General features: G+C 46.6%; 3 protein-coding genes across 3 annotated transcripts; all 3 read left to right on the top strand.

Annotated features, from left to right (window-relative positions):
- Positions 1 to 7,902: 7,902 nt before the first annotated feature.
- On the top strand, positions 7,903 to 9,144 carry HOXD4 (homeobox D4; the record flags this gene model as incomplete). Its single annotated transcript, XM_080689126.1, has 2 exons — positions 7,903 to 8,329; positions 8,810 to 9,144. The coding sequence occupies 2 exons, from the start codon at positions 7,903 to 7,905 to the stop codon at positions 9,142 to 9,144; spliced, it is 762 nt and encodes a 253-aa protein (XP_080545252.1).
- A 15,279-nt stretch (positions 9,145 to 24,423) lies between these two features.
- On the top strand, positions 24,424 to 28,420 carry HOXD3 (homeobox D3; the record flags this gene model as incomplete). Its single annotated transcript, XM_080689127.1, has 2 exons — positions 24,424 to 24,961; positions 27,663 to 28,420. 2 exons carry the CDS (start codon positions 24,424 to 24,426, stop codon positions 28,418 to 28,420), a joined length of 1,296 nt encoding a protein of 431 aa, XP_080545253.1.
- Positions 28,421 to 45,006: 16,586 nt separating this feature from the next.
- On the top strand, positions 45,007 to 46,244 carry HOXD1 (homeobox D1; the record flags this gene model as incomplete). Its single annotated transcript, XM_080689254.1, has 2 exons — positions 45,007 to 45,613; positions 45,910 to 46,244. The coding sequence occupies 2 exons, from the start codon at positions 45,007 to 45,009 to the stop codon at positions 46,242 to 46,244; spliced, it is 942 nt and encodes a 313-aa protein (XP_080545380.1).
- Between the last annotated feature and the right edge of the window lie 25,100 nt (positions 46,245 to 71,344).

The following is a 71,344-nucleotide window of genomic DNA, read 5'->3' as shown; positions in this document are numbered from 1 at the left end:
GTCTCCCTAGGTTGCTGAGAGTCTCATTACATTCCTGAGGCTGTTCTCGATCCAATGATCCTCCTATCTCAGCCTCCCAAAGTACTGGGATAAGAGGCATGCCTAGGTTCACAGGTTTTTTTGTTTGTTTGATTTCTGGATGAATTGGGATTAAGGATGGTGATTGAGACTTGCAACAGCTACAGTGAAGACTGTGCCTTACACAAGAAGGTAGCATTATATAGCTTTACTCTGTACATTGATTTTGTTTTGGTATTGGTGATTAAATCTAGGGGCATTCTACCTCCAAGCTATACCCCCAGCCCTATTTTTTATTTCGAAACAGGGTCTCCCTAGGTTATAAGAGGCTTACTACTTGCTGAGGTTATCCTTGAACCTGTGATCCTCCTGTCTCAGCCTCCCAAGTACTGAGATTATAGGTCTGTGCCATCATGCCCAGCTAGCTTCACAGGTTTTTAAGAAAGCTCAGTGTCTCCTCTCTTTCTCCTCTTCCAATACCACCAGTATCTCCACTGAAACCTCTTAAGAACCCTAGTGCCCCGGCGCATGCTAGCCCTGCCCTCCCTTCATGCTCAGCTTTTCTCCTCTGCTTCTCTCCCTTTCCTCCAAGGGAGAAAAGGGACAATTATAGTAGGTGGATTCTTGTTCCTTAATCATTTTGCCTGGGTATCCTAAAATCAGAAAACAATTGAAAATGTCAGCTTCAATGTATTTGTTTCTCTCCTTTTCCTCACACATAGCTTCCTTTTTTGGTTTAAACATACAGAGTAAGTTATATAATGTTACCTTCTTTTGTAAGCTACAGTGAAGGTTGCAAGTCTCAGTCATCATCCTTAATCCCAGTTCATCCAGAAATATCTTGTGAGCCTTGATTTGGTGCAAGATGTTGTGCTAAGCACTATTCCTCCTCAGACTGCCTTCTCCTTACCTCGGCCCCATGGAATGTTCACCGCAATTGTGTAGAAAGTCATTTATCTTTTGGTCAATTTTTATTAGCTTAAGGAAAAAAATTTTTAACTCCTCAAACTTTAGCTTTTTAAAATAGGTGATTATTAAGGAGTAATTTCAAAGCTTCTCACCTAGTGCTAACAGAATCAGGAACAATTTTAAGGGTTATTTTACTCATTATTTTAATAACAGATACCACCTAGTATGAAAATCCTACATAGCTAATAAAAAAAAAAAGAAAAAGAGAAGATTAATAGATGTCCTACTGCCTGGGCTAACAGTCCCTGGTTTTCTAGCTAATCAAAATCAGATCAGGAAACAAGTTTGGAAATGTATGTAGAATGGGGTGGAAGTTAGGGTGCAAAGAGATCTTTGTACAAAGGGACCGATTGTATGGACTCATTGGGACTTTGAGATGGAATTATCATAACTAAGTTTGATTTAGAAATCATCTATATGTGTGTGTGCTCTACAAATTTACACAGAACACCCATAATTTCATCAGCATAGTCAAAATCACACGTTTCACACTGTTTGGAGGCAGCTCTGGTGGGACCTTTGGAGGTGCTGGGGCTCAACTCTCTCTTTTTGTGCCCCCTCAGAGGGAGCTGGGGACATCTTTCCCGCTGCCTCCCCTCTCCTGCTTCTCCCTCCTCCCTCCCCCAGACACCTTTCCCTATAGAGCACTTGGCCCTTTCCAGGCTTTTCAACAGGATCAAAACCCTCCCTCCTCCTCTCCTGGGCTGAGCCCATGGTGGGGAGCAGGGTCCAGAGCCCTTCTGAGGACCCCACTCAGATACAGGCAGTCTGGGACACGAAATTTCAAGCCCTACAGTTGGGGACACGGTGGGAGTGGGGACATCTGACTTCCTGGGCTCGGGTCCTTCCTTCGAGAGCCTCATTTGCTTCCTCACACCCTCTCCCCTTCACACCAGGGCCGTTTTATTGTTTTATAGCCTTCTTTAGAGCTTCAGTTGCCGAAGATTCTGATGGGGCTATTCTCCACTTTCTCACTTCACCAAACCCCAAGTCTTGCTGTTTTAAACAGTTTGGTCACTTGCAAAGGCTTCTCTTTCAGATCTAAGCAAATTATAGAAAGCCCTGGGCATGTGGCTATCTCCAACATTCGACAAGCCCATCCACAACAATACAGGGGAAGCCAAGTGTTAATTCCAACTGCCACCCCACCCCCAAGCCCACCCAGCTTCTTCCTAACCACTCTTTCTCTATTGAAACTTGAACAAACTCTAAAATAATTTCCAACTTCTGGTACAAAGCAAGTAAGAAGTGGCCTTTGACTTTCGTTTCTACCACATCTAAAGCTAGAAAAAATGATCAAATAAACGAGTTGATAGTACTCACAGCGAATGCAGCCAAAGAATCATAAGACATGCCCACCAACCAGCCTTTTCCAAATAGCACTACCTCCCAATTTAAACAGGCTTCTCTGAAAAGATGCTATTTGAAAAGCCTGGGGTATTGATATGAATATGACCTCCCTTGCATTCTGGATATTCGGAACTATTTAAATCTGAGGTAACAGTTGCAGTGAACCTTTATTTAGTGAATAAAAGTTTAAAGGCAAAGGTTATTTATGGTTCTGCAGAGATGGGACCTGAGTGGCTATTTACAAGCACGTGATTCCAATAAACTTTGTTTTATGGCTTGAGAGTTGACAAGCCAAAATATAATTCCCACCATAAATTAGGTTAAGAGCATACAAGTGCAGATGCTTGGTTCCTGGAGCAGCTATAGGAAAGTGAGAGGCTCCAGCCAGCGCCGGCTCTGAAGGAGACAGTCCCACTCCCAGCTCCCCTGCCCACCAGGAAAGAAAAACAGTAAGTCACTTATTACTTTTTCCGCGACCAACTCAAGGGGGTGGATTTCTCTGCCCTTTTTGCCTAGGGAAATCCCACTTAAGTTAATTCTAATTTTAGACTAAACAAACCCTAAATTAACATTTAGAATGGCAATACTGGCTTTCTTCCCCTCCTTTCTGAACACAGAAAGTTATGAAGCAGAAGCAGAAGGGACTTTGTGTCTCTCCTTCCCAAGACGCAGAATATAACCGGTAGTCTGGGTGGGGAGAGAGAGAAGACGAGTATGGAGATGGCTTTGCCCCTGAGATTTCACAGAGAAGATTGCTATCTTAGAATAAAATTGGAGAAGACTAAAAACTTAAAAGCTGGACACCAATCCCTGAGAGGACCACTGCTTTGTAAGATTGGTTTTTGGGGTCTCCCAAGGCAATTCTGAAACATTGATATCATACTCATAATCTAAATCTAAAGCATCACCATTTACCTTTAAACCCATTGATTTTCTTCCTCCTTGGTTACCCTATGGGTCCTCATTTCCCCTGGAAATTGCCCTTTGTTTTAAATTGGAGGAGTGGAGGGCAAGTCCCAGCCATGCCCGACCTTTCCTTGGGGAAGAGGAAGGTAGGTTTGAGGGGACACTAGTTGGGGCTGAGGAATTTGAAACCAATCCGAAACTAGAAAAGGAAGCTGAACCGCTCCCAGAGTGAGAGAGATGAGGAGTTGGGGTGGGGGGGCAGATGGACCAGCTACCCCTCCGGATGGACCCGCACCCACCCGGCCTATTGCGCAGAAGGAAACACACAAAGGCCCATTTTCTTCTCGCTTCCGGGTTCCACCCTGGGGAAACCCTGTTACAGGCAATTCAGAGTCCGGCCAAACAACCAGTAGGGTTTCACCCAGAGGCTCGTGGAGTGGAGAGGTGATGGAGACCGAACTCTTTCATAACCTGTGGGTCTGCCCTTGGGGACTTCGGTCCACAGAGAACTAAGTACGGTTCCCAGGGACCGGCACCCAAAGCGGGGTGGCCTGGGTACTGGTGGGGTGTTTGGGCCTCCTCATTTTTTCTGTGTCTTCTTTTTCTGCTTTATTATCCTGTGGAATTTAAGTGACTCCTCCTCTCCGTTTTCATTGCAACAGGTTCGGACCGTGAGAGAGCGCCGCGGTAAGTACCTTCCCGTTTCTTCCGAATCAGTGGCAGTACTAGTCCTGGAGGGTGGTGGGCGATGGGCCGTGTGGGGAAGGGCGGGTGGGAGAACAGCCCTGCCTCCCCAGGCCCCGCCGGGCTTTGAGAGGTGAAGGCTCTACACTGAGCTTCTGGGCAGTTTTTCTGGGGGCCTAGTTCACAGTCACCTGCCCAGGGGAACCCGCCCCGCGGGGTGTTGCCCTGTCTCCTCGGGCCTCCCCAGCCACCTTGGCTTTTCAGGCTTCGCTGACTGGTACAGGTGCAGCTCGGCTGAGCACTTCGTTAAGAGCTTGCAGCTAATTAGCAGCCCACCCTGTTAAGTTGCCGCAAGCATCTCCTCCTGCTGAACCAACCCAAGTGCACACCAAGGCAACACGATCCCCTAGGAAGCCAGCCCAACCTAATCCAGCCCAGTCTAGCCCAACCTTCTGGTTTTTTCTTTTTTAATATATTTATTAAAAGATAACCCCAAAACTTAATCCTTGATGACCTCCGGTTTGTTGAATAGGTGCTTTTCCAAGAAGGGCTTCGAATTCTGAGTTTTACACGGACACCCCACTCCCATCCCTCCTCTGGCCCCAACACCGGGCACTGAGCCCTGGGCTAGGGACACTGGCTGAGCCAGAAGGTTATGATCCTTCTTGTTCACCTTTGTTTCTCCATAACTGCAGTTTAAGAATTTCTTCTGCGAAGTCGCTGTGGCCAGCAGCCAGGAAACAGCAGGATCGGGTGGGGTGGGTGGGGCCAGGGGCTCTTGGGTCTCAGCTTGGAAGTTTGGATCTCTCTGAGTTGCCTGTGCTCTGGAAGACAAGTTTCTGGGGAGGCCTGTGAAGTGCTCAGGAAGATCATCTTTTGAAAATGGTGGTATTGGTGGGAAGAGTCAAGAGCCCCTCCCTCCTTACAAAACAGAGGTGATTTTATTTGAATGGGATTTGGGAGAGCTCCAGGAACCAGGCATCTCCCTCTCTAATGAGATACCCTGTTGCCCTAGTTGGAGAGGCTGTGCTGGGCTCAGGGCCAGGTTTCTTCACTCAGTTTTTGTCTGGGTAGCCTAAGCTGGGTAGCCTGGTGGACTCCCTGGGGGCTGTGTTCACCGGGAGAAGTTGAGATGAGAAGTTTCCCTCTATGAACCAGGCTGACTCAAGTGAAAAGGACTCAGGGCTCCAGGCTGAAAACTCTAGTGTTCGAAAGACACCCCCCCTCACCTTCTGCTGCCCTGGCTCCTGGGCTTATCTCCGTGGAGGCTGCTCAGTAGCAAACTCACATTTGGCGCCTTGTAGCTGAACACAACACAAAAAGCCCGAGAGATCAAAAGCATTAGAATGGGCAGTTGAGCGAGAGGTGAATATTTAACGCTTTTGTTCATCAATAACTCGTTGGCTTTGACCTGTCTGAACAAGTTGAGCAATAAGGTGAAATGCAGGTCACAGTGTCTAACAAATATGAAAATGTGTACGCTCTCGCCTGGGTCCCCACCCAGCCTAGCAGGCTCCCCCAATTTATCTGGATCAAGCCTAGGTAGGCCCAGTATCCCTAGAAAGGCAGGTAGGCAGAAACACTTAGCATTAGGAAAAACTGGGAATACTCTCCCAGAACAGATTCAGTAGCCTTAGAGCTCTTGTTAAAACTGGCACCAGGGAAACCCCTGCAAAAGAACTTAAGCGGTGGAAGGTGGAACCGAAGAGCCAGGAATGGGAGGGGGAGCGTGTGTGCAAGCACAAAGTGCAGTTGACGCGAGCAACTGATTTTTACCAGGGTTGATGGAGGAGTCTCCCTGCCCTGCCCCAGCAGACCCAGGCCAGAGGCTTAAAAATAATTTTTTAATTATAAGAGAAGGAGCAAAACAATACTTAAAAATTTGCACATCTTTGGCCTACTATCAGGCATCCAAAAGCCCCTCTCAAACCAGAGCATCCTTCTGTCCCTGAAATCTGTGTAGCCCCCGAGTGCATCTGGGTTCTTGATGCCATGGACAGCATAGAGGCGCTGGGGCGGGCAAAATTCGTGAACTTTTGTACTCTTGTGTGCTGCTGTCGGCAAAGCAAAAATAATGAAACTTTGTGATATGTTTGTAAATGATTTCAAATGACCCCTCGCCCTGCCCTTCACCATTAGTGCACTGGCCTCCGCACAGGCGGCAGGATGCCTAGGAGCAGCGCCTGCCTCGGGGTCTGCAGTAGCAGTGAGACCGAGAGGACCGGCACCGGCGAGGGCCCAGGAAGGTAAACGTGCGACTTCTGGGGAAACTAACTCAGCAGCCGGTGTGGCTTGGCCAGGCAGTGGAAGAGAGCAGGCAAAGGCTATTTCCCGCTTGCCTCTTTTTCCGTTACTGAGGGCATTTTACTCCTTTTTGGAAAATGCCACTTGATAAGGGGGGGAGGGAATTTGAATCCTAAGAGGGGGTAATAAAGCCACCATCTCTGGGATGGATTATTTTTTGTTCTTTTCTTTCTTTTCTAACAAGAATGTCCTGGTTGCTCAGATGCACGGTAACACTGGCCCTGGCAAAAGAATAAGAGAACTCGTTGCTGCAAATTGTCACCAGGCTGTCAGTCTACCTGAACTGTCCCCCAAAGCACGGGTGGCTGCGGTGGCTGGTAGCTGCATTGGGCTGGTGTTGGCTCTGAGGAAGAGGCCAGGGCTGGCAGCAATCTGAGCACCACTCTGGGTAGGAGAACCTGGATGTTGTAACGTTGTCTATATATACCCTGTAGAACCGAATTTGTGTGGTATCCACATAGTCACAGATTCGATTCTAGGGGAATATATGGTCGATGCAAAAACTTCATGTTTCTCCGGAATAGCCAGAGATAGAGGTGGAAGCTAGGGGCAGCCTAAGTGGGCCAGCCACCTCTTTCTGTTTTATTACCTTGGACTCCAGGAGGATCGACTGTGCCTGGGGACATCGGGCAGCCTTTTCCTCAAGAAGCTCCTCACCTTTAAGTAGAGGCTCCAGTGAGTGCTGCCGTGAAAAGAAACCCTAGTTGGTTGCATGGCTGCAGAGCTGGAGGGCTAGGTTTGGGGGTGCTGGGGGTGGAGTAAATGGGCAGCCAGCTCTAGCCCCAGCTCTACCCTCCTCCAGGCAGGGGCTTGAAGTGCAAAAGTGCCCAAATAAAGGCTCACTGGCTTTTAGGGCCCTTGTGTGGGGAAAAAGCTAGCTGGGAGGAAAGTCAGTAGACACCTCTGGGGTACATTTGGGTGAGGGGAGAATTCTGCACCACCTTCCCTGCTCAGCCCTCAGCTGCAAGAGCCTGGGCATCAAGGGCTTCCAGTCACATCAGCAAGACTGGGCTTTGGCTAGAAACACCCTGTCCTGAGCACTGGTAGAAAAGCATGGCAGTTACTCATTGCCTAACTTAATTCAGGCCCGCCAGATTCTGGTAACTTTTGGGTGACCCTGATGAAGACAAAGCCGGGAGTCGGTCTTTGTATGGCAGGGTCCAGGCTCCCGCGGGCTGGGCGGGCAAGCTGTCTGCCTGGGGCACTCTGCCCAGCTCAGAGGCCACCTGGCCCACCCACCCTTCCTTGTCCTGCACCCCAATAGAAGGATTCATTCTCTTTTGAACTGTGCCCACTTTGGGGGGAGGTCTGTTCTCAGGAAAAGGTGAATGAAGAAGAGGGCATGGGAGGTTAGCAAAGTCAGTGTCAGACAAAAGCTGAGATTACCTGCTGGAAATAGGGGCGCAGGGGGGATTGGAGCTACCTTAACATCTGGTAGGGGCCCTCAAATGTGCCACAGCAAGTCACTTGATTACACGTATGTTATTTAGTTAAATTTGTGAAAATTATGAGATGCTCACCAACCCGGTGATAAACTCGCTCCCTCCCCATTGGCTGGCCTGGTCACATGGCCGCCCAACTTTATTCAGTTGACAGCAAGTAGGAGGGCCCTATGGAAGAAGAAAAAAAGACAACACGAGAAAAATTAGTATTTTCCACCTTCTGAAATTAATGGCCATGAGTTCGTATATGGTGAACTCCAAGTATGTGGACCCCAAGTTTCCTCCATGCGAGGAGTATTTGCAGGGCGGCTACCTAGGCGAGCAGGGCGCCGACTACTACGGCGGCGGCGCTCAGGGCGCCGAGTTCCAGCCCCCGGGGCTCTACCCGCGGCCCGACTTCAGCGAGCAGCCCTTCGGAGGCGGCGGCCCGGGCCCGGGCTCAGCGCTGCCTGCACGGGGTCACGGACAGGAGCCCAGCGGCCCCGGCGGCCACTACGGCGCCGCGGGAGAGCCGTGCCCGGCGCCCCCGCCCGCGCCCCTGCCCGGCGCCCGGGCCTGCAGCCAGCCGGGCGGCCCCAAGCAGCCGCCCCCCGGGACGGCACTCAAACAGCCCGCCGTGGTCTACCCCTGGATGAAGAAGGTGCACGTGAATTCCGGTAAGGCGCGGCCCCCACCCCTCCAGCCCCAGGGCCTGGGCCCCTGGGAGGGGGGCAAGTGGGTGGGGGTGCTGCCATTACTCTCCCCATAAATTTTTATAGCCGGGGGAGCAGGCCGGGAGCATGTGGCTGGCTGCTTGGCTGTGGGCGCAAAGGGGGTGGGGATGGGGGTGGGGTGGGGGAGGACTCCATTTTTAGTGCTGGGGGGGACGCAATGGAAAAGGGCCTTTCCAAAATGCTGAGGGACTTCGGAGCTCTCGGCGGGCCTGGGAGAAGGGAGCACATTTGGGGACTTGGCGGCCAGCTGGGGAGCGGGTGGGGGTGAGGGTGTGCGCCTGGGAGAGGGCGGGCGGGCGGAGGCTGCGAGCTGGGGAGCGGGGAGGGCTGAGGCCTCGGCGCGCCAGGAAGTGAGCCGCGGAGGCCAGGGGCTAACGAGTGGCCTGGCGCTGACCTGGCTGCACTGTGTATTTTGTCTCGCAGTGAACCCCAACTACACGGGCGGGGAGCCCAAGCGGTCCCGGACGGCCTACACCCGGCAGCAAGTCCTAGAACTGGAAAAGGAATTTCATTTTAACAGGTATCTGACGCGGCGCCGTCGGATTGAAATCGCTCACACCCTGTGTCTCTCTGAGCGCCAGATCAAGATCTGGTTCCAGAACCGGAGGATGAAGTGGAAAAAAGACCACAAGCTGCCCAACACCAAAGGCAGGTCATCCTCATCTTCGTCTTCCTCCTCCTGCTCCTCCTCAGCCACCCCCGGCCAGCATTTGCAACCGATGGCCAAGGACCACCACACGGACCTGACGACCTTATAGAAGTGGGGACCCTGGGCCCATCCCTCCCTGCGCTCCAGGCTGAGCCGAAGCTGCGGGGTCAGGCTGGGCCTGCTGGCACCTCGCTGGGCTCTAAGGTACTGTGGGGTGGGCCTGGGATAGCAGGCCGCCCTCGGACTAGGTTAGCATCCGGCCGAGGGCACCCCCTCCCTTGAGTGAGGACGGGGGTGGGTGGGGTGGGCGGGATTCTCTTAAGTATATTATATGACAGGAGCTACTGAGAACATAAAACCTTGGCGAGTCATTAAACTCATGAAAATCTTTGCTGTTGGATTTTGAATTTGCAAATGAAGGTTGGATGCTTTATCCCAGTGTGAATTTGGACACCCTCCCCCACTCCACCCCTCCAGGGAGCTTTGTGGTTTAGTCATGTGGGGGAACTGAGGCTGAAGTTTGGCCACCCCTGTGCTTGATGCTTTCAGGAGGAGTAGGGTTTGGGAACTTTCTGGATTTTCTATATAATTTCCAGTGTGATAAAAAAATATTTTGCTCCCAGTGGCCACATGCCCAAAGATACAAGTCTAAGGAGATAGAAACGGGTTATTTTATGTTTAGATTATATTTGCCTAAATATTTATTTGCTGGGGAATAGGGTACAGAAATAATTGACACCTTCATACCAAAAAAATCTTAAGATGCTGAAGGGGACTGAGCTTTAGGGAACTGGATCAGATATGTGTGGGTTTGCTTCTCCCTGTGACCTGCATTTGGAATTCCACCACCTCCCCGCTCCCTGGAAATGGGTGTAGGGGACCCTTAACCCTTTTAGAGGAGAGTGAAGGATCCACCCAAAGTTGAATTCTTGAAAATGTATTTCCACATGTGCTTTTTTTCAACACTGTGCTTATAAGCAGTTCTGGGTGATTAAAGGAAAGGGTTTTTAAAAAAGAAACAAATGGTCCAACATTTTCCTTCTGGAGAAAGAAAACAAAACCTCTGTGCTCTGGGCCATCAGATAATGACTGAATTCTGTTCCAACTGGATGCCAAATGCCCTAAATTCCCACATAGCAGTATTTTATAGGAATTGGTGTATGGCCTATAGGCGGGAGGAGTTGTGCAGTAGAAAAAAGTGGGTAGGCGAGGAAGTCTTGTTTTTAAAAAGAAACTAATTGAACCTAGAAGTCCATATAAGTTGGTCTTGGGTTGTTTTCCTCTTGGAGTTTTGATTTTTAAAAAATCATGCCTAAGGAAGTTTTTTTCTCAACCCATTAATTAGAAGCAGAATTTACAAAAGATAAAAGTTTTCAGACCTTCTTCTTTGCCTTGAGAATAGTGCTTTAAACACAATCGCTCTCAAACAACAGGAGAAACATTCTCTAGTCGTTTTTTTTTTTAATGCCATCCCCAGGAAGAGTTCAAAGCTCATTTTTCTAAAACGTTGACCCTTAAGGATAAGGGGAAAGAGTCAAAGGTAATGACCAGAGTTCATATACTCAAATGAAACAAGTCCTGGAAAGTTTGAACCCCATAGCCTCTGGGTCCTAAAAAGTAAACCTCTGGTTGTATATACCAAAAAGTGACAAAAGTGGGGGAGGGAGTAGGGGCAAGCTTAACATTTAATTCTCAGATTTAGAACAAGATTATTTTCTCAGTGTTTCCGAATACTTCAGACAGTTCCAGTGGTAGCCTTTATAATACACTTAAGTGTGTGTATGTGTGGGGGAGGACTCTTCTCTGCAGGCGTGTTCTTTGGTGCTGTGTCTCCCGAGAGCTGAGGGCAGGTATTCACTGCAGTCCATTGGCTGAGATTCTCCACTAAAGTATCTTACAAGTCTTGGTCTTTTGTATTAGACCCTGGGGACAGCTCTTTGTTCCTCCTTGGGGTGAGCCTGGCTCTCAGACTTGCACATGGCAATACTTGAATATCTTCACGTCGGGATATTAAAGATGGATATTCCTGCATTATACGCATCATTGTTTCTATGACAAAAAGCACAGAGTTCATACATAGTCAAGATGTCTTTTTTCTGACGCCCTCACGTTGAGAAGCTGAAAAGGTATTTTACTGAAGTTCGGCTAAATTACAGAATCAGGTTCATCCAGAGGACAAATTTTCTATTCGATTAGCTGTATTTCAGCCGGGAGGACTGACCTCTAAACCCTTAACCTTTTGGACTCTAACTACCCTTCTCTTCTTTTTTCCCTCCTCCTAACATGGAGAGCAGTCTTTGGATATAGCATTTGAAAAGAGCCGCTATCCTTAGGCAAGTTGGAAAGTTGATAAGATTCTCTCCTAAAACCCAAATCTGGGCACAGATTGAACTTTCTCCTTGGGAGAGGGAAAAATATATGTGTGTGTGTGTGTGTGTGTGTGTGTGTGTATACATATACATACATATACATACATACATACATACATATATAACACATACTTTACAAGAACATCTAACTATATAGATATCATGGAGATTATTATATAAATTTTCCCTCTTCCAAGAAGTTCTGGTTACTCACCCAACTTCAGACCAGATGCCACACTACTTAATTGCTTTCACTGCAGCCCCAAAGGGCAGTCAAGAGATGTATTTTTATGAAGGAGACCCCAGCTCTTTCTCAAACATAGCCCCACTACTTTGGGAAGTAACTTAATTAGAGAAACATCGTCTTTGTTTATAAGTCTCAGCTTTCCTTCTCTGCTTTGAGGGATTGTCTTTTGAAATGGTAATGAAGCCTGGACGGCCCAGAGGGTGGCTCCCTACCCTGAAGTCCTACTCGAACCCCAGTGTCCATTTGGGCCCACAGGAGTGGGCCAGGAAAGGGGCAGGACCCTCCAACTACCTTGGGCAAGGAAGGAAATGAGTTTCCATCTGGGAACGTGCTCTGGAGAAAACTAGATGTTGAACGGCTCCAGCACCCATTTGCTGTTATTTATTTCCAGTTTGTTTCCCCAAATATGAGCCAGAAGTGTTTGCTTTGGTAGTGTTTTTAAGCCTGCACTGGGGTTGTGGCTGTGGGTGGAGGCTGTTTGCTGAGGGCACTGCTCCTCAGAATCCCATCTCACTTTGTCCAAATGCAGCCTTTTGTTGTGAGATGACATTGTCAGTCAGCCCCATGGAGTCTGTGCACACAAAATGCTTTTTTAATAGAATTGACCAATGTTTTGCTGCCACTGATTAAAGTATTATTTATACTAATTGTTGCCTGTAGTTTTGATGTAACTCATTGATCTATATTTGAAATAATAAAAGGTGTAGCAAAATCTCCCTTCTGTTTGGTGCCTCGACAGAAGCATTCTTTGTTAAGTCTTCTAAAAGCTAACATTCAATATAAACAATTTATCTTATTATTTTCTGCAATAAGTTGGTACCTATGGGATAAAGGTTAAAAGGTGCAAGGCTTAGTGATTTTATTATCCCTCCCCCCTTCTACACACACTCCCAGTTTGGCCACATTATTTTGTAGCATTTGGGAAGCCTGGGGTTGGATTGAGACTGCAGGGTGGTGGGCATTATTGGTTGAAAGGGAAAAAAAGAAGTATCAGCCTGTGCTAATAGGGGGCTCCACCTTGGCTTTCTGCTTGGCTAAGGCTAAACCAGACTCCTTCAGTCTAGAAGTCCTCTGAGCAAGTCTTTGTGATTTGTTGTAAGGGAAACCTCCCCACTCTCCAGATGCTGGGAGAACCCTTGCCGGGCAGAGGCTGGCTGGTGGCAGCTCTGACTTGACCCGGCCAGCCTCCAATCTCCCTTCTGTCTACTTTTCTGGCCGCCGGGCACCTGCCCCTCCTTGCTGATACCCCTCTGCCCTTCAGACAACAATAAACACTCCCCGCTATAAAAAGTACCGTGTACTATTTTTACCGAGAGGGCTTTTCCACATCTTGGCCTCAGACTTGAAAAGGGGGCCAAGACAGGAGTCCCAAAATAGATGGGGGTCTTGCTCAAGACAGGAAATGTGCATAATGTATAAAATCAGACATGTGTCCCTAATATATGGAAAGGCTTGCTCCAGACGCGTGGACATGTGTATTTATAAGTGCGTAGACAGAAGTTTAAATATTCAGGCACATTTTATGATTGTCCTCTGCCCGTCTCCTGGTTAATGGCTCCAACTGTGCCCACCAATACATCAATACGGTGGTGTATATTGAATCGCGGGCAGGGAGGAGGAGGCAAGTCCATGGCTGAGCCCGAGGCGGATAGTACAGTAAATCGGGACCCTCGGCCGACCGCACTTCCCGCCCGCCCGCCATGTTGGGGAGCCCTCCCTGCCCCCCGCGCCGGGCTGGGCGGCCGGGGCTCGCCGGCAGCCGGGGGAGGGCTTTTCATAACCCGGAGAAATTTCAAAGTGCGAGGAAGATGATAAGAATAGATTTCTACAAGTCCCGACCACGTGATTGGCGAAATAATTAATTCAGCACGTCCCTTAAGAAACAAGGAGTCGTCATTAATCTGCCGCGCAAAGGGCTCTCTCCGACTTGGAAAGTGCAGGGTTCCCAAGAATACCGCCCGCCAGGGGGGCCGCGGCGCCCGGCCCTCCACCCCGGCCCGCGCGCGGGAGCTTGGCCGGCAGGTAAATATTTTGGCGACTTTTATTTCATCAGATTTAAATCCTTAATGAACGTAGCTGTCAGGGCCGCTGACAAATAGTTCCCTTTGCTTCCTGATTTGGAACCGCGCGCCGGCGAGAACTTGTTAGTGGCTTGGATGGTGACCCTTGGTTCAGCAAAGCTTTGCGCTTATGAAAAATTACTGCGTGTGGCCGAGTGTGCCTGAGTGTGTGTAAGAGAGAGAGAGAGAGAGAGAGAGAGAGAGAGAGAGAGAGAGAGAGAGAGAGAGGAGAGGAGAGAAGAGAGAGAGATGGAGAGAGAATGGATGTGTGAGGGTATTCGAGGGCGAGGGGCGAGGGGTGAGGGGCGAGGGTGCGCGCAGTCCGCTCCAAGACAACAGGAGTTGTAAAAAACCAGCCCGGCCGGGGACACGCCTGGCGCACGCGGACCGAGGTTGCCCGGTCGCCTGTGTCTACCGGGAACAATGGTCGCTGTCATTGCATCTGCCGCCTATTCTTAAACCAGCGAGAAAAGGCCCGGGCCCTCTTTTCAAGCGAGGGTCGTAAATTTTTCTTTGCGTCATAATAGAGGGCTATAAAATCGAGTTGAAATTTTACCCCAGGCAGGTTTTAACCAACAGATAATGATTTCCGACTTGCTTCTCCCACTTTTCTTTCCCACCCAAGCCCTGCTGCTTCTCTCGCCTGAGCGAGGAGTTTTCCTGTCTTTTCCCCTTTCGTTTTTTTGTATTTTTAAATTTTTGAAGATCTAAAATAAAAGCAAAAGGAAGAAGTCCCTATCCCCCGAGTGGGAGAGCCCCGAGTGAGGGAAGCCTCCTCTGCTTGTTCCCATTTCAACTTCTTTTCATCAGCATTCTGAGAAGGTTGGGTGTCCTAAAAGCCACTGGGCTTTCCTCCCCATTCCACCTCCAGCTTGCCTGGGACCTAGGTTGGGGATAGCAGCCTCCTCCTCCAGCTCCAAGCTCTGACCCGGGTGTTGCAGAGAACAGCCTCTTTATTCGCCTCCTTCCCTCTTCTCTCTCCGGAGCAGCCTCTGTAGGCTTTGAGGATGATTTCAGGGATCTGGAGCTAGTTGTGCGTGGTGGTTGTTTGGGGATTGTGTGTGCGTTTTCATTTCTTTTTCGGTGTGTGTGTGTGTGTGTGTGTGTGTGTGTTTCCCCGTCAGGACAGAAACAAAGTTTCCTCCGTTATGAATTATACATTCAAACAATAACACATTAATTCAATTATTCAAAGATGACAAATGTTTATGTGCTTAGCAAGTGACTTCGGCACAGATTCCGGGTGCTTTCTCTGAGCCGCCTGCATTTTTCTCAATGAGAATGGTCTCCCCTCCCACCCCCACCCACTTCAACCCACCCAGACATCCCGTGGTAGGCCCAGAGAAGAACCCAGAAGAAGCTTCCCCAGCCCCACTGGCAGCCCGGCAGCCAACAGCCTCCCAAGGCCTGGGCTTGGCGGGCACCGGCCCGGGCTATTTTATCAGTGTGACAATTGCCCCGGTTAGTGTGATAAATCATCGTAAGTAATTCCTGAAAGGGTGTGAGGCTGTTGGGGGCCGGGCGAGGACTGTAAATCTTTCCGGTTTATTGCTCTATGAACATATGCTCCGATTGAAGAAGGCTTAGATCCTTTCCTGGAGACAAATTCCCGCAAAGCAGCCTCAGTCTTTGGCTGGGGATTAACACTTGCCTCGGGGAGCTGGCTTGGCCCCTGGCGGGAGGTTTGGGGGAGGGGTCCTCCGGGTGGGAGAAGAGTGAGGGTACCCACAGCCCAGCTGGGAAAGGCACCCCGAGGTGGCCTCTGCCTTGGCCAGGACAAGTGAACAAAAGGGGGGGCTCTCCCACAGGTCTGGGGGCTCAACCTGCGACCTTCCTCCGGACATCCTGGAGCCCCTGAAGCAGGGATTCAGAGGAGGATCGCACTTTCTTTCTCCCAGGTTTTGGGTATTTTGGCTAGTCTAAGACCTTGCAAGCAGGATCGGGCTGGTGCTCCGTGCCTGACGCCCGGGAGAAGCAGAGCTGGCAGTGGAAAGGAGTTTCCAGGGCCGGGTGGAAAGCCTCCCTTAGGGTAGGGATTCTGGGGTGCGGGCCTGGCTGGAGGAGGTCGGTGGGAGCTCCCTGCAAGCCAGAGATGGAGACCAGCTGCGGGCTCAAGTGTGCTTAACCCTGCTTCCTACATGCAGAATCGGTACTGTGAATCCCACCCAACCCCTTGGAGAGTGGTAGGATCCCATTTAATATTTCTAAAACAGGACTTTCCTTGTCCCCCAGGTAAGCCCGGCGGGGACTGATTCCACAGGGCCCCTGCCTTCCTGGAGGCGCCGCAAGAAGCGGGAAGTCTCGGCCTAGCTACCGCTTGGCCTGCGGGATCGGCTGGCCCTGTGCAGATCTGGAGACGCACTAGTCACGGCAGGCAGCCGCTCCAGACCTCGAAGGACTCGGGCGGGGTGCTCAGGGTGCAGAGAGAGTGGAGGTCGCTCAGGGTTCTGGCCAGCTGGTAGGCGACTTTTCTGGCCCAGAAGTGTCAGCCTCCCTGCTGAGTCCGCTGAACAAGCCAATACCCCGAGGAGTGGTGGCGGTGGAGGGTTCCTGGGGGGACCGGCAGGAGACGGGAGCCAGCGGTTCGGTTCCCGTTTTAAGGTGCTGTGCCACAAGTTTACTACCTCGCTGGGAGATGGAGGGAGCCGAGCGTCCGCCTCGGCGGTAAGGAGGACACCTGGGAGTCTCCGGTGCGTCCGGGAGCTAAAAGGAACCCTAGACTTAAGCTTGTTTCGCAGCCCTTTCCAGAGATGTCTTTAAGGGAGGCATCCTTGAAAATTTCCAACTCCCGAATCAGTCCGGCGGCTGGCCGGGCCGGGGTCACAGGTCGTGGCAGGGAGAGACTCTCAAGCCCCCACCGCACTGCATGCGGCCAGGATGTGGCTGGGTCCCAAGCTGCGGGAAGGGGGCTTGCCTTCCACCCCGCTCCTACCCGCCGCGCGGAAGGCGCCGGGTCCCACGCCTCCCGCGCCCCTCCTCCCAGCCCCCGGGCCTGGCGGCGCTCCGGGCTGGATGGCGTGAAAGTTTCAGCCTCAATCAGTACAAGCTTCCCTTGGGGTCACGTGAACAAATATGCTCACATTTGAAGGCAGCGTCTGTATTTCCCGACTATGAGGGGGTTTCCGGGGCGCTCTCCAAATCCAGAAAGGACCACGTTCCGAAAACAAAACAAACCCCGAGCTCTGGGGGGCCTCGGAGGGCTGGGCAGGAACCCAGGAGTGGGTGGGGGCGCATGTGGCCGCCGCTCGGGCCCGGATTGCGGACGGCGGGCGCGTGGACCGACCGGCGCTCCGCGCAGCGAAGCCAGCTCGGGCACTACGAACTCGTTCCTCCTGCGTTTATTGGTAGTTGAACCTCAGCCTGGTTCCGTTCTACCGGGAATTCCGTGTGCTTGGGTATATGGCCGCGTCTGCGAGCGCGCAGGACCAGGGTTGGGACAGTGTTGTCTGCAGACAAAAGGGGAAGGCCAGCTCTGCCCCCCACTGGCGCCCACTCTGAGGCCGAGGACACCAGCTTTATGACAAATTGGGATCCAGGTAAGCAATTGCATGACAAAATGGAAATCTTTGGGCGCGAGGCTGCTCGCTGCCCTGAGCAGGATACTGAATATGATTTATTTCGTGTAATCTGTGATCTTGATTATTGCCAATTGGTGAGGCAGCCTGTGCAGACCTAGATACACTTCTACATATACACCCAGGACGGTGATTAATCGTAACGAGGTGCGCTTTCTGGGGACGTCCCCCGCCTGCCCAAAGGTTAGGAGGACTCTACCTTGCCAGGCTTGGAGGGTGGCTGGAGTACTGGGGGAGGGTGCAATTTGAGGAGGTGGTCCGGTGAGGGGGTTGAGGGCTGGAGTTAGTATTTTGAAGGTAAACATGCAGTTATGAGAATGGGCTGAAAATGAATAAAAAGAAACTTTTTTTTTTTACACTGTCATTGCCAAAGTAAGATGGAGCGTCATATTAATTCTGTGTCTGGGGCTGCCGGGCTGGGTGCAGGCGGGTTGATTTATATGTATTTAAAATAAACTCAGTGGCCAGCCAGCTCCCTGCATTGTTCTGGGAGCCAGCTCCGCACACTCAGTCTTTACCTCATGCTGCTGGCTGACTATTTTTGTCTTGGGAGTAAAATGCTGTTGAGCTTCTCCTCCCAAACTCAAAAGAACCCCCAAACTACCCTGAAGAGTTTGGGAGGCTTCTCTACACTCCCCGCACCACACATGGGTCTCGAGGGCAGTAGTGGCAGAGGAAAGGTTTGTTTCTGGGTCCTTAGTCTCCAAAGAGCCTGAATGGAAGCTAAATCATACATTGGTTCCTGAATCTCACCCATCCTTTTGTTTACTTGCTCCTGTGGCTCCTGGCTGGGACAGGAGAGGACAACCCGCCCCGTCCTTCCCTGCCAAGGCCAGAGAGGGTGGTTCCAAGCTCCTGGGAATACCACTGGGCCAGATGGGGCTGGACCTCCAAGGGAAAGGGACCCTACAGCAAGGGGCACTCCCTAAGCCTAGGAGGGGACAGGCCCCGGTGGGACAAGGACTGGTTTGCAGCGTCCTGGCCATCAAAGGAGACCGGTAAAGTTGTTTCGTCAATTGCCTGCGCTTGGCTCCATCAGATCTTAAAGTCAGTGAACATTTTTCTTCGTTCACTGCTTTGGAGCTGCGCGCCTGCCAGCTTAGTCAGCTGAATCCAATTACTGTGAGCAGCATTTCATTTGGCCCCATGGAGTACTCACTTATAACTTCCCCGAAAATTTCAATAATCCCCACCAGGGCTCCATGCTGGCCCTGTCCTAAAGAGTTTCTCGGGGTGCTACTGGGGGGTAAGGTGGGGTGGAGCCCTGGGCTGCTTGGAACCAGCCCTTCGTTGACAGCTTGAATACAGGGCTCCCTCCAATTCCCCAGGTTTCTGGCTGTGAAGAGAATATCATAGCTGGTGGCCCAGAGCCAGCCTGGTTAAGCCCTCAATTTGGAGCACACAAGAGGCCAAAGTTGGACCAGTGCTGGGTTATGGGTAGACCTGGGAAGGAGTAGAGAAGAAGGTGCTGGGGGATTTTTCAGTGGCCCAACTTTGACCAACCTGGGTCCTCTTTCCTTTCCCCTTTCCAAGTCTCCTGCACCCAGAGGTCTGAACTCACCGTGCATCCCGCATCCCGAATCGCCCAAGCCAAACTTACCCCAGTTTGTGCAGCAGCTAGAAAACAAAATCTAGCTAGAGATGTGTGTGTGTGTGTGGGGGGGAGGATAATGGCCCTAGGTGGAACTCCCAACTTAGCTCTTCTTTCTTCTGAGGGGATGCTCCTACTTCTAAAGAACCCCTTTTCAAAAATAAATAAATAAATAAAAAATAATCAAGCTGCGAGAGTTGACGTCCACCCACGTGAATGTATTATATAAAGCGGCTTCGCGACCGCGGGCTTTTGAGAGCCCTGGTACTTTGTGCCTTCCCCGAGGTGCCCTTAGGGTCGGGCTCAGCCGAGCAGGCTGGAGGGTGGTGGTGGGGGTCGAGTGGCGTGTCCCGGTGGGTCCTGAGTTGTCTGGGAAGCTGATACCAGGGCGCGAAGTTAGGAGCCCTACCGGGCTGGGATCTCTCCGAGGTGCTTCCGTTGGGTGTTCATTAAGGGGTGAGTTATTGCGGTGTGAGCCAAAGGTCACTTCAAAGGCTTATGGCTGCGTGCTCTGGTCTTTAGAAGTGCCTGGAACGCTTTGTGTGGGGCTTTCCCGGGTGCAGTTTAGTGTTTGCAAACTACTGAGTCGACAAATTACACAAGGCAGATGCAAGTGGGAGACTGTGTCTCTCTCCTTTCACCTGATGGGGCCAGCACCCGTGGAGCAGTGGCCGTGGTGGGCGGCTTGGTCTGTGTTTGTGGGTGGAGGTGGAAAGGTGGTTTGTTTCCTTGGCGGTTTGTAGCCTTAATCTCGACACATGAGTGGGTCACTCAGACCAAGAGTCTGCCGAGCATTTCCTGGAATGAAGTCGGGAAACCATTTGAGATAAAAATCAAATGTACAAACCAGAAAATAGCAGTAGTTCCCACTTCACTGGGGCTCTGTAGGCCCCCCCAAACTGATATGCCCCAGGCACATCTACATACCCACCTTTCTTTCCTGCTGCCCTAAACTGTAGCCTCCCTCCCACCTCCATACTCTTCTGCTCCTAAGCGGCTGGGCTTGGCCTCTAGGTTTATGAGCAGGGTCTGTTAGAGCTTAGTGGGTGCAGGATGTAAGTAGACCACTTTTCCCAGGAACCCCGGATCCACTTGGTTTGACCCCTGGCCAAGAGGGTCTGGCGCTTTCCTCAGGCCCAAGGAGTCAGTCTCCCATCCAGCCAAGGATTTTGGTGTTTAAGGCCTCGAGCTCCCAGGAGCCGACTGAGTCTTGTTTTTGCTGGGGAGAAGGCATCTGGAACAGCTGCGGGCACCACATACAATGGTCTCATTGATTATGACAATCTTAAAGGGGGTAAAGCCTCTCGATGTGTGTTTGTAAGAAAGAACCGGCTGCTATTGAGTTTTCCATTTTGTTTCAGATCCTCCTCCATAGAATATCAAAAGAAACCGAAGAGCCTACAAAAAGATTTAGAGACAAATTCAAGAAAACACACACACACACACAATTGTGGTGAGTGGGTTGATGTTTAAAAATAATTTCCACTACACTTTCATTTTTCCTGCAACTCAAGGTAACCATCTCAGGATTCATACATCAAGACCTAAAACAAAGGGTAGCTTTGAAGTAGATCGCCCGGTGTGAACTGCCGCCTGTTACATGATAACCGATCATCGGCCTTCAAATTTATGGTGCTTTAATGGGGTGAACCCGGTGCCTTAAATGTGGGGCGTATTACAGCATTGAGTTATCCCAGCTAAATAAGAGCGGTTTAGAATGTGCATTTCAGAGTGCAGAAGAGGCTTAGGCTGAGAGATAGGAAAAACTTGGGCAAAACATAAAAAATAAACCCACCTCTGAGAGAACCTGAAAAGGAGTGGTTTTAAAAACCTGAAGTAGCAAAGCCATCAAGGGAGAGGAGAATCCTTACTCGGTTCCAGGATATTTAACAGGGATGCCGGGCTGCCAGAAAGAGATCCTAGGCTTCTGAGGCCCTGGTTTTGTCAAAGCTGAAAAAGGCCCTCAGGAGGACTGGACTCTTAGAGAATTTTGAGAAACCGATTCAACCAGTATTCCATCGCCTCCCCCTTCTCTTTCAGCTTGCGCCATGATTTACTGAGATTGTAGCACTAGACGCAGCCCGGCGACTGTCGTCCCTCCCTTCCCAGTACTCTCCCTCCCGGCCACCTCCAGCCACAGAGATCTGCGCGGGCCTCTGCTCGTCCTCTGCGTCCTCCGGGCCTCCGGGTGTCCGAGGCCATGGCCGCAGCAGGTCTCTGGTCCTCCGCGAGGCTGCGTGCGTCCGGTCTCGCCTCTGGCCGCGGAGCAGAGCTGCTGGCCCGGCTGGCGCTGGCTACTTTATATAATCCCGCTGCTCGCAGGATGCGCGAGTGGGAAAAGTGCGGAGTAGGGAATTCTTTTGCCGCGCTGCCTCCTACGCGGAGCCCGCTTTCCACTTCTGAAAAGTGTCGGGCCTTGGGAAGTGTTTTTCTTTTCATTCCTTACTGAAGCGTCTACTGCTGCCGTGGTCGCAGTCATAAATTTTGTTACAAACCACAATGACAGGTGCATTGATATGCACCGTGAGAGCTCCAGCTGCTTAATAACCCCATCCACTGGCCGCTGTGAGCGCCTTTTATTTATTCGGTATCATATTAGGTATTGATCCTGGGCAGAATTAAGTGCAGTGAGCAAGTATCAGGGCTCGGCTGCTTCCCAGGAGCAGCAGGCGCGGAATGCTAGCTCGGCCAAGGAGCCTGCCGTGGTAGCTCCGAGGATGCCATTCTTCTGGCTGGACACTGTGTGGCCCTGAGTCCCAGGTCAGGCCTGCGGTTAGGTCTCCGAACTGAGTTGGGCAACTTCCAGGGACTTGGAGAAAGTACTAACCAAACCCATTTGGCTATCCTTACCCAAAAGGAGCAGGGGTCTGGGGTGGCTGCACAGACCCACTCTGGGGTGAGGAGGGAAGACAGAGAAAGGGCAGCTGAGGACTTGGAAAAAAATGCCATGTCCCTGGGGGGGCAAGTCTTTACCCCAAGGCATTTGGGTCTTGGGGCCCAAATGAGCAAAGGTACCAAAGGGTGAGAAAAGAAAGCCTTAAAACAAGGGGTGGGGGTAGTGATGGAAAAGATGAGCCACTGAACAGTTGACCATTGTCCAAGTGATTTATGACCTGTTCCTGCTTTTTAGGTTCAAGCAGAGTTCACAAGGAGTAGCGATTTCTGGAAAGAAATAAGACTTTTTATCAGTTTTGTAACAATAATTTCAGGATTTGCTTTAGGAGAGGGGACTTATTTGAGGCTCTGTGTTTTGGAGGATCTGCAAAGCTTTTTCCAGGGAGGACAGCATAGCTTGTGCCCTTGCTTGTGGGGAAATGGACATTAAGGTAGTGAATCATCTTTAAAGGGGCCTGGAAATTCCTGAAGACAATGTAAACAGTCAGAAGAACAGACTCTGGTTACTCAGGAAACTACCCAGGGTTTGTACTTTTGAAGTCTGTACTGGGAGCTTTTAATACAAATATATCACAGGGGAAATATATATTCATCTGTCCTATAGACCATTTCCTAAAGAAACTGTTGTAATGTGACTGGTACACCTATTAGGATAAACTTGTTTAACTTCAGAGGCAGGAGGGGGATGTTTTGCTTCAACAGTTGTCAATGAGTAACAGAAGCAGCAACAAGTTCTGGTGGTCTTAGAGTCTAATGTGACCATTTAGACATCCAGAAGGTTAAGAGTAGAAGCAGGAGTTCAGAAAAGTCCTGGAACTTAACCAATCCAGAATGGCAGGTTCTCAGGCCTGGAGGCAAACACATGTAAATATTAAGTCACAGGAAGAGGTGTTAGTTGTTCATTTGATACTCAGTAACTTTTAACCATCTGAAAATGATAGTTAATCAAAAGAAAGAATTAGTTTAGCTTTAGTTAGGTAGATAGATATCCTAACACTAATAGAAACAATTCCTACAACATACTCTCATAGTGTTTTAGTATCCCATTGAGAAGGGCTAGTTTCTTGTCAAGATAAATAACATTCATTTATATTCTAAAACAAGTTGGGGAAATTACTAAACAAAAGCTAATTTGAAGAATTATTTTATTTGGTTTTTTGGTGAATGTGGATAGAAAAAATGAGTGCATGGAGAAATGGTTTTGGTACCTGTGGTCAAATCCATTTGGCCATGTAGGCTCCCTGCATAATGTGGTCCCTTGTGATGGCCAGGATGGAAGCCAGGGAGACTTTCTGGAAAGAAAAGTGTCTGCAAGATGAGATCAAGAAATAAGGCCAGGGAGCTGACCTGTGAGTTTTCTTTATCAAACAGACAAAAGTGATTGAATAGTATTAGTTATACTTTAACTCTTTAGGATTCTTTCAGAAGAAGAAGGGAGGGCAGGCAGGAAAAGGAACCCCCATCAAAAGTCAGGGGATACAAAAGAGGTTGAATTTTTCTTGCTTCCCTCCCTTCTTCTAATTCTGGGTCTATCCATCATGTCATGAGAGGTTCTCTCATTGGTTGTGGCTTAGATGGGAGGTGGGTGAAAAAGATGATCGAGAGCAGAGGTCAATAATAATAACTATTTATAGGATAGATTCAAGGCAATCATGATAAAATACTGCATGCATTTCAAATCCTAGATCTCTTCACTCATTTCTAGTGGCATCCATTTAAAAGGAAGAAGTGTTTTTAGCCTCAAAGTAAGTCTAGGAGTCTTTAAGTCTTCTTAGTTTTTATCTCATTTTTTACATTGTAGATTTCACAGTGCTGAGCTGATTAACTGTGCAGAGTCTCACCCTGTCATCAAAAAGTGGATTATCTGGGTCTTCATGAAAGATGTGGTGATTCTGAAACTAGGTGGGTGAGATACTTTTTTGGGGGAAGCTCTGGCAGTTTTGAGTGTGTTTAGGCCTTTTTAAAATTTTTGTTGTAGGCCCATTAAAACACTGGGATTGTGGGGGGTAGGGGTAGAGCTCAGTGGTGGAGCACCTGCTTAGCATGCACGAGGCCCTGGTTTGATCCCTAGCACTTTAACAGACAGACAGAAATGCAGAGATTACCCAATGGTCGACTTATTGATCTATCCATCCACTCATTTACCCAACAAGAATTGATTGCACTTAACGTATATGCAAGGCATTGAGATACATTAGGAATATATAGATAAATAAGGCACAGTCCTTGCCTACATGGAGCTTACAGGTGAGGGGTAGAATTAGGCAGTAAAATGAACAAGACAATAAGAGCTTTTGCATGCAGGTTCAAAGGCTAAGTTGACAACCTTGAAGGAAAAAAAAGTTGTATCTGATAGTCCTAGATTAAAGAGGAGATTTTTTTTTTACATACAAGAGAAATTTCTTCTGACTTCCAGGGCTCAAATAAGTTGAACTTCATAAAACCCCAGCTCCAGAACCTTGTCCATCCCCCACTATGAAGTGGGTGGGAAGCAGAGAGCCTGGGCTAGTCCTTCTATATTGACTGGTCTTGCCAATGACTGTCCCTCTGGGGCCTTTCACTTTTCTTCTTGGCAGGTCACCTGGAGCCTGGGGACTGGCCCAGGATTCAGCAGACACTGGAGGTGGTGGCAAAGGACACAGTGGTAGTCAATGTTATTTGAGCCTGGTCAGCAGGCCCTGGAGCTTCCTGAGTGCACAATGCAGAAGGCTGCATACTATGAAAACCCAGGACTCTTCGGAGGCTATGGCTACAGCAAAGCCACTGACACTTATGGCTACAGCACCCCCCATCAGCCCTACCCACCCCCTGCTGCTGCCAACTCCCTGGACACTGATTACCCAGGCTCTGCCTGCTCCATCCAGAGCTCTGCACCTCTTCGAGCCCCAGGCCACAAGGGGGCTGAACTCAATGGCAGCTGCATGAGGCCTGGCACTGGGAACAGCCAGGGCGGAGGTAGCAGCCAGCCTCCTGGTCTGAACTCAGAGCAGCAGCCACCACAACCCCCTCCTCCACCACCCACCCTACCCCCGTCCTCACCCACCAATCCTGGTGGTGGAGTGGCTGCCAAGAAGGCCAAGGGTGGGCCCAATGCTTCTAGCTCCTCAGCCACCATCAGCAAGCAGATCTTCCCCTGGATGAAAGAGTCTCGGCAGAACTCCAAGCAGAAGAACAGCTGTGCCTCTGCAGGTAGTTCTCTGAGGGGCCGCCCCTGGAGCAGGTCCCTCAGACTGACCCAGAAGCTCCAATCACCCAGAAACCAAGAGGCTCAGGAAAACTCCTACTATGGCTCAAACGTCCTTCCCTTTGAGTGTTCCTGGTTGGGGTGATAACTTTGCAGTGACAGGGAGCTTACTTCCAATCCAGGCTGCTGGTGCCATTGCTAACATGTCTCATGCTCAGTAATAGAGAGCTCTTCCTTACACTAATATAGTGTAACAGAGTGTAGGAGCTCCTGATCATAACTTAGCTCACACCTAACTCCAACCACAGCTCTTCAAAATTCAAAGACAGTTGGGCATGGTGGTGCATGCTTGTAATCCTAGCTAGTATTTGGGAAGCTGAGACAGGGGGATAACAGCTTTGAGAGGAGCCTCAGCAATTTAGTGAGGCCCTCAGCAACTTAGCAAGACCCTGTTTCAAAATGAAAAATAAAATTGGGCTAAGGGTGGGGCTCAGAGGTAGAATGCCCTGGGTTTAATCCCCAGTACCACAAATTAATAAAAATGAAGACAGAGCCTAATGCAGTGGTCCCAGCTACTGGAGAGGCTGAGGCAGGAGGATTGCTTAAGGCCAGGAGGATGAGGCTGGCCTGAGTAACATACTAGATTGTCTAAAATGGAAAATGGAAGGGGAGAGAGAGAGAGAGAGAGAGAGAGAGAGAGAGAGAATATTAATATCAAAGATAGACATTATAATCCCCAAACCCAGATGTTCATGTGGCCTTTATGACATGAATCCAGTGTTTAATAGAGCTAAAGTCTAAGAAGTGCTCAGTTAAGAACCGTGACAAGTACTTTGCGAACATTGTTTAATTTTTTAAGGAATTCTTTGAAGCCTGGCATGGTGGCACATGCTGTAATCCCAGTACTTGGGAGGCGAAAACAGGAGGATGGCAGGTTCTAAGCCAGCATGAGCAATTTAGCAAGACCCTCAGCACTTTAGGAAGACACTGTTTCACAATAAAAAATAAAAATGGCTAGGGATGTAGCTTGAAGGTAAGGTAAAATGTCCCTGGGTTCATTCCCTAGTACCTAAACAAACAAATGAACAAACAGCTGGGCGTGGTGGTGCACACTTGTAATCCCAGCATTTGGGAGGCTGAGACAGGAGGATCACAGATCACAGTTTGCAAACAGCCTCAGCTACTTAGTGAGGCCCTTTGCAATGCAGTGAGACCCTGTTTCAAAATAAAGAATAAAAAACAAGGCTGGGGGTATAGCTCAGAGGTAGAATGCTCCTGGGTTCCATCCCCAATACTGAAAAAAAAAAAAAAAGAAAGAAAGAATCCTTTGAGGTATGTATGTGAAACATCTTCATTTTATACCATATAGGGAAAGTATTAGAGATAATAGATATGCAACTTGCCCAACATCACAAAATTGCAGTGTTGAATTTAAATCCAATCAGACTGACTCCAGATCCTACAAGGCAAAGCTATGACACTCTACTTGGCCTAGCCTGGCTCAATTCTCCTATTCCATTGAATTCATAGTGGGTGCATGTCTAAGGGGGAGAGGATGTTCTGGGAAATGGGAGCCCCTTGGATTTCTCTCCTTGAAAAGGGAGACCCCAGAGTTGAGAAGGTCTTCTCTAGTTCAGTGGAGGGTGTGTGGAGGAAGATGGGCATAGCCAGGAGCTTTGAGAAGGTCTTCTCTAGTTCAGTGGAGGGTGTGTGGAGGAAGATGGGCATAGCCAGGAGCTCTGATGCCTGCTCCTTCTCTTTGCTTGGTTCCCGAAAATTCCCAGCCTCATGTTCTCTGGTGGGGTTTGTTTGCAGGTGTATGAACACCACAGGTGTATGAACATGATCTAAGTCCAGGGCCAGTGTGAGGCCTAGGATGTGGCTTGTTATCAGGTCTCTGGTTGGCCTGCTCTCTGGGTCTGCTACTCTTAGGGGAAAGTGCCTTCCAGCCTGCAAGCTCTTTCCCGCTCCTCCCTCCTCAGCTCTGGCTCTGGCCCTCCCTCCCAGGAGGAATCCATTTGTCTTCCCAGTGAGGGAGTGGACACGCCGCTGAGAGGTGGCAGGGGTGGTGGGAGCCAGTGTTGAGGCTCTGCACCTAGCGCTGCCCTACGCAAATGCTTCGGGCCTGGCCTTGGTTCCCTTAAAACTCCAGGGCAGCATTTTTTTTTTACTTTTATTTTTTTGGTTTATCATCTCCCTACCTTTGGGTGCAGCTGGGCTGGAGTGAGGTAGTGAGAACCCCACCTCCATTCTTTGTTTCCTGGGGTGCTCTGCCCAGGGAGCACAGGCCTTCTGGAGCTGTCCCCTCTCCCAGCAGTAGGGGGTGGGAGGAGTGTTCAAAGTAGTCTGGCCCTTCTTCAACAAGGTGTGTGTGTGGGGGGCTTACCAGCTGCTCCTAATCTCATTAAGGTCCTTCAGGGTCTCTGGGTTGAGATGAGATGATGGGCTGGGATGGAGGAGAAAGGGAGGACAGAGTGAATCGGACTTAGAAAGGCAGATGGAAGTTTCAGGTGCGACTGATTGGTAGGCGGGGGGTGGGGAGAGGTGAGTTCCTCCCGGGCCTCCCTTCTCAGGCCTGCCTTCCCACGCCAGCCTGGACTGGGGTGGGGGTGGGGTGGAGGGGAACGAAGTCAGGGAAGCACCCCTTCCCATCCTGGGGTGCCTACCCCTTCTCTCAGCGTCCACTCTCTTTCTCGTCCTGTCCAGGAGAGAGCTGCGAGGACAAGAGCCCGCCGGGCCCGGCGTCCAAGCGGGTGCGCACGGCGTACACCAGCGCGCAGCTGGTGGAGCTGGAGAAGGAGTTCCACTTCAACCGCTACCTGTGCCGGCCGCGCCGCGTGGAGATGGCCAACCTGCTGAACCTCACCGAGCGCCAGATCAAGATCTGGTTCCAGAACCGGCGCATGAAGTACAAGAAGGACCAGAAGGCCAAGGGCATCCTGCACTCGCCGGCCGGCCAGTCCCCGGAGCGCAGCCCGCCGCTCGGCGGCGCGGGGGGCCCGGTGGGCTACTCGGGCCAGCTGCCGCCGGTGCCCGGGCTGGCCTACGACGCGCCGTCCCCGCCCGCCTTCGCCAAGTCGCAGCCCAGCATGTACGGCCTGGCCGCCTACACGGCGCCGCTCAGCAGCTGCCTGCCGCAGCAGAAGCGCTACGCGGCGCCCGAGTTCGAGCCCCACCCCATGGCGGGCGGCGGCGGCGGCTTCGCCAGCGCCAGCCTGCAGGGCAGCCCGGTGTACGTGGGCGGCAACTTCGTCGACTCCATGGCGCCCGCGTCGGGGCCCGTCTTCAACCTGGGCCACCTCTCGCACCCGTCCTCGGCCAGCGTGGACTACAGCTGCGCCGCGCAGATCCCCGGCAACCACCACCACGGACCGTGCGACCCCCACCCCACCTACACAGATCTCTCGGCCCACCACTCGTCTCAGGGACGTCTGCCCGAGGCCCCCAAACTGACACATCTGTAGCGGGCGCCGCGCCCCGAACTCGCGGCGCAATGACCTCTCTGCTTTGGGGGTGGCGGGGCGGGCGGGGCCGGGGCAGCTGGGGACCCCTCCCCGCTCCCGGGCTTCCCTCCGCGGGCGACTCGCTGTAAATCAGCCGCAAGAGCACTCCCCCGTAAGCCCGACAGTGCCACGCGCGGCGGATCCAGGGCTCTAATCTGGTCATGGTGTCCCGAAGGTAAGTCTGAGGCCGGCGGCCGCCCCCGGAGGAGCCTGAGCCTGGAGGGCCCCGGGCCGGGCCCGCGCGGCTAGCTTAGTTTCGGAGACCTTAATTTATCTGCTTCTCCCCGTCCCGTAAGGATCGCATCGGACTAAAGGATCTGTATTTATTATTTGAAGCGAGTCATTTCGTTTCCCTGATTATTTATCCTCGTCTTAATGTATTTATGTGTATATTTGTAGAATTCTCCAGCCGAGCTTAGGATCGCCTTCCCAGGCCTCGGGGGCCACATTTCACCTCTTTAGTCCCCTGGTTCTGAACTAGTTGAGAGAATAGCTTTGAACACTTGTAATGGTGGCTGGTGTTTGTAGTTGATGTAAAGGATTAAGATCACAAATTGTCCTTCATGGGTAGTCAGGCAGCCCGGTGGCATGGCATAACACAACGCTGGTCATTTCTCAACACCTGCAGCCATCGTCAATAGACACCGTTTATTGGTTTCAAATTACCTGGTACTATTTGAACAAATATTTAGAATAAAAATTGTCTCAGTCGGAAACGTATCTGTGTTAATCTCGAACACTTGCAAGCAGATCACTCTGCCCTTATCTTTCGCACAATCCCCATGGAAGGTCCTTTGAAAACCATTCTTTTATTTCTTTGGAATCTAGTGCACCGATTGGTCTGCGGGCACTTGATTACATTCCTGCCTTTGGTATGGGTGGGGGACCTGAGAATGCAAACCTAGAAAGGCTGTGGGTGGGACGATGGGATTAGGGCTTTGCTGTCTTCTACCACCCTCTTTATAGACAGTCTAATGTTACATTAGAGGCCAGAGTTAATTTTTCTTCATTAAGTAATAAAACATAAACTTTGAAAGAAAACTGACAATCAAAGAAAAAGACACAAGATAAGTTGTAAGAAGAGTTGATCTTGGAAAAAGCTAAGGTGCAGGAAAGAGAAGGGATCATTTGGAGACAGGCACCTAAGTTTTTTCTCTAGGAAATGCTGTCATGAATTTTTCCTTTGTGGTGGTCCATAGTTCATTTCTAAAGAAAATAAATGTTCTCCATGATGTAAAGTAATAAAAGTTTCATTAATGGAACATAACACGTGTAAACACCTTGTTTACTCCTGTTTCTTTGTACAAAACGGGCAAAAACGTCTTCAAAGATTTATAATCATTTTGTAAATATTAGTGTGGTTCTAGCTAGGGGCAGACAACTTACACCCGATTCTATGGGAGGAGGCGCTTAGAAAACGCCTTCAGATGAGGTTCAATTCTTTTGTACTTCAGCAAAGTCACCCACGCATCTCTATTTAGTTTGACAAATAATGCAACTCCTACTACGTCCCCGGTGACACGAGGTGAAATTCCTATTGTGTGGAAATAATTTAACTTTTAATCTTCTGGTGGGACAACAACCGTTTCTACTTGGATGTTTGTGTTTCGCTAAGTAATGATGGCTCAAAATAATCTTTAGTTTCCTTGTTCCTTTGTGCTGTTTTTAAAATGGCATGTTAGATTGGGGGTGGGAGGGGATATCCTTTTGCTAAATTTCACTTTATCTAAGCAGTTTTAAAGTATATATGTTGTAGAAGTGTATCAACAGAATAAATGACTTCAATTGAAGGCATATTTTACTCACTTTCAAGGCTTAGCATTGTTTTCTATGAGATTTGCATCCATAGGCCAGATTTCTGATTGTCTTGTAAGAAATTATTTTTTAAGCTATTAGGGAAATCAGAAGAGCTCGCTGCCTTGCAGGGATCACAACCACCTTTCTTAACTGGCTAAATATTAAATAGACGAATTGTCAGGCTGTTTAGATTCAGCCCGGTTTTCCCTCATCTCCTCTTCCTACCATAAGTAATAATAAAAATACATAATGCATCATGGCTCCAGGCGTTTTCCAAAGCGCTGTGTTACCGCAGGAGTATCTGCTGAGTCTGCGGGTGTCTGCAAAAGCCCCAAGTGTCATCTGTGGCTTAGGGTTTCATGGATTAGACTTTAAACGGTGTCTAGCCCGACTGACAACAGCTTCCTCTCACACTCAGGCTCCAAGGAAGTGGCGGGGTGGGGGCTCCTTCTCCATGCTGCCACAGCCTCCCCAGGCAGAGAGAGAGAGAGAGAGAGAGAGAGAGAGAGAGAGAGAGAGTGAGTGAGTGTGTGTGTGTGTGTGTGTGTGTGTGGGGGGGTGGCGTGGAGTTCGCTTGGACCAAATCTGCGGCTTTCTCCCACCCCGAGGCTCCGTTACTTCTGAGCCTGGCTGGGATCCTTCCTGCCGCTAGCCTGGGTCAGGTGATGGGCACTCGGTCGCTGCTGGCTCGGGTGGGGGCGGCTGCGAGTCCTGGGAGGGCCCTGATAAGAACTGGGCCTGCGGCACCACCATTTAAAACTTCATAAATTATAAACAAGCCACCTTGGCCTTCGCCATACATTCTACTGCTCTTGAGCCTGCAAATTAGTGTTAGGAAGCGCCCGAGTCTAAGCACAACCACACGCCCTCTGAAGGGCCCAACTGTCCGAGTTGCAAGCCTTTATTTCCCAGGGCCGCCCCCTCTGCCCCAGAGGTCTGCGCACACAGACGTCTCCTCCCCCGCCACCGCGGGCCGGCGGTACTGTCCGCTGGGTTCCCGCTCTGAAAGAAGGTCACAATAGCTGCTCTATCCGCCGAGGCGCCCGCCTCCTCCTTCCACCGTCCGGGAGAAGCAGAGAAAGAGCGGGGGAGGGGAGTCGGCTCGGCGAAGGTCCGCAGAGGACCCGCAGCAGGACCTGCGATCTGCGGGGAAATTGGCAGAGGAAGGAAATCTCCACTCCAGCGCCTGCCTTTTCCCGGGGTGGGGGGCTGCGTGGCCGAGGGCAAAGGCCGCACCAAAGGCCCCAGTTGTTCAAGGGTGAGGGTGCCCAGAGCCCGTAGGTCCACCCGGAGCAGGCACGCCATTGTGTGCGCATCTTCCCCGTGGCTTCTGCCCAGGAGGAAGCCAGACATCTGCAGCCCAGCAGTTGCCTGGAGGTGGGGAAAGGCCGGGAGTCACTCTGGACATTGGTGTCTTTGCCCAAGGGGGTTAAAATGGCTCTTAAGCTCAGGCCTTTGGCCAGTTCAGCTGAGGGAGGTGGGGGTCAGGGAGGTTGTGGGTTCTCTGGAGATGAGAGGTCAGGGCTGCGAACCTATGCCCATGGCAGTCCTCTGGGCACCCCTGGTTGCTGGCATGTGCTTTAAAGCAAGGTGGCAGTGAGTGGGATGCAATGGCTGGTGGGGCGGAGGAAGAGGAAGCTCTTTCTACACAACCAGGGAAACGCTAGACCCAGGCTGCAGAGGGTGCCCAGACCCAAAGAAGCTAGCCAGGGCAGGGGTGGGAGGGTTGCAGAGAAAAGGCCTGGAGAGTAGCCCTGGCTACTGGTAAGGAAGTAAGAAAGAGCGATGAAGTACATATTCTGCCTTCTGGCTTTTCAGACCTCAGCCTCATCCAGGGACCTGACAGAGAAAAATCTGCCTCTGATGGAATCATTAAGTTAACCATCCATTTGTACCATTTCTTTGTATAGGATTTCAAACGAGAGAGAGAGAGAGAGAGAGAGAGAGAGAGAGAGAGAGAGAGAGAGAGAGAGAGAGAATATAGAACAAGTATGTTGTGTTCCCCTTTGGTGCAGCCCCAAGCACAGTCCCTATCAGAGACACATCACGTGCAAATTGGTTTCTAAGGCCCCTGGGGCTGCTAACCTTGCTGAACAAGATATTTTAAATTTCTATCTGTAAGGAGTATTAAAAGATAGTGATTACCTATACTAGCCACTATTCCTTCTCATTCTGTACCAGCTGACTGGCCCTTGAGTGAAGTGCATCTTCTCGTTCTCGGCAGCAGGCTTGGAAGTCCAGGCTCTCCATCTGTTGAGGTTTTTCATTAGGGAGGGTGAAGAGGATGTGTGTGGGTGTATGTTTGAATAACAAAGAAGTAATCCTTCCTTCTAATAACAAGTGCTTCTCCTTTGACCAGGGGGAGCCAGAAGTTTGTTTACACCTTCAGTATTCAAGGGATGGTCACAGGCCTGTGTTGGCTTTATCCTGAGAATCGGCTGAAACTTCTTCCAAAGTCATGAAGTGGCTAATCCCAGTTGTAGGTGTAGGAAGATCCTCTTCTCTGGGAGTTCTTGGCATTTCTTTGATCCTTCTTTTAGAAACTGAAAGAAAATAATAGAAGTTTGTGAGTAGGAAAGAGAAGAGGCAGAAAGTCCCAGTCCCCTCAGCCTCATAGTCTGATCATTCCTGGGCTAACTTCCCAGAGAGGGCATATTCAGGGCCACAGGGAGTAGGCCATTCCTAGACCCTCTGGGACACTCAGGCAACTGAGGCTGAGTTGTCTCTAGCCAAGCCTTTACTACCGCTGAGCCCTGGATCTCATAGATCTCCTTTGCAGAAGGCTGGGATGAAGAGAAAAGGACTGGCAGGTGAACCCTCTGCATTTACTGCACTGGTGCTACAGTGGACAGTGAATGGTGAGCTCATCCCAGAGAGGATGAAACCTTAGTCCTCACTGTTTCCTTGCTTTCTATTCCAGCTACAAATGTCTTTACTTTGGTGGCCCAAGGCTGGTACCAAATGAATTTATACACTTGGACTGAGGTTCATTTTCTCATCTCTCAGGTCTCACACTTCCCTTGGCAAGTTGGACATACAAAGATCCGTTGTCAGGACAGGTCCAGTGTGAAGCAAAGTGCACAAGAGATTTCCATGAGGGAAGAGCTAAGGTAGGCATGAGTGGCGGTGCAAGCAGAGGCCTGGTGGTGGGGGTCCCCAGAAGGTCTATAAGGTAGCAGCTACTGCCAGGTGCTTCTCGGCCTCGCTCATGTGTCTGTCTCTCTTTCTCTCTCTAGATAGCTATCTCTATATCTAAAATACTCATGGGGTGGGGGTTGAACCAGGTATGGAGCATGTGAGGCATGCACTCTACGTATACTGAGCTACACTCCAAGCCAGCAAGTTCCTATGGCTAGTCTGGATCATTTTAATGGAAGAAATAGATGTGGAAAAGTGCGCGCGCGCACGCGCGCACACACACACACACACACACACACACACACACACACACACTATGGTCTTAACATACAGAAGGACCAAGGGAGGAAGAGATCCTAATTCAAATCCTATTCCTGGAGAGCTCTCATACAGATAAAGTGTTTTACCTGCGAAGTAGGGCTCAAAATCAGGCCAGGAGGGCATGTTGGGCAAGGGCTTTTCCGAAGAAGGGGGAGAGGCCGGCAGCCTTCTGATGGGTCTATTGTTCACAGCTGCCCAGCAAACACGGCGCCCCTCCCCACCTCCTCCGCGGGCCGGGTCGGTGAGCCCGGCTCTAGGGAGCCGGTACCCGCGTCCCTCACTCCGGGCTGCGACCCCTGGGGCAGTGCCGCCGCCATCCCCGTGACCGGCAGAGAAACACAAAGGAAGCCCGGGCCGGGCCTGGGGCCTGGGACACAGCTGGGGGGTGCGGATCCCGAGTCGCCGCGCCCGCGTCCCCCGCGGGGAACAATAGGCGCCGCCGGCCGGGGTGGCCGCACAAAGCTGCCGCCGCCGCCACGTGACCGCCCGGCGGAGCCCGCGCACCTGGACCTTCCCGAAAGACCCCGGTGAGTTCACCGCCCACCGGCTGGCGGCCGCGTCCCGGCCCGCGAGCAGGCCGGGGAAGGGCCCGGGTGGGTGTCTGTGTGTGTGTCTGGGGTGGGGGCGGGAGAGGTTAGTCCTATTAAGAGTTCATCAATCACCTGGTGTGCACTTTTCGCTCGACAGCGGTTCCTCCTACTTGAGAGAGCAAGTCTGGGCCAGCTGGGAGCCGACCAGAAACCGCAGCCCAGGAGCTGCCGTGCGGGCTGTGCCTAGCGGGCCGACCGGCCACCTCCTCACGCCCGGACCTCGGCCGCCCAGGGCCCCCACGCCTGCGCCCACTCCAGCCCTGACCCTGCACCCCCCCCCCCCGCTTGACCCAGCGAAACCCCTCCAAGCTGCTCTACCCCAAAAAGGACAGATCCCTCTTCGAAGTCAGGACAAGAAGACCCCAACGGGTCAGGAGGTTTTTTGCAGACTCTGCTTAAGTCTCCATTTGCCTGCAGAAGTGTTTGTGTAGGAGGAAGTAGGGTAAGGCCGATGTTGAACTTGGGATAAACTTGAATGCCTTTTAAAATAACAATAAACATATACTTAAAACACCAGCCACAATGGCATGCCTCTCTTTTCTACTCTAGGGGCAAGACTCTTGAAAATTTTTCCTTCAGCTCTTTGGGTTTATTTTAGAAACACCATAAAGGCATAGATTGTAAATTCCTGGGGACGCATCAACAGCAGGAAAGCCTGGGCAGAGCCTGTGGCGGAGCATTCTTGTGCCTTTTCTGGAGCAGCAAGGGCTGTCTTCTTTGTAAATTCTATTAAAGTTTTAACCTAGTTCCCTGTTTACTTTTTTGCTGGGGACACCAGCTGCAATGTCTTTGAAGTTGAAGTCAGTATGCATTGCTCAGCCCTCAGGAGCTTCCCCTGAAGGCTGCAAAGTCCCAGCCTATTTTTCTTCCCCTCAGTCTTCCCTCTTTTCCCATTTTCATTTCTTTTGGAGAACACAAATACATACATAATATGGGCCTGAACCAAGGGGCACTTCGTACCACTGAGTAACACCCCAGCCCTTTTTATTTTGTATTTTTGAAATAGGGTCTAGGTAATTTACCCAAACTGTCCTCAAACTGGAGATCCTCTTGCCTCAGCCTCCAGAGTAGCTGGGATTACAGTCATGCACCACTGCAACTGGTTTATCCTACTAACACTTTGCTTCAGACAGATGTTAGATGAAACATTAAGCCTAAGATAGTATCCAGAACTCACCAAGCAGTGAAAATACTTCTCTCACTCTCTTTGGTTCAGTATGATTTCAGCAATACTCATCAAACAACTCCTGTATCCTCTGTGCTGGGCTCTGGGATATGAAGCTGAGACATTAATGGTTTGTACCCTTCATTCTAGTAGAGAGAAATAATCCTAAAACAATGTGATAGGACTGAGGATGTAGCTCAGTGGTAGAGCGCTTGCCTGGCATGCCCAAGGTCCTGAGCTCAAGCCCCAGCACCACTGAAACAGCCCCCCCCAAAAAAAAAAATGAAAAAAGGAGAAAGACACCCACAGTCAAACCAAGTGATAGATGCTGTAAAAGACATGTGCTCAAACTACTTCTGAAATAAAGAATAAAAGCTACTAACAGTACTAAAATGCCCCCAAAAGCTACACAGAAGAGGTGAACTTGAATTCCTGAGGAATGAGTTTTTTCAGGTCAAGGAGGGAAGGACATGCTGGGCAGAGAGAGCAACTCATGCAGAAATTAAAAAGGAAGAAGGATCAAGGTCTGGACTTAGGACAAGAATAATCTGGAATGCAGCTTCCATGCTGGAAAGAGGCTGAACGGCGTTCACATGGGAAAAGGAGTCTAGACCTGTCCTGTGGGCAGTAGGGAGCCACTAAAGGTTTTAAGTTGGGACATGAAGTTATCTTCTTTGAAAGCTAACTCTTCAGGGTACTGTATCTGATTGGAGAAAGGAGTGAAAGGAAGCAAGAACAAAGAAGGAGGCTACTGAAATCATCCGGCACAGAGAGAAACTAATGTAATTAGGTCAAAGAGAAAAGTTATTTGGGAGATAGAACATTCTATGGGTGAATGTGGTGATCAGTTGGAAGAGTGAAAGCAGAGCTGTGGATATTAATCCTGAAGTTTCTGTTTTGAAGGCCTGGGCGGGGAGTCAAGCCACTCACCAAAATGGATAGAGGAGGGGTACAAGACTGTAGGGAAATCTAATGAGTTTGGTTTCAAGTCTATATTGTATTTTCTCTTTGCTACTGATACATAGTATGACCCTAAGCAAGCAATCCACTTAATCTTTCTGGGCTTCAGTTTCATCAGTGAAATAGTCAATAAAGATATCTACCCCATGGGTTTATCATTGTGTGTGCGTGTGTGCGTTGTGTGCATGTGTGTGTGATTATCTTCACCAGGTCCAAGTGAATGTCTAATATAAAGCTAACACCCATGGAAGCCTTCCTCCACCATGCTGATCAGTGCTTACATCCTGGGTGGCCAGAGAGAAAGAAGTCTCAGGAGATTAAAAACAACACCCTACTGGCTTCCCAGATACTGAATCCAATCTAATGCTCAGGACTTTGTTAGACCAGATAGCTAATCAGAGCTGCTCAGCTTCCATAGGAAAACTCTCAGGAGGCTTTACACAGAAATGTGGTCTTGGTATTAGACCACTAAAGAGGAGGCCTCTTAGCAAATGTCACAAAGTGTTTGTTTGTTTGTTTATTTACTTATTCATTTTGTGGGACTGGGGATGGAATCCAGGGGCTTTCTGACTCTGAGCTATACCCCAGCTACGTTTATTTTTCTTTTTAAAAATTTGAAACATAGTCTTACTAAGTTGTTGAGGCTGATCTTGAACCTGTGATTTTCTTGTCTCAGCCTTTCAAGTACTGGGATCACAGGTATATGCCATCACACCTGGCCAGCTGTTGAGCTGTTTCATATTACATGTCACTCACAGGATACTAGAAATGACTTTCCTCCCTTCTGAACCTCCTTAAAACTCTGTGTGGAACAGCACAGAATAGAACAGAGTGCTGGACATTTGACCTTGGCCATTTACATTGGATGTGACTATAATCAAGTTTCTTTCTTTCTTTCTTTCTTTCATTTCTTTCTTTTCTTTCTCCATTGAGGATTGAACCCAGGGGAATTCTATCTCCGAGCTATACCCCAGTCCTATTTTTTAAAATTTTTGTTTTGAAACAGGGTCTTACGAGGTCTTATGACTTGCTGAGGCTGTCCTCGAACCTGCGATCCTCCTGGCTCAGCCTCTCAAGTACTGGGTTACAAAGGTATACTCAAGTTTTATCTTTTCTGTGTCAGTATAGTACCACAGAACTATAAAAAGATCAAATAAGAGCAGGAAATGTTTAGAAATGTTCTAAGGGTACCTGATTAGATATTACTTTCCACTTAACAGATTGACAGACAACAACAATGACAATATAAACAAGAACTCTTATAAGTTGCTGATAGAAATGTAAATTGATTCACTATTTTTTTGGTGGTGCTGGGGATTGAACCCAGGGGCATTCTACCTCCGAGCTCCCCCCAAGCTGGATTTTTTTTTTATTCTTTATTTTGAAACAGGGTCTCATTAGGTTGCAGAGGGCCTCACTAGGCAGCTGAGACTGGCCGTGAACCGGATCCTCCAGTCTCATTACAAGTATGTGCCACCAGGCCCAGCTACACTGATTCTCTTTTAAGGAGCATGTGTTAAAGTTGCCAGTCACATACCCTTTGACATAACAATTTCACTTAGAATTTTTTTGTAGTACTAGAGATTGAACTCAGAAATATTCTTTTTTTTTTTTTTGGTGGTACTGCAATTGAACCCAGGGATATTCTACCTCCACACTACACCCTAGACCTAGTTTTTATTCTTTATTTTAAAACATGGTCTCACTAAGTTGCTGAGGGCCTAAGTAGCTGAGGCTGGTCATGAACCTGTGATCTTCCTGTCTCAGCTTCTTAAGAACTGGGATTACAAGCATTCACCATGCCTGGATAACAGTTTTAGTCTACCTCTTAGCTACATCCCAAACCCTATTTTATTTCTTATTTTGAAACAAGATTTCATTAAGTTGCTGAGGCTGGTTCCACACCTGTGATTCCACTTAGAGGATTTTTCTAATAAGTAAAAGCTTGAACATGTGTTTGTAATAGCAAAAGGCTGAAAACAGGCTAAATGCACATCAGTAGGGGCTAGATAAATAAATTGTGGTAGGCGTATGCAGTACAACAATATGAAGCTGTAAAAATCAGCCAGAAAGTTCACGTGCAATCTTCAAGCTTCATTAGGGGAAAAAGCATGGTTCAATAGAGCCTGCCTAGCATGCTACTAGTTGTGTAAAAAACTGAGGGCCGTTATGAATGTTCAGGTATAAAGTATCTCTGGAATGATATATCATGAAGCTAATAAAATTGGTTGCCTATATGAAGGCAAACTAGATGAGTGGGGAATGGGGTGAGAGTGACTTTTCACGGTGGGAAGGAGGTAGAGACCCAGGTCCATCTTGCTCCTTTTTTTGTGTGTGTGGTACTAGGAATGGAGTCAAAGACATTCTACCTCCGAGCTACACCCCCAGCCCTATTTTTTATTGTTTATTTTGAAACAGGGTCTCACTGAGTTGCAGAGGGCCTAAGTAGTAGATGAGGCTGGCCTCAAACCATGATCCTCCTGTCTCAGTCTCCCAAATGGTGGGATTACAATCATGCACCACCATGCTCTGGGCATTCTCGCCTCTCTTGTAGAGCCTTATGTGGGGCTGCAGAAGTCTAAGGTAGGGACCTAGCAAAGAAATCCCAAAGGGAGGGGCCTGTTGATTGTCAGCCCCACTGACTCTGTCTCCCAGAAATAAGGGGGCCTCATTGAACACTATCCTGGTTTGCTCGTGACCCCAGCCTGCCAACGTGCCAAAGAACGGCCGCCTCAGCTCTTTCTCTTTGTAGACTATTGAAAGGCAACAGGCTGTGAAGTCAAAACGCCCTCATTTTTGCAGGATGGCACGGCCTTGTAACTTCTTATTTTTGTGCGGTACTGGGGATGGAACCCAGGGGCATTCTACCTCCGAGCTACACCCCCAGCCCTATTTTTTATTTTTGAAACAGGGGCTCACTGAGTTGCAAAGGTCCCCACTAAGTAGCTGAGGCCGTCGGCGAAACGCAATCCTCCGGTCTCAGCCTCCTGAATGCTGGGATTACAAGCGTGCGCCATCACACCCGGCTTGGCCTTGTAATTTCTGAGCAAAATAACTTCCTGTCTAAAATAAAGAGTTTGATGAAGGTTACATCTAATTTGCCTTCTAGTTTGGCTGTCTTAGGCTGTGAAAAGTCATCACTTAACTTTCATCTTCTCCGGATCCCTAGGGCTCAAATGTACCTTCCAGAAAATCTGGGAGAGATGGAAGAAAAGGAGTTGGAGACTCCCATTTCTACTCCTTTCCTCTTGCCACTGCCTCTAGACCACTCTGAATTTTCTCTGAAGAGCCTGAAGAGACATACTTCTTTTATTTTCTCATCAAATCCATGTTAAGGAAGTGGCAAGAAGGGAGACCAGCCACTGCAAAGCACTGTTCAGCAAAACTCGAGACATTCCTACGGATTGCTTCTTCTGGACAATTTCTAGAACCTTAGTCCATCTGGAGCAAAGTTTAACCTTGAAATTAATCTCTTTGTCCTGCCACTCAACAGCCTTCTGGACACTTTTCAGAGGTACTCATCCACCAGCTAGCCACAGCCTCTCACTGTCCATGCCCCCCCCCAAAGAATCATCTCCTGTCTCCTCATACTGCCCCTCTAACTCCCAAAGCAGGAAAGTTCAAAATGTGTTTCCAAAGAACCGTACTGTAAGATCACCCAAGAGGCTTGTTAAAAATAAAGATTCCTGAGTCAGATCTCTGGGAGTGAGCCAAGGAACCTGCACTTTTAAACAAGCCACCCAAGTGATTCCTACCCACATAAAGTGGTTTTGGAGTCAATAACTTAAGGATATCATTTAGCCAGCTGTAGTCATGGTAAAGCACACCACATTGTCCATTCTTTATTTCTGCCCAACAAATACTTATTGAATGCCTACCATGTATCTAGCACTGGCGTGATTTAACAGTCTTCCAACTACAAAGCACTTAGGGAAAGACACAGTAAACTGTTGTCCTCGGGAAAACCCTCGGAGGATCATGTTATCAGACATCCAAGAAGTTTAGCATTCCTATCTTCAGGATGCTTGTATATCCATCTCTATCCTTGGATGAGTGTGTGTGTGTGTGTGTGTGTGTGTGTGTGTGTGTTGGGACTAAACCCAGGGGCATTCTAACTCTGAGCTACATCCCCACCCCTATTTCATTTTGTATTTAATTTTTTTGGTGGTACTGGGGTTCCTGGAAACCCTTCTACCTCCGGGCTACACTCCCAGACCTATTTTATATTTTTATTTGGAAACAGAGTCTCTTAAGCCAGCAAGGCTGGCTTCGAACCTTCGCGATCCTCCTGTCTCAGCCTCCCAAGTGCGGGGCTTACAAGCCTGCGTCACCATGCCCGGCTTTATTTATTTTGAAACATGGTCTCACTAAGTTGCTGAGGCTGGCTACAAACCTGGGATCCTCCTCTGTCAGCTTCCGAAGTATTGGGATTACAAGCATGCACCACCACACCTGTCTGAGAACTGTATCTTCCTCTTACTTTTTCTTAAACTGACATAAAAGCAAAGACCCCATTCCATTTATTTATTTATTTTAATTTATTGGTACTGGGGATGGAACCCAGGAGCATTCTACCTCCTAGCTATACCCTCAACTACTCCCAGCCCTATATTTTAGCCTTTTTAATTTTTGTTTTTATATATTTATTTTTTGTGGCACTGGGATGAAACCCAGAGGCTTTCTATCTTCGGGCTACACTCCCAGATCTATTTTATATTTTGTTTGGAAACAGGGTCTCACTAAGTAGCTGAGGGCCTCACTAAGTAGCTGAGGCTGGCTTTGAACATGTGCAATCCTCCTGTCTCAGCCTCCCAAGTGCTGGGATTACAAGCATGCGCCATCACGCCTTGCTTTACTGAAACAGGGTCTCACTGAGTTGCAAAGGAGGTAGCTAAGTAGCCAAGGCTGGCTGCGAACCATGATCCTCCTGTCTCAGCCTCCCAAATGCTGGGATCATAAGTGTGCACCACCATGACCGGTTTCCTACCCCTTTTATTTAACCCCAACAGTCAAAAGACATTCCATGTTTTCAGGTTGTAGAGCCAAGAGTTTGAACGTGTTCAAGTGTCTCCATGGGGCAGCACAGTGGGGCTTGTGGAAAGGAGTTGCCAGGTGCTTCTTAGGGGCCACTTTATTTTTATTTTTCATAATGTGTTTTTATTGGTGCACTATAGTCTTATGTCATAATGTAAATCATGTTGAAGGTGACATCATGCACATAGCACTTGGTGCTTCCCCACTTTCCCATTTCCTCCTTCGCAATACAGAGCACTGAGATTGACCTTGGTATATTCACTTATGTACACATAGTCGATGGTAGTATTTCCATTAATGAACCTCAGTCTTCTCCCTCCCCTTCCCTTAGACCACCTCTTTGGCTCCACTGAAGTTTCTCCTCCATTGTCTGCAGTCCTTCTAGTATCCCAATTTAGAGGACACTTTAAACACATGGAAGACCAGTCGGCCATCTTCCACACTTCAGTCTGCAGAAAAGGTATTTACTATTAGAATAGCAGAGAATGGGAGAAAGAGAGAGGGGGGGAGTGTGTGTGTATGGGGTGTCAGAATGAGCACAGGTTGGCTGATGTGGTGGGCAGAATAGGGCAGATTTCAAAGCATTCCTACATCAAACACAACCTGGCAGCCAGGCTCCTCTGCTTTCACCTCCCACAGAGAAATCACAGCACTAGGACTCACAGGGCTGGTGACCCTTGGGAATTCATGGCTCAAACAAGTAATACAATTAGCAAGACATTTCTCCATGCCCAGTGAACATCTGAGACAAACTTTAAGCCAGCTCAAAATAACGTGTATTCACCTATTTCTACATGCATTCCACTCAATAATATCTTCCAATCTCTTCAGAGAATTATAAATTTCTTTTGGAGTAGGGGCTGGGGATGTAGCTGTATGATAGAGGACTGGTCTAGCATTTGTGAGGCCCTGGATTTGATCCCTTCCCTACCCTACAAAAGTGAGATTCTTCTGGAGTAGATTTAGAGTATGGCTAGGACCTGTGTTAGAAATGAATCTCTTGATTTCAGTTTGAGGGTGTATCCTTGCCCCCAAACTTTTCCTAACAGAACATCTTTACATAGTACATAGGTGACAAACATCTGTTTGCTATAACTAGATGACTAGATCTTGCCTTCCAACCTGAGTAAGTCAGGGACCAGCCCAGGAATGGGGGTAGTAACCTTGAGCCTCCGGTGCTGGATATGCAGAAGACTCAAGATTAAAGGGAGTGACGGATGGACAGCATGTAGCTGCACTGCATGGGATTATCAGGGAACTGTGACTGGGTCTGAACAAATACTAAACCTTACAACTTTACAACCAGCCAGGAGTGGTGGTGCCGGCCTGTTATCCCTGTACATGGGAGGCGGAGACAGGAGGATTTCAGTAGTGAAGCAAGCCTCACTCTATTTCAAAATAAAAAATAAAAAGGGCTATGGGGTGTAGATCAAAGGTAGAATGCCTGGGGATTCAATTCCCATTACAAAAAACAAACAAAAAATAAAAATCCCAAATGAAACATTATATCCCCCACTCCAAATCTTCCCACTCCAGTTGCAAGTATAGTATGCATATATACCCTCACTAAAAAAATTATATATCTATATCTATCTATATCTATATCTATATATCCAGGCATCGTGGCACATACCTATAATTCCAGTGCTTGGGAGGCTGAGATAGGAGGATCACAGGTTCAAGGACAACCTCAGCAAGTAGTGAGACTCTTCACAACCAAGTGAGACCATTAAAAAAAAAATAGGACTGGGGGTGTAGTCTGAGGTAGAATGCCCCTGGGTTCAATCCTGTCACACACACACACACACACACACACACACACACACACACACACACACACTTAAAATCTCATTCTCTTCTAGCATACTTTCTATTCTCAACAAAAGCTAAATCTTCAAAATTTTGCTTCAGAGAATTAGTGTATAGTTCAAGGTCCCTTTCGCAATCAAATCCAGGAACTCCAGCAGTGCAGGAAACTCAGACCCCCATAGCTTTGTACTCACTCACAGTCCCCCCCCTCTACCCCACCCCACCCCACCCCACCATCCTTCAGGCCCTTTGGCCTCCCCAGTGTCTCAGTTTCAGCATGCTGTTGTTTATTCACAAGTCCACATCTCTGTAAGGCGCTGGCTCCCTGGACTGTGATGGCTCCTATTCTCCAGACTGCCTCAGAGTGGAATGGAATTTTAGGCAAGGACTCAATCGCTCTTTCATGACAAGTGGATCAGTAAAACAATAATAAGACCTGGGTCACCATAACTTAGAGGCTGTAATAGATCAAGTTTTCAAGGGCACTTGAATAAGCGCACTCTTTCGAGTCTTCATTCACACAAGGTTTAAGGAAACCACCCTCTTTTATTACTACTGTGTGTAAATAACCTTTATTTATTTATTTAACTTCATTTCCTACAGCCCCAAAGAAGAAAGCATTAAGAGATGCTCATGGAAACTGGGAAGTTTGTCAATGTAAAGCTTGTCTTTGTAACCCTTCTATTCTCCGTTTCCCGTGCCAATTGCACTTTTATTTCCCGTCTCTCTGCACTCAGTAAACAAAACCATATTATCAAGGGAAAGACGTGAGCCCATTAACATTGCGAGCCCTCAGATTTCACTCGCAGGAGACGACGCAGCACTTATCTGATGGAACAGAAGCTTTAATTGCTTCAAGGTACAAGCCGGTCCAAACCTCTCAGCTCTGCGGGGTCCCTGGGAAGCCTCTGCGCGCACAGCCCTGAGTCTCTGAAAGCGTGCGCGGGCCGGGTGCGCCAGCCTCCCACAGCGCACCGAGGGCGCATTCGGCCTCAGCGACGGATGCTCTATTCTGACTAGTCAGAGTGGGAAATCTGCTGAGCTTCCCTAGAAGGCAGAACACTTATTTTCTGTCCAAATCAAAACCTGGCACCGCCCTCATCCTCCCGCCACAAAATTGGAAAGGGTGGAGGAAGTGGAAGGGAATTCCGCGAGGTAACCACGAAGAGAAAACCTAGCAGAAAAGTGACGCCCAGCACTTAACAGCAGAAATGTGGCCCGAGGAGTCGAAGGGAAAGCGAAGTTAAAGCAAACATCTGCCCCAGGTTTAGGAGAGGGCTAACTAACCCCAGCCCCAAGAAAACCGAAAGCGCGCGAGCGGAGGGAGGAAGGGAAGAGCGACTTTACCTGCGGCGCTGGGCGGAGCAGTCCCCGCGGCCCGCGCCAGACCCCGCTCGCCCCTGGCGCACCCGGGCGCCCACAACCCCGCCCAGGAGCCCGGACAGCCGGCCCTGCCGCCCCACCCCCCGGCCTCCCCGTCGCCACCCCGCGGCCCGCCTTTCTCCCGCCACCTCGCCCAGCCGGGCCTGGGGCCCGCGTCCCTCGGGCTGGGCGCCGGGCCGCCCCCCGCGGGCCGGGCGGAGTTGGGCGCGCGGTGCGGAGAGCGCGCCCATTGGCCGGCCGGCGCCACGTGGCCGCCCCCGCGGGTATATGAGGCCACTGTTTACCCCGGCGCGCCCGGCATGGCTCGGCGGGGGCGGCTCGGGTAGGCGGGAGGGCGGCTCCAGGAGGCCATGAGCTCCTACCTGGAGTACGTGCCGTGCGGCGGCAGCGGGGTCGGCGGAGACCTGCTCACTTTCGCCCCGAAGTTGTGCCGCGCCGACGCCGGGCCCGCGGCCCTGCAGCCCGCCTTCCCCCTGGGCGGCGGCGACCGCGCCTTCGCCGGCTGCCTGCCCCCCGCCGCGCCCCGGCCGCCCGCGCCGCCCTCGGCCGCGCCCAGGTACGCGCCCTGCGGCCTGGAGGGCGCCTTCGAGCCGCGCGCCGCACCTGCCGCCGGGGGCGCGGACCTGGGCTTCCTGGGGCCCGGGCCCGCCTTCGACTTCCCCGGGGCGCTCGGGCGGCCGGCGGACGACGGCGGGCACGTCCACTACGCCGCCTCGGCCGTGTTCTCCGGCGGCGGCTCCTTCCTCCTCAGCGGCCAGGTGGACTATGCGGCCTTCGGGGAGCCGGGCCCTTTCCCCGCCTGTCTCAAAGAGCCAGCAGACGGCCGCCCCGGGGCCTTCCAGACCGCGTCCCCCGCCCCCGGGGCGTACCCCAAGTCCGTCTCTCCCACCTCTGGCCTCCCCGCCGCCTTCAGCACATTTGAGTGGATGAAGGTGAAGAGGAACGCCCCTAGGAAAAGTAAGTACGCGGGCGCTGAGGTGCAGGTTTCTGGGGTTGGAGAAGGAGCCTCCCCAGCGGAAACGCGGACCTTCCGCTGCCTTATTCAAACTGGCCAAGTCTATTAAATATGCCTCGGGTCCAGGCTCGGAAAATATGCCAGGCTCTGTTATTAGCTCTCCGTGGAGCGTTCCTTCAGGCACACGGTGTTCATAAAGACCGGGAGGGTTGCTCTGTGCCTGCGATTACAGCTCTAGCCCCGCTGCTAGCCGGAGCAGTGTCCTCTTCCCCGTTGACGCCCTGTCTTTGCGTTGCAGGCAAACTCTCTGAGTTTGGAGCCACCAGCCCGTCCAGCGCGATCCGCACGAATTTCAGCACCAAACAACTGACAGAACTGGAGAAAGAGTTTCATTTCAATAAGTACTTAACTCGAGCCCGACGCATCGAGATCGCCAACTGCTTGCAGCTAAATGACACCCAAGTCAAAATCTGGTTCCAGAACCGTAGGATGAAACAGAAGAAAAGGGAACGAGAAGGGCTTCTGGCTGCAGCCACCCCGATGGCCTCCCTCCAACTTGCCCTTTCTGGACCGAGTCTCACAAAGCCTGGCAGGAATCCCGGGAGCCCTTCTCTGGCCCAAGAGCCTTCCTGAGGTTCAGTCTTGAGGCTAAGGAACCACGGCCTGCAGAACTCACAGGCTGCCCCCTCCCCTGTATAACTTAGGAACTCATTTTGGGATGGAGGTGGGCATAGGCAGAAATCTATAGGGATTTCACCTGGGAAAGGACATATGAGTTGGTTTCTGAGTACCAGGCTGTGTGTGTACAGGTATTAGTTCAATGTCTCTTAAGCCACGTCTTTGCATATTATTTGTGTCTTATCAGGGACAAAAGGCCCAGCTCCACTGCAGTGTTGCCTAACTTAGTCAAATGCAGTTCTTGGGTGCAGAGTGGCAGACCATTCGTTCACGTTCTGTCAACCCTCTGATGTGCTCAGAAGAGCACCTGCCCAAAAGTTTTCCTGGTTTAATTGAAAGGACAGGCTACATATATCCAGCTTCTTGAGATGACCAAAGCTAGATAGGATCTCCTTGATGTAGCTTAGCTGCTTCAATGATGATCTTCACATTTGCACTCCAGCTTTTTTGTTTTTGTTTTTAAGCAGTTTCTACCTCTCCATGTGCCTGAGTGAAGATACAATCGCTGTTTAGTTAGTAGCTGAACAAATCCACAGAGTGGATAAAGATTTGAATCTGAACTACATCTTGACATGAGTTACTCGAACTTGAATGTAAATATATACAGTATGTATATTTTTAAAATGGCTTGCTTGCAGTGAACTTGTATATGACATTTAATGTCAGCATGTAAAGGGTTTGTAATAAAAATGACAGAATCCACTACTATGCTTTTCCTTACAGTCTTTTCATCTTGACTTTCTTTGAAATTGATTCAGTTTCCTCTATAATTTCTTGATTCTGCTTTGAGAATTTTACATTGATAACTTTTTTTTTTTTTAAGAAACGATACTTGGGCTGGGATGTAGCTCAGTGGTAAAGTGCTAGCCTGGCAAGGGCACTGCCCTGGATTCGATCCCCAGTCCAAAATGACAAAAAAAAGACCCCCTTTAAAAAATAAGCTTAAAAATGGTACTTGTGCACACATAACTGCAAGCTAGAGACAGTTATCTGAACAATTTAAGGGAGAAAACTATTCTGCCGAATATCCAAATAGCTAAGGGAACACTTTCCTTCTCTTCAGTGCCCTCATTGGAAGGTGAGTAGACAGGACATTCACTTCGGGGTTAGGTATCCCTTGTAGGAATGTTGTAAAGCCAGGCATCAACAGGATCTCCACGTTCTTTTTGCCTTCTGTCCTCAAACGGAAAAGGAAAGGCAGCCTGAAGGGAATTTTGTCTCTTGGTTAGTGTTCTCTGGAAAGGCAGTTGCACATCGGAAAGTTCTTAGTGACCGAATTTTCATTTCCAATGTCAAATTTTACAAAGAAGGCCCAGAGAGGCCAGCAATCAGAGCTCTCAACTTCTATAACCCAGACTGAACACCTCTCAGAGAGAAATCACAAGGGCTGCCTTCTGGTTTAAAAAATGAAAAATTTCAAATGAATTTTTTTGGAAGAGGTAAAGCCATAGAATTTGAAAGTAGATAAGAGGGAATGTGATATTAAAAAAAAAAAAAAAAAAACTCAGAGCTGGGTGTGGTGGCGCATACTTGTAATCCCAGCACTTGGCAGGCTGATACAGGAGGATTGCACAGGTTTGAAGCCAGCCTCAGCTACTTAGGCTCTCAGCAACTTAGACCCTGCTTCAAAGTAAAATATAAAACAGGTTGGAGGTGTAGCCCAGAGGTAGAGGCCCCTGGGTTCCATTCCCAGGACCATTAAAAAAAAAAAAAAACCTATTATTTCTGTTTAGTTCCTTCCCCCTAGCTCCCATCCCTGAAACATCCATAGTTGACCATGCTTCAGTTGTGGTCACCGAAATATGAAAAAAATGCAATGTTAATACATAAGAGCAAATGGATACTTGAGACAGTTCTCAAGGTTAGGTCATTTCCCTCACTTTATCACTGTATCTTTAATGTCTCTGTATAGCTCAACAGAAAGATTTAAAGGCCCAAATAAGGCAGATAAGAACCTCAGCTCTTCTTTTAGCTAGATTTCCAGATTCCAGTGTAATGTTTCAAATCTAATCATTTAGAGGCTAAACAATAGTGGAGGGTTATTATATACTTTTCCTATAAAACAGCAATATGATATTTGTTTTAGAATTTTGAAATTGTTCTTTGCACCTACATTTCTTGGGGATGCTAGAGGTTGAAACCAGGGGTGTTTTACCTCTGAGCCACATCCCCAGCTCTCTATTTTTTTTTTTTTTTTGCAGTACTGGGAATGGAGCCCAGGATCATTCTACCTCTAAGCTGTACCTCCAGTTCTATTTTTTATTCTTTATTTTGAAACGGTCTCACTGAGTTGCAAAGAGCCTCACTAAGTAGCTGAGGCTGTCCACAAACTATAATCCTCCTGTCTCAGCCCCCCAAATGCTGGGATTACAAACATGTGCCACCACACTGGCTATTTTATTTTTTATTTGAAAGCAGGATCTCACAAACTTGCCGAAAACCTATCTACATTTCTGAGGCTGGCTTTGAACCTATGATACTCCTGTCTCAGCCTTTCAAGTACTGGGATTACAGGTGTGTACAACCATGCTCAGCTTTGCACCTACAATTTAATGGAGTCAAAGGAATAAAATTATCAAACAAACTTAGCTGATTAGAGGGAAAAGTTATCACTTAAAAAGTAGGCCTGAAAGCTGGGTGTGGTGGCACAGATTTGTAATCCCCATGCTTGGGAGGCGGAAACAGGAGGATTGCGCAGGTTCGAAGCCAGCTGTGCTGGTTTAAGAGACCCTGTTTCCAAATAAAAATATAAAATAGGTCTGGGAGTATAGCCCAGAGGTAGAAGGGCTTCCAGGAACCCAAGTACCACCAAAAAAAAAAAAAAAAAAAAAAAAAAAAGTCTGAAGCCGGGTGTGGTAGCGCATACCTGTAATCCCAGCACTTGGGAGGCTGAGACAGAAGGATTGCCCAGGTTCAAAGCCAGCCTCAGCTACTGAGTGAGGATCTCAGCAACTTAGTGAGACCCTGTTTCCAATTAAAATACAAAATAGATCTGGAAGTGTAGCCCGGAGGTAGAAGGCCCCTGGGTTCCATCCCCAGTACCAAAGGGGGGGGGGAGTATGAGCCCGGTGTGGTGGCACACGCTTGTAATCCCAGCATTTGGGAGGCTAAAACAGGAGGGTTGTTGGCAGATGGCAGTTCCCAGACAGCCTCAGCTACTTAGTGAGGCCCTTTGCCACTCTGTTTCAAAATAAAGAATAAAAAAAATAGGGCTGGGGATGTAGCTCAGAGGTAGAATGCTCCTGTGTTCCATCCCCAGTACTGCAAAAGAAAAAAAAAAAAGTAGGTCTACTGCCTGAGCCTGCCGGCAAGAGTAGGGGTTCTGAAGTGAGGCGTGAGGATGAAGAGTTTTTAACCCTAATGTGGGGGAGCTGCCACCCTACTATCTCTACTGGTCGACCCCTGTTCATGGGTCAATATTTCCTACGGGTCGACGACTATGCCTGGGTCAGTATTCTCTATTGCGCTGACACTCCTGGCCAACACAACTTCTGGGTCAATCTCGTCTTTATTGCGCCGACGCCGACTCTAGGTTTGTTTTTCCAGAGGTATTTATACACAGCTACAAGTCAATCAACATTTTCGTGCCATCACCATCGGAATACAATATAGACCAATACAAAACACATAGTACAGATAGGTCAATCAGTGCCCTCGTGTCATCACCACCTGATCTTCTCTCAGACCTTTTTGAACTTTCCATAACCCCAAACCTTGTTGACTCTGGGCAAAGGACAGTCAGCTGAGTCAGAGACACCAATCTAGGGGAAGGCCTTAATGGCTCCCAACAGTCTACAGCTGGGCATGGGGGCTCACACTTGAAATCCCAGTATTTAGGAAGCTGAGGCAGGTTGGTGGCCAGTCTGCATCTTAGTGAGAATTTGTTTCAAAATAAAAAATATAAAAGAAAATAGGGCTGGGAGAATAGCTCAGAGGTAGAATGCCTCTGGGTTCTATCCCTAGTATCTCCCCTCCCCCTACCATACTCACAAAAGTAGGCCTGTCAGCCAGGTGCAATGGTGCACATCTGTAATACATGGGAGGCTGAGATAGGAGGATTCCAGGTTTTCAACCAGTCTCAGCAATTTAGCAAGACACTGTTTCAAAATAAAAAATGAAAAGGGCTGGGAGATGTAGCTCAGAGGTAGAATAGAATACTCCTGGGTTCTATCCCCAGTACCAGAAAGTAAGAAAGGAAGAACTTTCAATATAATTTTTATGTTTTTATCAACTGCCTTTCAATAAGCCTTGTTTAAAAATACAGCCCTCCCAAACCCCAGCTTTGCAGCTATTTAAAAGACTTGTTATAAGACCTGTGATCTTTCCATCCTGAGCTTCCTTGCAGTGGCCTTTGACATGGTAGTGTTTCCTTTTTAATAAATGTACAACTAAACAACAACAACAACAAAATATCAACACACTTGGTCATTTCCTTAACCTACCACCCTTTCTCTGTGAAGATAAAACTTTTCCTTTTGAAGCTAGTACTAGCACTTAACAGTCATGATGGATGTTTTCCTTGATGAAGGTGGCTATTTTGACATACATATAATGCTGTGCTATGAATCAGGCCAATATTAGCTATTTTTGACCAACCCGAGGGATCTTTAAAAGCTTTCTTAATGCAGATCACTATACAGCTATATTCAGTATTAGGCAAAGTCCTGGCTGGAAATAAGGAGGAACTAGGTGACCTCTGGAGGTCCCTTTCAGCAATGAAATGCTACAGAAACATTTCAATGACTTCTGCATATTTTATTTTAGGCCTGCCTGTCTTTGGAAGAGGGTTTGGTTCTAAGAAAGCAACTGTAAGCCAGACGTGGTGGTGCACACTTGTAATCCCAGCACTTGGGAGGCTGAGACAGAAGGATCATGGTTCACGGACAGCCTCAGCTACTTAGGCTCCTTGCAACTCAGTGAGACCCTGTTTCAAAAAATAAAGAAAAAATAGGGCTGGGGGTGTATCTTGGAGGTAGAATAACTCTGGGGTTCATCCCCAGTACCGCAAAAAATTAAAAAAAAAGCAACTGCAGTCTCTAGGATTACGGTGGAACTGTGTCTATACAGGAAAAGTGAACTTTAGACATTATCAAATACATCTTGTCATGTAGATCATTTACAGAACTTTCCCCTTCCCATTATTCAGAGTTTTGAGTTATTTCACATCAGACCTCCATACAGTATGAGGTTACTGTGCAAACTGTGAAAACAATCCCATTTCTATTTTACAAGATTTCAAACTAAGTATGCTAATTCACCCCCTAGTCATCTGTGCAAGAATGAATACACAGTGGACAGTCCTGGCTGTTGTATAATTAACTATTCAATGTCCCTTTGTCTTCATATAATGACCATGTGTCTACTTTTCTGGATTCAGGGTAATTGGGAATGAGGAAAAAGAAGGCATTTAGCAACACAAAGTTTCTATAACTTGAGTTCTAGTAAATGAAAGCCTTGATGTAAAAATCTAAAGCAATGTCACCTAAATTTTCAAAAGATTAATTGTGTGTGATTTATTCTGCCTCAAACTCAAATATGGTGAGTCCCGACACCAGAAGAGTTATGTCAGATTATCCTGAAATTAGAAAAAAGAAGCAGGCTTGAGTAAGGTGCATTAGCTCTGAAGTTCTTAATTATTTCTCATGGTCAGAGAAATGCTCTATATTTGCTGAATATTGAATTGGAAAACCTCAGGGTCTAATCAGGTTCAAGAAAGATGTTTAGTCTGACCACAGACCTCTCAACAAGAAAAATGCCCATTGTTAAAACTTTATTTGTGGTTTTAAAGTAAAACCATAGTGGACATATCTCACAAATAATGATAAATCTCCATCTAAATAGAAATCAAGATTTTCATGTTTGTTTTTTTTTTTACCTCTATCATGTTTCCAAGACATAAAAATGCAACAAATATGCAAAATAGCTCTATTTGACATGTCATTTGTAATTGCTTTTTAAGTTATACTTGTTATCAGAAAGACAATTTCAATAGAAACTGACTAAATTCAATAACAAATCAAGAGGAAAAAAGTCCTAAATATTGACATGAAAAGGAAGATCTATTACTTTGTATTTCAACATTCATCACCTCTTCACTTCTAAAAATCTTATTGAGTCGGCATGGTGGCCACGCTTGTAATCCCAGCATTTGGGGCACTGAGACAGGAGGATCACCATTTCCAGACAGCCTCAGCTACTGAGCGAGGCCCTTTGCAACTCAGTGAGACCTTGTTTCAAAATAAAGAATAAGGCCGGGCGTGGTGGCGCACGCTTGTAATTCCCACGCTTGGGAGGCGGAGACAGGAGGATCGCGCAGGTTCGAAGCCAGCCGCGCTGGTTTACGCGACCCTGTTTCAAAATATAAAAAAATAGGTCTGGGAGTGTAGCCCGGAGGTAGAAGGGCTTCCAGGAACCCCAGTACCACCAAAAAATAAAGAAAGAAAGAATAAAAATAGGGCTGGGGTGTAGCTTAGAAGTAATCTTATTGATATAATTTGGAAAGGCAGGTGTTATGGTTTGAATCTGAAATTATCCCAAAAAAAAACATGTGCTAAATTAAAGGCTCAGTCGCCAGCCAGTGGCATTTTTGGAGGTGGTGGGACCTTTAGGAGGTGGGAAGGTGGAACCTAGCTGAAGGAAACAGGTCATTGTGGGTGTGGGTGTGGCTTTGAAGAGTATATTGGGACTCAGACTCCTCTCCTCTCCTCTCCCCTCCTCTCCTGTCTCTCTCTTCTTTCTCATCGTCCAGAGGTAAGCAATTTTGCTCCATATGCATTTCCTGCCGCAATGTTCTGCTTCACCATGAGCCACGGGATCATGGATCAAAACCTCTGAAACTGAATAATAAATCTTTTCTCCTTTAAGTTGTTTATCTTGGGTATTTTGTTACAGCAATGAAAGACTGACTAACAAGGAAGGCTAAAGAGTGGCCATTTAAATGTGCGACAATAAAACAAGTCACTGGCACCTTTGAGGCATTTCTAGAGGGCAATTGACTTTTTAGCATATTCTATTTTTAGTAGTTTTGTAGGGCCTAAGCTTATACAGTTGGGGGGATCCCTTTAAGAAAACAAATACAGAATTATGAATACAAAAACTGCTAAGGCATCTCCTAGGACCTGGAAGGAAGGGCCTAGGTCAGTGAAGATAAGGAATGAGGCAGGAGGCCAGTCTGAGTAACATGGTGAAACTGTCTCAAAAAAAAGAGTTTAAGAAACTTCAGTTTCCTTGGGTTCATGGGAATCCATCTTGTCCCAGTCCTCTGAACAGTTGCTTTATCCCATTCATACAATATCAGTGATTGTCTTTCTCCAACGCCTTGGAGTCAGAGCCACTGTTTGTGTCTTCTAAATGCATCAAATAGCAGATAATGCGACAAGGAAAGTTGGTGCCTGTGGCATTCTCTAAGCACTGAGTTCTTCTGGGTTCAGCTGACTCCACTACCTGATAATGGGAGCCCACCCCACCCGGGAGGCCCTGTGCTGTTGTGTTTCATTCTCAGAGAGAGAAACAAAAGACAAAGGTTTAGGAGAAGGCACAGATTGCTGTTAGCTTCTAAGCATTTTCTAGAAGGATGGAATCACTGAGGCTGAAGTGAAAGAACCTCAAAAAGAGAATGAATTGCCAGGCGTGGTGGTGCACACCTGTAATCCCAATACTTAGAAGGCTGAGATGGGAGCTCAGAAGTTTGAGGCCAGCCTCAGTAACTTAATAAGACCCTGTCTCAAAATTAAGAAAAAATAATAAACGGGCTGTGAGCATAGCTCAGTGGCAGAGCACCCCTAGGTTTAATCTTTACCACCATAAAAAACAACCAAAACCAACCAAACAGAACAACAACAAAACAAAACAAACAACAACAAAAAACACAGAATGTAGCTATTAAGGGAGGAGACCTGGATCTTTAGCCCTGGTTGTTTTCTTATCAAAAGAAACAATAACTTCCTGGTCTCAGTTTCTTCTATAAAATGAAGGAGATTGGTCTGGATGATCATTAAGTTTCTTACCACCTTATTATTCCTCCACAGTGCTTTACTCTGATAATTATTGCTGAAAAGATTATTTAACAATATGTCTCTATAAGATTAATAACAAGAGGCTATGATTAAAGCAATATATGCATCTTTAAAAATTAACCTATTTGACTTTACAATGCATGTCTGTGAACTAGGTAATGTTTCCTATTGGTCCTGACTTATTGAATAAAAAGGTATCAATGGTGAGAGCCTCTACCAGATAATTACTTCTGCTTGAGCAGATAAACTAGGGTCCAATAAGAAACTTTCAAATGGTTGTAAATAAGCATTCTATGTTTAGATTTTTCAAACTCCTTGCCCTTAATTTCCTACTTAAAGTTGACAACTTTCAGAATACAGGGTTAACCTTGAATGCTTTCTCTTCCCCCTCCCCCCCCTTTTTTTTTGGTGGTACTGGGGGTGGAACCCAGAGGCTTTTCTACCTCCAGGCTATACTCCCAGACCTACTTTATACTTTATTTAGAAACAGGGTCTCACTAAGTTGCTGAGAGCCTCACTAAGTAGCTGAGACTGGCTTCGAACCTGTGCGATCCTCCTGTTTCAGCCTCCCAAGGGCAGGGATTACAAGCGTGCGCCATCACGCCAGGCCTTTCTCTTCCTATAAATTATGAGATTCTGAAGTGAAGGCTCTGTTTGGTTGAAGAAAAGAGATAGGGCCAATTGAATCTCTTCTCCTTTCCATTAGTCACCAAACCCTGCTTTTTTCCCCTCAAAATTTCTTGCTCCACTTTTCTTTCTCCACTGGCTCAGGCTTTATCATCTCCCACTCAGCAATGCACCTGATGCCTTCCTGGTCTCCTGGGTCAGTCCATTGGAAGCCCCACCTTCACTGTGGTGTTTCACTTCAACTTCTAAGGAGCTCCCAAGTTGCTAGGGTCAGAAACTCAGGTATTTTCAGCTTGGGATTCAAAGACCTCACCATTTGTATCCAACCATCTTTTCCCTGTTAATTTCACACAGTTGCCTAACACAGAACTTTCTAGTTACAGAGGTCTGTTCATTCTCTTCCTGAAGAAACTTGGATTTTTCTTTTTTTTTTTTTTTTCCAGAAGTGGGGATTGAACCCAGGGGAATTCTACCTCCGAGCTACATCCCCAGATCTATTTTTTTTAATTCTTTATTTTGAAAAAGGGTCTCAACTGAGTTGCAAACAGCTTCATTAAGTAGCTGAGGCTGTCTGCGAACAATGATCCTCCTGTCTCAGCCTCCCAAATGCTGGGATTACAAGCGTGCTCCACCACGCCCGGCTGGCTCATGATGTTTTTATTTCTTATAATTACTCCCACCTTTTCTCTGCCTATCAAAAAAGTCATCCTTGATTTATTTCATTTTCTCATTTTTATGGTACTGGGAATTTAACCCAGAGCCCCACAAATGCATCCCAAAGTCATCTTTTATTATCTAACTCTAATCCCACCACTTCTGTGAAACATTTTTTCTTCCATGCAAATTTAAAGTGATCTTCTATAGCATTTATTACTCATATTACTTGTTTAGCACTTAGAATCTACTGCCATTTTATGAGAAATCAGTTTCTCTTTTTTTCCCTATCCTCTTTCATTAGTTCTTTCTGTAGATAGGTCTCTCGCTGGATACTTTATACATTATAATGGTCTTACACTATTTGCTGAATGTTGAACCTGATTTTTATTAGACTCAAAACTTGAAGTGGTATAAGGGTCTCTCCTACCAGTTTACCAGGTAAAGAAAATTATAAGGATTTATTTGCTAAATATTTTCTTATATTTATATTAACATTGACTTTTTTTTTTTGTACTGGGTATGGAACCCAGGGCCTCGCACATGCTAGGCAAGTGCTCTACCACTGAACTTTATCCCCAATCTTTTTATTTTATTCTGAGACAGCGTCTTACTAAATTTCTCAAGTTGGCTTTGAAAAGATGGTTGATACAAATGCCTCTGCCTCCTGAGTAGCTGGGATCATAGGTGCATACTACAATTCATGTTCACATAACTGATTCTTGACAACATAATAAAATACAAATAGAAAGGGAGGAGCTAGAAGCAGGGAGAACTGCAGACTTGCCTCCTTGTACTTTGTAAACCAACAAAGAAGAATGATCTGAGTATGGTGGTACATCCCTGCAATCCCAGTACTTGGGAGGCTGAAACAGGAGGACAGCAGGTTCACGGCCCATTTCAGCAACTTAGCAAAACTCTTTCAAAATAAAAAATAAAGCTGGGTGTGGTGGCACACACTTGTAGTCTAGTACTTGGGTGGCTGAGACAGGAGGATCACAGTTCATCACCAGCCTCAGCTACTTAGTGAGGCTTTCTGCAACTTAGTGAGACCCTGTTTCAAAATAAAGAATAAAAGCTGATATGGTGGTGCATTCTTGTAATCCCAGCATTTGGGAGGCTGAGACAGGAGGATTTCGGTTTACGGACCGCCTCAGCTACTACTTAGGGAGGTCCTTTGCAACTCAGTGAGACCCTATTTCAAAATAAATAATAAAAAACAAGGATGGGGGTATAGCTTGAAGGTATATGCCCCTAGGTTCCACCCCCAATACTCCAAAAAATAAAAAATAAAGAATAAAAAATAAGGTTGGGGGTGTAGCTCGGAGGTAGAATGTCCCTGGGTTCTATCCCCAGTACCACACACACACACACAATTAAAACAAAAAAAATAAAATAAAATAAAATAAAAAGGGCTGAGAGTGTACATTAGAGGTAGAATGCCACTGGGTTCAATCTCCAGTACCAAAAAAAAAAAAACAAAACCCAAATCAAACCAAACCAAACCAAAACAACAACAAAATGGGGTGCGTGTTGTCTAAAACAACCCCTTTTATCCTTATATAATATAATTAATAATGCACTTTGATTATTGTTTGCAGCTTTTAATACATTGCATCTTTTACTTGCTACAGAACCAAACCAGGTCCTGTGTAAAGTTTTCTTGCCTGCCTGCCTGCCTGCCTGCAGTACTAGGGATGGAACTCCAGGTCTTGTACATGTTGGGAAGTGCTCTACCACTGCACTACAGCCCCAGTCCCAGTGCAAGTTTTCTAATCATTGTTTGGAGACAAATAAACGTAGTGGTTACCAGAGTGAACCTTGGAAACAGACAGGCTTGGGCACAAAAATTGGGAAAAATGGCTGAACACCATTCAACTCTATATTTTTTCCTTAAAAATGGAAATAATACACTGAATGTGATGGCATACATCTGTAACCCCAGAACTTGGGAGACTGATACAGGAGGCTCACAAGGTAAGGACAGCCTTAGCAACACAATGAGACTCTCAACAATCTAGCAAGACCCCATAAAAGATAAAAAGGGCTGGGGGTATAATTCAGAGGTAGAATGCTCCTGGAATCAATCCCTAATGTGGAAAAAACAAAAGGGTATGCTAGACCGCTAAACATTGCTTCTAGTGTACTGGGTCATTCCAAGCAATGCAGAAAAGATAAATTCATCATACTTCCATTCAATTTTTTCCTGTCCAAAAGAACTTATGAATTTGCATACACGGTATGTTGGGGGTCAGGTGTCATAAATCAGAATGCGGTGATGATTTACATGAGTTTCCTACATTGTGGCATTCCCCAGGGTTGAATTTTTCATACTTAAAAATAGAGACTTGGATTTTTATATTTTATGGACATCAAAGTTAAAATAGGAACAGTCAACCACATTCTTGACTCTGTTGCTGCAGGAAGAAGGAATTCCTCCATCTACTCTGGCAGTGGGGAATTAGGAATTTTCTCAACTATGCATGCACAAAACTATAATTATTTTCATTGCAGGTTTATGAAAGCCTGCCCTGAAAGTGAAATAAACAAATAAATAAAAGCATCATGCAAAAAGGACACTCTGAGTTCTAATTAATAGCTAAATAACAGGTCTACATAAATAAAAACATATTTTTCCTAACCACCTAGGACTTATTTATCAAAATAGTGTTAGCCCTGAATTGACTGTGAGAGTGATTAACATATCTGTCAAATGTTTACACTTCCTTTTATATTTGAAATCTGAGCCATGTTTCAAATACATGGAGTTGCACTGGCTTTTTACAGGGCTGAAGAAAAGAAGCAACTAGTTTATGAAAAATTTGTAGCAAAAGTAGATTCAATGTAAATGAATAAATGAGCTCCAAAGAACAAGTTAAAACTATAACATCTAGACAAGGATAGTACATCATTTGTGTCCAAAAATCTCAAACTGAAGCTGAGTACAAGAGTCCAGCTGCACTTCTGTAATCCTAGCTATCCAGGAGGCTGAGGGAGAAGGATCCGTTGCTGAAGGCTAGCTTATGCTATTTAGCAAGACCCTGTCTCAATAAAAAAATAAAAAGGGCTGGGGGTGCAGCTAAGTGGCAGAGTACTCCTGGATTTAATACCCAGTACTGCTAAATAAATATACAAATAGAACTTAACTTGACTTAATGAGCAATTTAAATTTCCTTAGGTTAACCTACCAAGAAGCCCAATTTGTTCTTCTGTTTTGACTGCAAATAAGAACACACACAACCAGAATAATGTATTTTTCTAGTAGCATATGGTTCCTTTGCAAACTTCAAAACCAGCTGTGTTTGTATCTCTGAAGATGCTTTGGAATTTGTCACATAGGTAAGCTATCTGAGAATTGTTGAAGTCTGCTTTTAGGAAAAATTAGTAATTTTTGACTTGGCTCTTGATTTTGAGAAATTTATAAATTTTATAATAAAATGTTATAGGTTTCTTAACTGGCTCCATATAATCACAAGCAACTGTAATTTATGTATTTTATCACACAATGAGCTGAATAAATTTTGTTCTGAATGAACAAAGATGAATAAAAATATTGCTTTATACCTGTCTCTAATTTAATGTGTATCATGATGAGAAAGGAAGCGCCAGGTTATATGTAAATAAAGAATAAAGGTTTCAGATTTTTCAGTTATGGCCCTTCCAATATTATGTATAAGACATACTTATCCTTTGGAACACAGGAAAAATAGAGCTAGTTTAAACCTTCCACAACTAAAATGTGAGGAATACTTTACAATAATCAAAGACTTGGTTGCTAAAAATCCAAACTTTTAAATATTTTCTCCTCTAACCTTAAAAGGCTTTTTGAGTGGCTGCTTTCTTGAAGGAGGAATCAGTATCAGTTAGTTTCATCTGGTTCTCTTGCTTGTTAAACTTAAGTAAATGTTTAAGTTTAATATTTTCACATAAAAATAGCATGCATGGTATGCACCTAGTTTTATAAGATTATTTCCTTGTACTATGGTATCTCTACATGTGTTTATCCATCTCTCCTCACATTTGATTGTCTGCATAGAAATGTCAAGAAAGATGTCTACCTAATGTTACTGATGATTACTTCTACAGAGCAGAATTTTGTTAATATTTTTGTACTGCTTTTATATATTATTCAAAAAATTTAAAATAATGTATCATTAAATGTAAAGATAATAAAGTCATTATTTTTAAATATTAAAAAAAGGGGGAAATGCATTTGGTAGCCACAGTCATTGCATTTATTTTTGCCGGTGGAAGACCCCAGAGGAATTAGATAATGCATCTCATGTGCCAATTCTTGAATAATTAAATTAAAATGTCTGTAATGTACATGGGTGTACATATGAGTCAAATAAATGATAGATAAGGTCTATCATTCATTTCTTCAACAGGGAATTCAGCATTTGGGTGCCACATATGTTCAATTTTCATCCTACCGGTTGGAAACAAGTTCTAAATTGTGCTGATAAGAGCAGAATTTATGATTAGCAAAGGAATAAGAAAAGTATATCTTCAGCTTAAGTAAAATGAAAAGGCAAAGGCATATGGAAAATTATACTTCTGATCATCATTTTTCCATACTTATAAAGCAAAACTAAAGCAATGCCTTGTAGCCAAGCACAGTGCTGCACACCTATAAACCCAGTACCTGGAGAGCTGAAACAGGAGGATCATAAGGTAGGCTCATGGTAATTTAGTGAGACTATTTGAAAATAAAAAATAAAATAGGGCTGGGGGTATAGCTCAGATGTAGAGTACCCCTGGGTTCAATCCCCAGTATCATTAAAAAAAAAAAAAGAAAGAAATGCCTTGTGCATGGTAGGCGAGTACTTTACCACTGAGCTATACCCTCAGTCCTAAGAAATGCAACTTTTAATGGTAAAAGTAAGTTTCTAAAGATAAGCTTTTTATAAGAATGCATCTTTCTTTCTTTCTTTCTTTCTTTCTTTCTTTCTTTCTTTCTTTCTTTCTTTCTTTCTTTCTTTCTTTCTTTCTTTTTTTGTACCGAGAATTTAACCCAGGAATGTTCTGCCTCCAAGCAATACCCCATCCCCTTTATTCATTTCAAATTTAATTTAAAAAAAAAATTTTGTGGGTATTGGGGACTAAACTCAGGGGCATTCTACCTCTGAGCTATACTCCCAGCTATATTTTATTTTGAAACAGGGTCTTATTAAATTGTAGTGGGGGGGGCTCACGAAGTTGTTGAGGCTGGCCACAAACCTGTGATCTTCCTGTCTCAGCCTCCCAAGTACTAGGATTAAAAGCATGCACCGCCACGCCCAGCCTAATTTTTTATTTTGAAACAGAGCCTCGATAAATTGCTGAAACTGGCTTCAAACCTTCAATAACTCCTGTTTCAGCCTTCCAAGCACACCAAGTATAGAGATTACAAATGTCTATCACCATGCCCAGTTTAAGAATGCGTATTCTTGCTGGGCATTGTGGCACATGCTTGTAATCCCAGCTTCAGGAGGCTGAGACCGGAGGATTGCGGTTCACGGACAGCCTCAGCTACTTAGTGAGGCCCTCCACAACTTAGTGAGACCCTGTTTCAAAATAAAGAATAATGCCGGGCATGGTGGCACACGCTTGTAATCCTCGTGATAGGGAGGCGGAGACGGGAGGATCGTGCAGGTTGAGACCCTGTTTCCAAATAAAAATATAAAAAAATAGGTCTGGGAGTATAGCCTAGAGGTAGACGGGCTTCCAGGAACCCCAGTACCACCAAAAAAAAAAAAAAAAAAGAATAAAAAATAGGGCAGGGGGTGTGAGTCAGCGGTCAAATGCTCCTGGGTTCCATCCCCCACCCCCCAATTTAATAAGCTTTGCTTCTTTCTGAAGCATAGTATCCAGGTATTTTTTTCGTTTTTGTTGTAGAGACTTAGGAGGTTTGGTGGTGGTCTGCGAGTCAGGCCTCATAGAGGATTAGATAACGGCAGTGAGAAGACTCTAGTTCTCTCACTGTTTGTTTGTTTGTTTGTTTGTTTGTTTCTGTGACACTGAAGATAGAATGCTGAGGCCCTCGGACTTCAGGTTATACATCCAGACCTATTACTATTATTATTATTAATTATTTTCAGTACTGGGGATGGAACCCAGCAGCATTCTACCTCCTAGCTATACCCCAGCCCTATTTTTAATCTTTATTTTTATTTCATTTTTTTATTTGTGGAACCCAGGATCATTCGACTTCCGAGCCACACCCCTGCCCTATTTTTTACTTTGAAACAGGGTCTAACTAAGTTGCGGAGGGCCTCACTAAGTAGCCGCATCCTCCTGTCTCAGCGTCCTGAGTGTTGGGATTACAAGTGTGCACCATCACGCCCAGCCTATGTTTCTAAATAAAAAATAGGTCTGAGCCGGGCTTGGTGGCACACACTTGTAATCCCAGCACTTGGGAGGATGAGACGAGAGGATTGTGGTTCGAGGACAGTCTCAGCTACTACTTAGTGAGGCCTTTTGGAATTCAGTGAGACACTGTTTCAAAATAAAGAATAAAAAATAGGACTGGGAGTGTAGCTCAGAGGTAGAATGCCCCTGGGTTCCATCCCAGTAACGGCAAAAAAAAAAAAAAAAAAAAAAAAAAAAAACGGGTTTAAGAATACTAAGGACTTCCGGGAAGATGACAACCGAGAAAAGCAGGGCTTAAGAGCTCCGCTAACAACCAATCTCCATTACCACAAAATCAGTGCCTTTCATAGCCAGAAAACACCATCACCAGAGAAACAAAAAAATCACCAGGCTCCAGAGAGAAAGCGGACTGAGAACAGAGCTCAGAGCCACAGAGGAGATACACCGGCCTCATGCCCGAGGACGCGGCAGCAGCGCCATACTGCCGGCGGCAGCGGCAAGTTCACCGGATGGCTACAGCAAGCCGAGGTGAGCTGCTGCGGAATAGCCAGGCGGGATTTCTCGGCGCATGGAACATCTAAAGCTCCCAGTGGCTGAGCTCAGCACACGCTGCAGGGATTCAGAGTGGAACTCAAAACCAAGAAGAAATACGCCAGCCTTACGGCCGAGGGCATAGCAGCGGCGCCATATTGCCACCGGCGGCAGCAGCAGCAAATTCACCGAGTCCAGTACAGCTATATCTGCGTACTCAAGAACAGTGAGTCAAATTGCGGGCCACAGAGGAGAAATCCCAGTACTGTACTCCCTGGGTCTTGACCCAGTGGGGGAGTGGCGGTGGCAGAGATATCACACCATAGGAGAAGGTGCAACCTGGCACCCCCCACAGTCTAAAGCAGCCTCTATCGACTCTCTGGGTCTGAGACTCTGTGATACAACCCAGTAAAGGAGTAGTGGGGTCTGAGATACTACAGACTCGAGATCCAGAACACCTTAAGTGAAGTCATAGTGACCCAAGGGAAGAACCCAGATAAAGCACAAACTTCCGAAATCATGGGAAAGAGGAATAATACTGGAGCAACGAATGCCCACAACCCCACAACATCAGAACCCGATAAAACAGAAAATCAGAGATTTCTAGAAGATCAAATCAGGAAAATAACTGTAGAAATAATAGAGGTGCTTCGAAAAGAACTCAGAGAAAGCCAAAAAGAGATAAAGGATGCAATTAATGAAGTAAAGGCCTCAATTCAAATCACAAACAACCGATTAGACCACATGGAGAACAGAATCTCGCTCTTAGAAGATGATCATTCCAAAAATGAACGCATAGTTTCTAATCTAGAAAAAAATATCCGACAGCAGGAATCTGATATTGAAGAAATATGGGCCCATTTTAAGAGAGCTAACCTAAGAATAATTGGAATAGAGGAGGGAAAAGAAAGTGAAACCAAAGGGATCAACAATCTCTTCAAGGAAGTAATAGCAGAAAATTTTCCAAACATAGAGCAAGAGGTTGATACACAGATCCAGGAAACGTATAGAACTCCCTTTAGACAGGATCGGAGAAGAGGATCCCCACGCCAATAATTGTCAAAATGTCCAATGTGGAAGCCAAGCAGAGAATCTTAAAGGCAACAAAAACAAAGGGCCAAGTGACATTCAGAGGCAAACTAATTAGAATCACTCCAGATTTCCCAAACCAAGTCATGAGAGCCAGAAGGGCTTGGAGTAACATATTCCAAACTCTGAAAGAAAACAACTTCCAGCCAAAAATTTCCTACCCAGCAAAACTTTCTATCAAATTAGATGGAGAAATAAGAAGCTTCCATGACAAACAGAAACTGAAGGAATTTATGTCTTCAAAACCAGCACTAGAGAAAATACTCAAAGAGATTAACTATAAAGAAGAAATAGGTAACACACACCAGAACCAGAGAAACAAGAGTTTCCAGCCAACAGACAACTAAGATTGGTTATCTGTGGAGATTCATTATTTATGTTAGTATTTTACCTATCTCTAAATGGTATTGTTTGCCTTTATTGTTGTTAATTTTTAGGATGTCTAGTTGGAATATTAATATACCTTCAGATATAGCATTTGGAAATATTTTATCCCATTCTATTAGTAACTTTTAACTCTGTTTACATTGTCTTTGGATATAAAATATTTTTTTATTTTTTAGGGAGTTTGTATACTCCTCTGTTGCCTGTGCCATTGAAATCATAACCAAGAAATCACTGCCAATTTCAATGTTGTGAGGTTTTATGACCCAGATTTTCTTCTAAAAGCTTATAGTCTTAAGATTTATATTTAGGTCTTTTAACTATTTTGAGTTGATATTTGTATATGGGATTAGGTAAGGGTCCAATTTTATTCTTTTTCATGTAATTATTATTTTTCAACAATATTTAGTTAAAAGATTATTATTTCTACCACCAAATGTTCGTGGAAACCTTGTCAAAAATAACTTGACAATATAGGGAAGAATTTAGCTCTAGGCTTTTATTTAACTCCAATGGTTTATATATCTGCCTTTAGAATAGTACTACACTGTTTCAATTATTGTAGCTTTATATGGTTTGAAATCAGAAAATATATATCTGCTAGCTTTGTTCTTTTTCAAGATCGTTTTGGGTATCTAGAGTCCATATTCCATATTAGGATGGATTTTTTTTCTGAAAAATAAATATATAAATATATGATAGTTTCACCTAAAAAATAGAAAAAAAATATTCTCTGGTAAGAAAGAAAATAAAAAGAAATATTGAAATGTTATCTTTAAGTCATCAAAAGCTTGGTATCAGACAAATGAAACTGTTATGTGAGATTATAATTTTTAATTTTGGATAAATTGCTATAATACTAGATGTCAACCACTAAACCAAGCATGGGAGGGAGGGATGGGGAGAGAATGGGGTGGGGATCGGGTGGGGGCTGACTGAGCGATGTGTGCATGTATGTCTACAAAAGTTTGTATCCCACTATGATGTATGAATACAGTGCACCCAAAAAAAAAAAAAAAAAAAGTAGGGCTGGGACGTAACTCAGAAGTGGAATGTCCCCCGTTCAATCCCCTGTAACACACACACACACACACACACACACACACACACACACACACACACCACTGAGTTTAACCATTTTTTTTGCTTATTTATTTATTGGTGCTTAAAACAGAACCCAGGGCTTACACACATTCTAAACACATGCTCTAACACAGAGCTACTCCCCAGCTGCCTATTTTCCAGTTTAGATTATTAACTTTACTAGGGGGCTGGGACAGGATCGCTGGTTTGAGGCCAGTGCGAGGTAACTTATCGAGATCTTATTTCAAAATACAAAGGTTTTGGGGTGTAGCTCAGAGGTAGAATGCCCCTGGGTTCAACCCCCAGCAACACACACACACACACACACACACACACACACACACACCATACTATCTTTAGTGGGGTCCATGTTTACACCCAGAATTCAATGTAATGCACTGCCCTCAAGGAACTTATAAAAGCAATAGTAAGAGAGATCAGACAAGTCCAAAAATAACATTAAGTGCTTTATGGGAGCTTCCCATGTTTAATACTGTGTCCACACAGCACAAACTGGAGTGGCCATCTGGCCAGCATCCAGATGCTTTAACAAACTTGGCAGCCCATTGAATACACAAGGCTTCGAGGTCGATCATAAGCTCTCTGGAGAAGGGAATTCCACAACTGCCGCTGGTAACTCGCCGTGAGCAGCTTCACAGATTCTGGTGATTCAGAGGTGGTTTGTTTTTTCCCTTCCATCTCTTTTATTTCGCAAGAACTCTCCCAACTCAAAGTGGGAGTTTTGGACTAAGTGATGACAGAGATCTCAATATCAATTGCTTCTGGCTTGGTTTCATGGTGTGATTCATTTTAATTCTGTTTCCAAACCCTTCCATGCTCCACATTACATTTTGTGCACATTTTTGTCATGGGATGAGTGCTGTTTATTGTAATTATCTGCATCCATGTCTATCTCCTCCAGGGCAGGAGTGTAATATACTCATCTTCCTAACTCTGAATTGGCTACCACATTTCTTTTTTTGCTATGTTTAATATAATGCTGATTTTATACATCATAAATGCTAAAGAGATTTTTTTTTTCTCAAAGAATTGTCCCTGTGTCCCACTCTGGTTCTTTTTGAAGATACTGCAGCCAACACTTGGGTTAAATTGTTTTTCTTTTTCTTTTTTTTCTTTGTGGTACTGAGGATAAAACCCAGAAGCATTTTACCTCTGAGCTACATCCCCAGCCCTATTGTTTTTTATTCTTTATTTTGAAACAGGGTCTCACTGGGTTGCAAAGGCCTCACTAAGTAGCTGAGGCTGTCCACAACCCGCGATCCTCCTGTCTCAGCCTTCAAAATGCTGGGATTACAAGTGTGCGCCACCACGCCAGGCTTGGGTTAAATTGATTAAGTGATGCACATTATAATCCCAGTATTTGGGAGGCTGAGACAGGAGGATCACAGGTTTAAGGCCAGCCTCAGTAACTTAATTAGAACCTCAGGAACTTAGTGAAACCTTGTTTCAAAATATAAAAAGGGCTGAGGGTATAGCTTGGAGGTAGAGGGCCTTTGGGTTCAATTCTCAATACTGAGAAAAAAAAAAAAAAGGCCAGGTATGGTGGCACACTTGTAATCCCAGTTCTTGGGAGGCTGAGACAGAGGATCGCAGGCTAGAGGACAGGCTTGACAATGCAGGGAGACTCTCGGCAACCTCTTGAGACCTTTTTTTCAAACTAAAAAATAAAAGGGCTAGTGGTGTGGCTCAGAAGCAGAACTCCCCTAGGGTCAATCCCCACCAGTAACACACACACACACACACACACACACACACACACACACGATGAAGTATGAAAGTTTGTTTCTATCTCTACATTTTCTGAAGTTCTTCTTATCACTGCTCCCCTTATTCCTACCCACACTTCCCAGTCAGTGGTGGCTGAAGTCTGCTCTCGGCATTGACTAGCCATGCTGCATCTTATCTTGGTCACACAAGTAGAAGCTGGTGATTGTTTTTAAAGTTGTATATGCAAGTTTAATTCACTCTTCTGCATGCATGCTATTTTCTACAGTAAAAAATATATGCACATGTAAGAAGTATGACCAACCCTAAATATACTGGGGTTCCCTCCAAATGAAAGCTATGGTTGTTTTAATGTCTTTTGGAGGCATGAGACACTGAGAGTGTTAAACACTGGGATGACATAAAAAACAGTTTGCAAGATGGACTAGAGGTGAAGAGGCAGAAGTCAGAGGGGCCATTTAGGGCTTGATTTCTTTCTTTCTCTCTTTCTTTCTTTCTTTCTTTCTTTCTTTCTTTCTTTCTTTCTTTCTTTCTTTCTTTCTTTCTTTCTTTCTTTCTTTTTGCGGTATTGGAGATGGAAACCCGGGGCATTCTACTTCTGAGCTACACCCACAGCCCTATTTTTTATTTTTTATTTTGAAACAGGGTCTCACTGAGTTGCAAAGGGCCTCACTAAATAGCTGAGGCTGTCCTCGAAACACAATTCTCCTGTCTCAGCCTCCCGAATGCTGGGATTACAAGCGTGCGCCATTTCAATGGCCTTGATGAGAGATGGTGAAGGCTTGAGGTAATGAACATAGACAAAAAATAAAACAGGCACTTTGGAGGAAGATGGGAAGGAGTTAGTGACTGATGCAAAAGAGAAAGAATAAGACAGGGTACCAGCTTTATGACCCAAGGAACAGAAATGACAAAATTTTTTTAGCATGTAACAATACGCATAAAATAAAATATATTGTTTTTACTATTTTAAGTGTACATTAAGCACATTCACATTGGTGTGCAACCATCACCACTATTCAACAACAGGACTGTTTTTATAATCCCTAAATGAGCCCCTGGTAACCACCATTCCACATCTCTCTATGAATTTGACTAGGTATATCACACGAATGGAGTCCTATGATATTTGTTCTTTTGTGTCTAGTTTATTCTACCTAGTGCAATATTTTAAAGACAGAAATGCTATATGCTTATATAAAATGGTATATACTTATATATGCCATATTCCTGGGATTTCTAATTGCAAACATCCAGATAGTTTGAGGTTAAAATTTTCTCCCTGTGCCTGGAGTGTGAATGGTACCTATATATGTGTGTAGAGAGGGCCTTTCAGCTCACCAGTTGGGTATTTCTTTGCTGCACAAGTGGCCTTCCAACACCCAGAAAGACTGAATTTTTAGGTCTTTCTTAAATTCCCCCCAGATTCAAATGTATCTGTCCTATTTCCTCTTCCTCTTAGGCTGTGTTCTCTACTAATGGGTCAAGGACAGTGACCAGAGTTTGATGTGCATTTCCATCATTTTAACTAGGGATTTAAACAATATATCCTAAGGAATCCTAGGTAGAAATGGAAACTTCCAGAAAGTGTCAGGCTGTTGAAAGAAGAGGCGAGACCTGTACGAGGAGGAGCAGCCTCTGTGCACCTAAGGTGGCTGTGAGCACTGGGGTAGCCAGTGGCCTGACACACCTTGCTAAGGGTGATGGCGCTCAGGTGGTAGGAGATGGAGTAAGGTGGAGCTTCTGATGGTCCAGAATCCTGTTTGGGTTAGGAAGAGATTTTTCAGTCCATTCACGAAGGTTGGGCAATGAAGTCAGAGGGTCAGGGTCCAAATCACCGGCCTTGGGAAGGTAATTTTACTTCTTAGTTTAGTTTCCTTATGAGGAAGCAGGCAGAATAGGTTTATGAAGACTAAATAAAACAACAATAAAAAGTGGTTAAGGATGGTTTTCAACATGCAGTCAGCACTAAATCCATGTGAGTCATCTTTCTTTTTAATCTTGGGGGAAAAATGAGACCCAGAGATGTTGCCCAACTGGCTCTGAAGCTTGCATGATCAGAACCTGTATGTGTCGTCTATTCTTGGCTCTCTGAATTTCTTGAAGCCAGGAGGGGAGAGCACCAGAGTGCAGTTGAGAATCTCTCTGTCCACGTCTGGGGGAGGAAAATCATCTGATGCCTACAGCGCTGCATTTTGTTTCCCACCATAGGAGAAAGGTGCACTATATGAGGAGGTAGAGTGGGGGAAGGGCTGCCTGGGGAGGGAGGGACCATTCCGATTGGGGTTCCTGCCTCCCATGTCTACACTCTGTCATTCCACTTTTGTTTTTGTTTGTTTTAGTAAAAGACATGTGTGGTTAAAGTATAAATGTCCCTATGAAGGGGTTATTTATTTACCTCCTGTGTTAGTTATCCATCACTGTGTAACAAATCAGCCCAAAACTTAGTGGCTTCAAACAACAATAATTAGGCTGGGGATATAGCTTGGTGGTTAAAGTGCTACCTTGCATGCATGACCCCCTGCTGTTCAATTCCCAGCATTGCAAACAAAACAAAACAACCCCCTCCCAAACCAAAACCAACCAACCAAACAATCTGTTAGACTTCACAATTTCTGTGGTGTAAGAATTCTGTAGTGGCTTGGCTCTGTGGTTCTGGGCCGGGATCTCATGAGGTTACATCCAGATGTGTGCTTGCCGTAATAGAGTGACAGCTTGCCTGGACCAAGAGAATTAACTCCCAAGGATGGCAAGTCAGTTGTCCCCAGGTGGCTTCTCTGTGGGGCTACTTGAGTATCCTCACAACAGGGCTATGGGCAGAAGCGGCAGTGCCTTTATATCCTAACCTCAGAACTCAAGTACCATCACTTCAGGATGTTCTATCTAAGCCACATAGGCAATCTCTGATCCAGGGTGGGAAGGGTCTAAAAGACCAGGGTCCAGACAAGGCAAAGGTTTAGACAATGTTGTGAATACTAGGATAAGAGGATCATCAGGCGCCATCTTGGAGGCTGGCTATGCTAGTCAGCTTTTGCTCCAATTTGTTATTCCCCAGGAATAGGAGAAACATGGAGGAAAGATGGGATCTGGTGGTAGGACTTAAAGTGGTCCTGATGGGGAAGCGAGAAAACCTGAAAATGAGGTTCATTTACTTCTTCCTGCCCTAACACAGGGTCTGAAAAGCAGCTTGAAGCAGGAAGAAGCAGCCCCTGAAGGAAGCTACACATCTCAGAGCACACTTTTGCCTAAAAAATACAGATAACATGATTTGTCTTTTAAGCAAGCTGGGTACAATTTTGAAACTCTTGATGGATTTTCTAGTAATCATTGTCACTGGCTAGCTAGATAGTGGCTACTGATGCTCCTAACAATTGTGTACAGTAGCAAGTTGGTCTCTTCAGGCCTTACCATCTTCATCCATGGATTGGGTTAGACAATAGTAATTCACTGATAGTTGTTTTGAAAACAGGTTATCATTACAAATACATATTTATTTTCATGTTATTATTTTGCTTTAAAGTGTTTATTAATCTGTTTAAAAGATAGTGTAAAGTCCTCAGAGATGTATTAATCAACACATTTACTTGCTCATTTTTCTTTTAATTTTAGTTTTCAAAAATACCCAAAGGCTACATCCATTACAGGGTAATGGACTGCAAAATCTTATTTAATTGCAATGAACATATTTACTGGAGATACAGAAAAGAAAAAAATATATAAAATTCTGGGAACTTCTATCAGTTTTAAAGAATCAGAACAACCTCTGGTAATGGGTGAAGATGTTCCTCATGCTTACTCTCCCTCCTGCTGTCCTTGCCCTGCTCTGAAGGTTGTAAGAAAAGAGACTACGGGCCAGGGCATTTTCCGTACTCAGAAGGTCTTCAAGAACCATAGCTCAGAACATGTGGCTCAAACTCTTGGCAGATGGATTATCTAACATGCTCCTCATTTGATTATGACACAGGGATTTAGAGTGACTTACCAACAGCAATTTCCAGAGCTTTCCAATCCTCTGCAGACTGAACATGTGTAGCAGCTCTATTATGCTAGGGTTCCCTTGGGCCACGAGCAGTTCTACTGGCTATGAGTTTTTCCTATGCATTCCCTATTAATCTCTAAGAGGGTATGGTTTTTTTTAGGTGACTAATTGTTATGGTTTGGGTTTGGAATGTCCCCCAAAAGGCTTATGTGTTGAAAGCATGCCCCAATGCAATAATATTCAGAGGTGAAATAATTAAATCAGGGTTCCAGTCTCATCCGTGAAGGATTAACACTGAAAGATTAATAATTTGAATGGGTTTACTGGGTGGTACTTCAGGCAGGTACGGTGTGGGTGGAGCATGTAGGTCACTTGGGTGGGACCTTGGGGACTTTATCTGTCCATGGTCACTTCTTGTCTCTCTTTCTGCTTTCTGGCTGCTATGATATGAGCCACTGTCCTCTGCCACACTCAGTGCCACTATAATGTCTGCTTGGAGCTGGCCTACTATGGACTGTACCTCTGAAACCATGAGCTTAATAAACTGCTCTTCTTCTATGTTGTTTGTGTCTGATATTTTGGACACAGTGATGGAA

This window comes from Muscardinus avellanarius (genome assembly GCF_963383645.1).
Source record: "Muscardinus avellanarius genome assembly, chromosome: 2".
In the NCBI taxonomy this organism is placed as follows: domain Eukaryota; kingdom Metazoa; phylum Chordata; class Mammalia; order Rodentia; family Gliridae; genus Muscardinus; species Muscardinus avellanarius.
The sequence above is the reverse complement of the archived record's forward strand: the minus strand, read 5'-3'. Positions and strand labels throughout refer to the sequence as shown.